The sequence below is a fragment of the Numenius arquata genome, chromosome 16 (assembly GCF_964106895.1).
Source record: "Numenius arquata chromosome 16, bNumArq3.hap1.1, whole genome shotgun sequence".
NCBI lineage: Eukaryota > Metazoa > Chordata > Aves > Charadriiformes > Scolopacidae > Numenius > Numenius arquata.
The window spans coordinates 12,425,812-12,497,900 of record NC_133591.1 but is presented as its reverse complement, the minus strand read 5'-3'; the positions used below and the strand labels follow the sequence as shown (position 1 = coordinate 12,497,900).

Below are 72,089 nucleotides of genomic sequence, written 5' to 3'. Positions count from 1 at the left end.
GGGCTCAGCTCCTGGGAACGCAGAGCCCAGACCCAGCACGATGCTGGTGCCATGGCCAGGGACAGAAGTGATGCTGCTGAGACACCATGGCTTGAGGCTTCCCGGCTGCTGCTTCCCTCCAAAGGATGAGCCCTACTGCCACTGCTGGAGAAATGTATTAGTTTCATTAAGCCTAAATGATTAGCTGCAGGCCTTGATAATGGTACTTAATGGATCTAATATTTTTTTTGGTGATTATGCTGTTGTATACAGTGGTGTATATCATTAATAACCTTCTTTAAACCTCCTTGCTTTCACTGTCATTAATTACATTCAAGCCCTCTTTATGCCTAAGCCCAATTAGCTGCCTACAAAGAGGCTTTACCCCAGGAAGAATGCCCGGCTGTGCTGGGAGGCAGATGTTGATGTCTTGGGTTACTGAGCAGGAAGATGCTCGGATTTGGCTGCAGGAACCACGGGCTGGATCCCGCAGGGTGGTTAGGGCAGCTGTGGTGGGTGCTGCTCTCTGCAGGAGGTGGTGGAAAAGCCTCAGGGCAGCTCAGCTTTGCTCAAATCACCTTTCCCAGTCACCCCCTGAGTTTGCAGGGGGTTTAACACCAGCCAGGGCCACCCCATGTCCTGGGTTTTATCACCTCTTGGTGTCTGAAGGGAGATGATGGTGAGGGTGGTGAAGTCAAACATTGTTCACTGTTCTTCCCAGGGGGTGATAAGGAATGCATCAAGGATTTGGTGTTTTCTCGGGGAAGGCGTACCTAAGCTCAGGACTCGCCTGTTACTGTTAGATCAAGCCTGTGTGGTCCCCATGCTGGTTGCGGTGGGGTGGAAGAAGGAGCGTAACCAGTGTCTCCAAACTCTCCCTGAAGCTTGCTGTCATCCTTGGGAGGAGCGACCAGGCTTGGCTGCTTCTCTGCTCCTTCCTGCCCGTGCCTCCTTCCCGTCCCCCTGCGAGCTGATTAATCCGTTAGGATTAACCTCTCTTTAACTCCTTGATTAGCTGCATTTAAAAACTCCATTTGTTTTCCTTTTCACATCAAGCCAGAGCCAAAAAAAGAGTCCCATTTGCAGCGACACTGATTTACTGCAATTTCTGAAAATCAGGACGAACGTCGGGAAGGCGTGTTCGGCATTTCAACTCCTCCCTGGCGAGCTGCAAGAGGCTCCCTCCGGCAGGAGCCAACTTCAGGGAGAACATCACAGAACCAGCACCCACCTGAGTTCCCAGGGCTGGTTTCTGATGGTATCAATGCAAACCTGGAAGATGCCTCCTGCATTTCAAGGACTGAAAATGTCCTGCTCTGTACCTTGAGGAAACTGAGGTCCCCATGAAGCGATGTGCGTGGCGTAGCAAAGCTAATGCTCAGCCCTTTTTGGTCCCACAAGGCCCCTAAGGGCTTTTTGGTCCCACAAGGATATCTGTTTCTCTACTGGAAATGTCCTTGACTTCCCTGAACTGCACACAGTAGGGATTTCTCAAGATGAGGCTTCTTGCCTTAAGATCACACAGGGCAGTAACACCATGGTTTGGCCTCATCCAGACCTGATTTGCCAGGTGTAGACCCACTCCTGGGTTTACCCAACCTGAGTTTAGACCATGACATCAGCGAGCCACCAGACCCCTCCCGCGTCTGGGGGTGTTTGATGGCAAAAGCTCTGCCCTCCTGTGCCAGGAGCTTGGCTTGGTGTCAGCTCTGGCATTGCCCATGGAGCAGCTGCCTTCCCCTGCCATGCCGGAGCCACGTGGGAAAAATCATGAAGATCTTCAAAAATATGCAAACCCACTGGATTCAAAACAAAATATCTACTGTTACAGAATGCCTGTCTTTCCCTCCCCAGTGTGTCCCCTGGGAAGGAGCGACTCCCTCTCTGTAACCCCAGCGATCGTGGCCGACGATGGCGACTGTGCACCCCATTGCTGAGGCTGGGGATGCTGAAACACAGGGGGCAACGGGGACGCGTGGGGGTGAGCAGAGCTGTGTAGCCGGTAACAGTTCCATGGTGCGGGCTGTTTGGACCTCCTTGGGGAAGGATCAGCACCCTCCTGGTTTTAACCCCAGCTCCATGCCCCGCGGTTTCATCCCTTGCAGGGGAAATGGGTGCAGCCCTGCTGGCACAGCCGGCCGGTCACCGCATGTCCCACCTCTCGCTGGGCACAGGTCATCCCCTTGATGAACTGGCTGCTCCAGAGTTGCTCCTGCTGTATTTATGTGGTCATTAAGCTTTAAGGCAACTAACGCTAACCACCCGCTGACCCGCACTAACCCTTCAATTCATTCATCAGTCACTTCCTCTGGCTGTGAAGCAACGCCTGAGCCCAGGCACTTTCGAAGGCATGGGGACACTGCCTCTCCCTCTGCCGAGGTGGGACAGGGACAAACAGCTTTTCACAGGGCTGGAGAAATCAGCTGAGCTGTGTATCGCTGGTGATAGGAGTTTGCCCCATGATTAGGGGATCTGATTGTGCAGGCAGGGGTTGAGGCTCTGGTCCGGAGCTCAGCAAAGCCAAGGTGCTGGGGTATGGGGTGTCCCCCTTGCGTGGCCAATGGCTGGGACTGAGGGTTAGGAGTCTCCCCTGGGGCTGGGAAGCTGAAGGAGATGGCTCGTGCTGGCACCAAAGCCCCTCTCCTATGGAGCTGTGCTTTGGGGATGGCTGTCTGCAAGGAGCATCTTTCCCTGCTGTGGTCTGGGATGCCCAAGAAGGTCTGGGTTCAGCAGGGCCATCCCTTCTCCTCTTCCAGGCTGTCTGTTTGTAAGGACCTTTGAGATTTCTCTAAGGTTTTGGAGTAGCTCAGTGTGTTTCTAAGCTATTTTTGGGTGCATGAGTAGAAAATGTGTGTCACGGACACACACCTGTGTGCACCCATACCCTGTGGGCTCGAGCATTTAGGCAAGCAGGTTCAAAGCTCGGGAAGGGAATTTTCTTCCCTTTACTGAAGCAAAACAAGGCACAACCAAGCATAGGGCTTTGCCTTGCGGGGCTGTGGCGCCCAAAGCTGAGCTCCCCTGCACGGGTGGTGTTGGAACAGAAAAAGTCTCTCGGGAGCCGTCTGTGAGCTGTCAAAATATATTATAAGCTGCAGTTGAGATTTAAAAAGCTTCACACTGATGCACAATTTAGGGGAAGCATCTTGCATTTCCATAGCTGTACAACAAGATTTTCTGAAATTGCAATGATATGAGAAAATGTCTTTTAAAGTGGCACCCAGATGGCAGGGGGAAATTGTGCTGTTTGAATTCTCTTCAGATAAATTGAAGCTAAAGGGATGTTAAACATTTTATAGGTTTTTTCCCCCCCCCTTCCACCACCTGCTACTGAAACTACGCAAGAGTCATCAAACAGAGGAAGTGAGATCCTTACGGTGCATCACGTAGGAAATGGCCTCATCCCAACCCTGCATCTGATGGCAATTAACAGCAAGAGACCCCAAACCCATCAGGGTCGGGTCTGGGCTCCTCGCCTGCTCCTCCACAGAGGTTGGGATGCTCATGGGGAGCAGGAGGTCTTGCAGGATCTGGGTTCCTGGGGACCTTTCTGTGAGCCCGGAGCGATGGGCAGAGACTGTTGGACCTTGTGGGTAAGACGCTGCTCCTTGGAGCTGTATTTCTCCTTGGAAAGCCACCTGCCATGGGACGCATAGACCCCCAAATGCAAGAATGGAGCATTTGGCTACAAACCACCCTAACACCAGCCATCCCCAGAGTGGTGCTGCTCGGGGGACATGCTCTGTCCCCTGGCTTCGAGCCGATGCTGCGGAGCCTCCCCGGCATCACCCTGCGGGGCAGCAGACACTGCCCTCACAGGTTTGGGCTTTTTTTCTTTTTCCCCCTCCTTGGCGTTCACAAGTGAGGAGCATTTTTGCTCCTGAGCTAGATATGTCACTTTGTCTTGTAGCGGCTGCCAGGTTTTAAAATGCTGGCAACTTGCGAATGCACCGAGAGGACAAATGCCAATAGTTACACAGCCGTCTTTACTCAAGGAAGAAGAACCGGGCTCTGTGGCTTTTTGTTTTTTGTTTTGAAAGTAAAATTAGCATGTTTACCCGGTCGTTTACTTAAGCTGTTAGTCATGGCAAAGGAAACGTGCACCGGCTGGTTTGTCTCCTCTGACGGGTCTTGCTTCCTTGGGGTGGGCTGGGGTGCTCAAGGTGAGCAATGGCAGCAAATATGCAAGCCTTGGTGGTGTTGTTCCCCGGGAAGGTGAGCCGGGGATGACAGGAGAGCAGCCTCAGGGCTCCTGGGAAGCCTTTCCCTGGTCTGTACCTCCCTCCCCACTCACGCCAGCGAACACCGATGGGGCGAGCAGCCGTGGTGCCTGGGCAGCATCTGCACCCAGGGTTCTCCGACCCTCTGCTGGGTCAGAAACTGCTGCTTCCAGCCCCATCCAAGCCTGGGCTGTGTGGGGCAGCTGCCCCTTCAGCCTGCCTCTGTGCAAGCTTTTCGTACATACACTTTTTATTATTATTTCCAGTGTTGTTAGGTTCATTACAGCAGATGGGTCTATCCAGCAGGAAGGTGATGCTCCCAATGGGTGGTGAGATGTCTTTGTGCTTAACACGAAATGGAGGTTGCTGGTGGGGCGCGTTGCTGTGTTTTTTCCAGGGTAGCAGAGCACTTCCCAGCTGGGATCTGGCTTAAGTTTTGGGAGAAAAGATCCTGGGCAAGATCCCAGCAGTTATTTCAGTGGACTGAGCCCGCAGGGAGCACCTGCTCACCAGCAGCGTGGGCTTTCCGACACCCAGCAGAGCTGTAGAAAGCCATGAGCGCTGGGGCTAGGTATTTTTAAACAACCTTGGCCGGGCAGGCTTTGCCAGAGTGCTGCCTTTTCTTGTTATCTCTTCCTGCAATTACAGAATGATTCAGTGACAGCTATCCTGCGGTTAAATGCAAGAAGCTTCCTGCAGGTACGGTGTGTGTAACACACAGCAACGCTTTCTGGTACGACACGGTACTGTCTCGTGTTATCACAGCTTGAGATGTTCAGCAAATAATCCAAATCTTTCCTCCAAAAGCCAGGTTATTTTGGAGGGGGGCAGTCATATTATCTATTATACTCGCGAAAACAGATAATAATAGTAATACCATTTGGTGGAGGGCTGTTAATGCAACAAGGCTGTCACTTGTCACCAAGAATGCTGTGTGTGGCAGCCTGTTAAAAAGAAAGTCAAAACAAGGCTGGCAGCAGCCAGCTCGAGCGCATCGCCGTCGCTGCCGGGCTCTGCGAGCGCGATCGTGTTTCCCCCACGCCGGAGCCAGCCAGGATGTTCTGTACTGCTGAGCTATGCTGGCTTGGCTGGTGCAGCCCGTGACGTGCTCGCCAGCAGGGCAGCGGCAACATCCCGGCATGCTGTGGCTTGTAGGGACACTGATAGCGCTGCCCCGGGTCTCATGTTCATGAGTTGTCTTGTTTTTGGCAGAGATGCTGGCCCCGAGCTGGGCTGAGCGTGCCCTTGCCGCCTGCCTGCCCTGCTGCCTGAGCTCCCCCCTTTCCCAAATCCATGCGCTGCTGCTCTTGCCCAATGGATCCCCAATTTCTGTTGGGATCAGTGGATGCTAAATCCATCCCATGGGATGTGCAGGAGGAGTGGTGGGGATGTGAGCCCCTCGGCTGTTCATGGGATGGGCAGATGCTGCACTGACCCAATGGCCAGGCACAGACTGGGTAGCATCGGCTTGTGGCTGGTGGTACCAGGCACACAGCTTTCTCCTCCCTCTTTCCTTTAAAAGAGATTTTTTTAATATAAAATCAATGTGAAGACAGTCAGCTACACCTCTGGAAATGCATCACGAATGTAATAAGTGTGTAAGGAGGTTTCTGTAGGAATTTCTCTCCACCGTATTTGCTCCACAGCAAGCCACAAACTTTCCAGGGTGACAAAAGTCTCTCTTATTTTTTCTCTTGAGGAATTTCAGTGCTAACCCAGTGCACGCTTCCCTCAGCTGCCACCCTGTGCATAAGCAGAGCCTGCTGCGGGCAGGAAGATGCTCACTGCATCCCAAAGGAGAGCCACAGCAAACCTCCCCTCCCCGAGCCTCAGCAACATCAGCACTTTCTTTTTATAATGGAATGGAGAACGGAAAGCTCTGCAGAAGTGAAACGTCTCTCTCAAATCATCAGGTTATTTTTATGTGCATCTATATTTTCTTATGTGTGTGTAAATACCTCCCCCACACACATAGTTTTATCTCAAGAAGTGAAATAAAAATAGCTGAGGATTGAAAAGGGAGCAGGCGAGGGGGCGGTTGTGCTTTTCGGAAGAATCTCTTCAAGGTTCGGAAACAGCGAAGCCGTGGTGATAACGTGATCTGACAAAACCTCAGCTTCTCCAGGCCTGCGAGGAATGGTGTTAATGAAAGAGATCTTAATGACTTTCCCTCTATGTTTCAATTTATTCCGACAAGCCGCAGCCAGGAGCGCAGACTCAGTGTGGCACTTGGGGAAGTTCTGACAAGCTCCAAGGAGCCGGCCGCATACGTGCTGGGAATTTCTGCTTGGAAAAATGCCCCCCCGGCATTTTTGCACACATGCCGGGATGGCACTGAGGGATCCCCTGCCTCTCCGGGCTGAGGGCAGTGTCCCTTTTGCCCAGTTTCCCTGTTTTCCCACGCCAAGCCCTGGTCCTGCCATGCTCTCCAGCCCTCCTGCTCTGCACTCCCGGGCTGGGCGAGTGACGGGGGAGATGCTGTGTGACATCGGAGAAGAGGAACATGCTGCAGCTTGATACAGATGTTGTATAGGCTCTTATTTCCTTTTTTTTCCTCCCCCTCTAAGTAGGACAGCAGCACGGAGAGATTTCTAAGGGCTCAAGCTCTGCAAAAGGGGGAGGAAATTTCTCCAGGGAATATGAAACAAGGAAGGTTATGTGATCTGGCAAAGCTGGCGCTACACAACCTGGAGCCCTGCGTGCCCTGGCTTAGGATCATTTATTGTCACGGCTTTTCTCTCTTTTTTTCTTTCTTTTTTTTTTTTTTTAAATGATAACAAAAGGAGGATTATGAAATAGTTTGCTGCAGGAAGCCTCGTGGCTGGATGGTGGCATGTATGGGACATGGTGACGTTTGGCTGGGCTGGGCCCCTCTGACCCTCGGTACCAAAGGACCAGAGCGTGTCTGGCAGGACGGGATGCATCCCGTGCCCATTGCCGTGTCAGGGCTCAAACTGCACCAGCTGAACTTTGGCCTAAGCGCTGCCCTCAAAAATAAAACCATCGTGTCTAATAATACCCGGGCTGCAACCCGCTCCCAGCGAGCCTCTGCCAGCTGCCATGGCCGGCTGGGGTGGAGCAGCATCACGAGTCACCGGCACACAGCGTCGTGCAAAGTCACTGTCCCTGTCCCGACCACAGGGCGCATAGGTCCCCTCTCCCAGCAGCTCCCTCGGGGGCCTTACGGGGCTGGGATTAACTGGGCTGGGCACAGGCAAAGCCGCCTCCTCCTCCTCCACTTTGGGAAATTGCTGGGAGGATTTCCAAATGCCTCCGCTCAGTAGCTAATCCTCACCGTTCCGGTAACGTGCTGGAAGTCGATCCGAAGAAAGTTCAAGGCTTGTGTCCCTATAAATTGCATTGCTGGTTGCTTTCCTTCTGTACAGCATCTCCCGGCTGCTGACGGTGCCTGATCCATTAATTCCCAGCAGGCTGATACTGGATGAGGGTGGGAGATGCTGTGTTGAGAATAGCTGATAAATTATCATTATTTTTTTCCTGTAACCTTCCCGGCTCCCACGACGCTGTGACCTGCCATGGTTGGAACAGGGACTTGGGCAACCCCCAAATGGCTTCTGCAAATATTTGTGCCTTTGGTGCTCCCTGCACGGGCCTGTGCACTGGGGCATTTTAAAGGTAACGTCTGACAAAGGCAGGTTGTTTTTAAAGCCAGCTCCAGGGGGGTTGGCAACGTCCCACAAACTTCTTGCTGAGCAAGTTCCTGGCAGCCACGGAGGCGGGACGGCACGGTGAGGGGCAGCGTGCCCTTTGGTAGCAGGGCATTGCCCTGCTCCGTGTTTTGGGCACAGATTTGCTTGGTGCTGGAGCTGCTCCGGTTGCTGTTACTGAGGTCAGAGCGTGCCCAAGCTGCTGGGTGCAGTTTTGGTGGTGGGGTCTCTGGGTGGCCAGGGCCCTTCCCTCTGTAGCAAAGCTGTTGGCAGTGCAAATTTAAGCAATTTGGGTTAAAAAAAAATCCCTGCTTTTTCAGCAGCATGTTCTTCCGTGGCAGAAGGTGAAGCCCTTCAGGGGATGGGAAGCAGGAGGCGGGCGGGTTTCGGTGGGTGGCAGCAGCCCCTCTCCCCTCCTCACCCACGTTGCATCAACGCCGCTAAGACACTTTCTCACTTAAATGGTGCATGCCCACAGCTCCTCTGAGTCACACTGTTAGCAGAGAGCTCGTAATTCTTCACTTTTTCAAGTACAAGCGTCTTTGGAAAAGGGCATTAAATACAACACTTGACTGAGGTCCCGGCGGTGACTAATTCCCGTGGTACACCCCGCTCCAGTGTGAATCTTGCTGAGCTCACTGCGTGCTGGGCGGGCTCACACGGATCCTCGCAGGTGGAGGAGCAAAGAAAAAGCTGAAAGTTGCACGAAAACAGCTCAAAAGGGGCAGGCACGGGCTGTGGCGACGGCGCGGTGGGGACAAACCCCGGTGTGCTCCCTCTGGGTGTCAGCATTCCCTGGGGTCACTTCAGTGTGAGCAGTGCCCTCGGTCCAAAGCAGGGATACAGCCCAAAGCATGGGGTGTACCAAAACCTAAAGCTTCTGCCCCGAAGTTTCTGGAAGGGTTTGAGGAAGGGGGAAATCACTTTCCATGGAAGAGCTGGGAGGGGATTTTTTTCTGCCCCAGCCAGGGTGTTCCCTGTTGAGGAGGTGGAAGCTCGGAGAACTCAAACAAGGCGACTGTGAATCTGTATTTGTAAACATGCTGCCTCCCACCAAGTAAAAGCTGGCAAACCCAGAGCTCTGCTGAAACCCCCAAATACACCTCCCGGGCACTCTGTGAATACTGTACACCCAAACCATGTGAAAACCCTGGGATGTGGCAGCAATGCTGAGGAGTAACCTCCCCAGGACTACTGCTGCCAAACCACAGCCCCCAGCAAACCTTCCCCACGAATCCCTCTGGGCTTGGAGGAGATGGATAAGTGCTAAGTTGGTCTCTTCTCCCAAGTAACAGGCGATAGGACAAGAGGAAACGGCCTCACGTTGCACCAGGGGAGGTTTAGGATGGATATTAGGAAAAATTTCTACACTGAAAGAGTTATCAAGCATTGGAACAGGCTGCCCAGGAAGTGGTGGAATTGCCATCCCTGGAGTTATTTAAAAGATGGGTAGACATGGTGCTGAGGGACATGGTTTAGTGATGGATTTTTGTCAGTGTTAGATTGACAGTTGGACTCGATGATTGGAAAGGCCCCTTCCACCTAGAAAATTCTATGATTCCATGATCTCCCCAGGGCTAGAATGGGACACCGACCTTGCCGTGCAGCCGGTGCTGAGCTCTGTGCTGGATGGCTCTGCCACCAAACAACCCCTGGCTTTGTTTGCCGCTTGGGTACCAGCTGAAAACACAACCCTCGGAGGGGACTTTTGCAAGATAAAGTGTCTCTTGCCACCAGCTTTGCTCTCCCCTTCTTTACCTCAAAAGCCCCCGGAGCTGCAGAGCAGGAGGCAGCCTGTGTGCAGCGCCGACGGAACGGCTGCAGGACTGGGCATAACTAATTAGCGCCTCTATAAAATGACATCTATTTCCACAGATGGGAAGCTGCTTCCCCCTTTTATGGTTGCTTCAGTTAATTAGTTATCTCGGAGGTTGCATTCGCATTCCCGGCTTTGTTGAAATACCCTTTTGTTAAGTACTTTTCATATACTTTTATGAAGTCGGCCACTGAAACGGGCTCATTTATCTCACCAGCGACAGGCTGAGAGGCTTGCCCAGAGCTGCGTGCCAGATGCCGGGATTGTCAAATAATGTTTGGCTTGTCTGGTGTTTGGAAAGGAGACAGAAGGTGCGGGGCTGCGAGAAGAAAGTCCCAGGCTGCTAACGCCAAGGTCTGGATCTCGACAGCTTCTCCCCAAAATGTCCAATCTGTTGCTTTTGGGCAGCTTGCAGGAGCCGGAGGGGGTGGGTGGGTGGGGGGGGGGGGAGGGTGGGTGATGCTCTTGTCGCCATCCTCATCTGATGGGAGCGGGGTGTGAACATCTGATCTTCTTGAGTTTTATCTGCTGCATCCACCCTCCAGAAGTGCTGGGTGCATGTGTGGGTCCCTGTGGGCAGGGAGGGCTCCTGGGGACCCCCCCGCTGCGCCAACTGGCGCAGCGGGGGGGTCCCCAGGAGCCCTCCCTGCCCATGGGAAGCCTGGGGACACCCCAAAGCCACTGCTCCAGCTAAGCCTCCTCCAGCCACGCTGCACATTTCCCCTCCATTAGCGAGATCGTGAGCAACAGCAGCAATAATTGATCGTCGTCGTTATTGCTAGGAAATGTTTGCAAAATCAATGTTTCCTCTGTCGCGTAAGCCAGCAGGGCTTTTGTTGGTCAGTTGTTTTTCAGGCACCATAAAGAGTGGAAAACGCCGGATTAACTGCAAAATACGACGCAACAGATTTCTTCATTCCTGGTAGGACGGATGCCTTCTCTCCGTGCAAGGCTTTGCAAACGCTCAAAATAACTCTGCACATTTTGGGGGGGGAAACCTTCCCAGGCCACCTGCCGGTCCTCAAAGGACCGTTTGAGATGCCCATGGGTGTTACTGCAGGTGATATTTCCATTTGCCTTCCCCTTGCATCTTTACTCGGGGTGCCACTCGCCTCCCGGTGCTGCTCTGCGTCAGCGATGCACGAATGTTGCTAAATGCCCCTAAAATGGGGCAGGGGAATTGGGTGTGCTTTGCCAGATTTGTGCTTTCAGCAGAAAGCACATAGAATCATAGAATGGTTAGAGTTGGAAGGGACCTTAAAGATCATCGAGTTCCAACCCTCCTGCCATGGGCAGGGACACCTCCCACTAGAGCAGGTTGCTCAAAGCCCCATCCAGCCTGGCCTTAAACACTTCCAGGCATGGGGCATCCGCATCTTCCCCAGGCAACCTGTTCCAGTGCTTCACCACCCTCACAGGAAAGAATTTCTTCCTAATATCTAATCTAAATCTCCCCTTTTCCAATTTGAAACCATTACCCCTTGTCCTGTCACTACACTTCCTGACAAAGAGACCCTCTCCGGCTCTCCTGTAGGCTCCCTTCAGATATTGGGAGGCTGCTATGAGGTTTCCCCGGAGCCTTCTCTTCTCCAGGCTGAACAACCCCAGCTCTCTCAGCCTGTCTTCATAGGAGAGGTGCTCCATCCCTCTGATCATCTTCGTGGCCCTCCAATGGACCCGTTCCAACAGGTCCATGTCCTTCCTGTGCTGAGGACTCCAAAGCTGGACACAGTACTCCAGGTGGGGTCTCACGAGCGCAGAGTAGAGGGGTAGAATCACCTCCCATGACCTGCTGGCCACACTTCTCTTGATGCAGCCCAGGATGCGGTTGGCTTTCTGGGCTGCCAGTGCACATTGCCGGCTCATGTTGAGCTTCTCATCCACCAACACCCCCAAGTCCTTCTTCTCAGGGCTGCTCTCTAGCCAGTTTTGGTGCTTTATGCACTGCAGTGAGCACACCAAGGCCACGAAGCCCTGTGCCAGGGGGCACAGCTGGGTGGGCTTGGCTGCCCTGGGGCATTTTCCAGGGACCCCAAGGGATGCTATGTTGAAAAAGGGGAATCCTGCCATTGGTTCAGCCATTCCTCTATTCCAGGAGAGGTTTTTTTGTGACAGGAAACCATGCCTTTAAACTCAAATGTTGAAAATTCAGAGCGCAGCCCAATTATTGGGGGGAGGGAGGGAAGAAAGCCCAAAATACGTAAATCTCTATTTTCTGCACCAGTGAGTCTGTATTGGCCTGTTAGTTGACGCTCCTGAAGGTATCCGCTGGGATGCAACTATTATACATCCAAACTGTCACAAATGGAAACGTCGCTTTGAAAGACAAAGGGTAATTTATTGAGAAAAGGGTGTCATTTAGGTGGAAGGATGGAAGGAAGAGAGACAGTCAGTGCAGAACTGCCAAGAGAGAATACCAGATCCGCTGATAGTCAGGGAACAGCTTTGAATTTCCAAGACTGCCCTTGAGGGGTAAGAAAATAAAAGCTAAGGACAAAAAAAAAAAAAAGTCTTAGAGTGACAGCAGAAACTTGAAGGATCGCAGTGAAAAATGGGGCTTTCTCCTCTGTAACAATAACTGAGAAAAAGATAGGAATGTAATTTGTAAAAGCTGTTAAATTGCCACCAAAAATTGTAAGCTGGATGGAGAAATGACACAGAAGGAAAAAAGAAACAAATGCATACTTGTCATTCCTGGAGTATTTGTTGAAAATGGGACTAGGCGATGAACAGGGTGGAGGAGAAATGGAGCTGAGGAAGGGAAGAGCTGGGTCCCACGCAGCTGGGCTGGGGGACAGGAGCTGATTCCACAAAAGCTTTGCCCAGGAATCACTGTCGGTTGAGGAAGGAAAATGGTTTTGTGTGTCTCCAAAACCACAAACCCGTAAATCCATCTTTTTTTGTTTGTTTCTGAATAATAAATCCTCCCCTGTCTTGGGGGGAGCCTATCTATATGGAGATGGCAGTAAGGAGCCAGGCACAGGCAGCTTGCACGTCTCCGAGCTGGTGGCTTGTTATTCACCACGGCTCTGGAGGGAACTTCTTGCCAGGGAGGAGTTTGCAGTGTGAGCTCCCAGTGGCAAACTTTGGGGGAAACAAATTGCAAACAGCCTGGAGAAAGGTGTGACGACCTCTGCAAAACCTTGCTGTGAGGCTGGTGCTCACACGCTGCCCGTGGGGTGCGGGTGCCCCTGCGGGTGGGACAGGGGACCTGGGCACAGACTGCAGGGCAGGAAGATCAGGAGAGATGGGGTACCTCCTCCAGCAGCAGGACATCACCCCAACACATGTCCCCTCCGGGCCCTTCCCAGCCACACTGGCCCCTGAGCAGCCTGATGAAGCCACGCTGCACTTTGGTTATTTCAAGGCCATTAAAAAATGGATCCGCTGGGGAAGCAGAGTGTGTTTCGGGCACAACTCCAAAGCGTTACAGCATAAAGCCTGCGGGGTGTGGGTGCGGGATGGCTCTCACGTGCCCACCCCCGTGCTCAGCAGCACTTGCAGCATCCGGATTCCCTCATGCTAAATAAGCTGGGGGTGACGTGGCTCAGCCGGGGTCCTCCCGCCCCAGGACCCGAAGCCCCTGGCAGGTCACAACCTGCGGCAGCTGAAGGTTGGGCTGAGGCTTCTTCCATCGCAAACCAAACAGCAAAACCAATCAAGCACCTTTTTCTGATGCAAAAGCATCACTCTATGGATGTAGAAGCACATTTTAGGCTGCTTCAAAATGCCACTTCTATATTTTTCACGTGGTGATTGTTTAGCAGATATTTCCCTTAAGTCCCCCCGGAGCTGAAATCTTGGTTCTAGATGAGATGTCACCATTTGTATTAGGGAAGTCATTGAAACCTGTTCTTTCTCAAATGTTTTAGTTGAAGATTTGCTCATACAGCCAGGTACAACAAAAGCAGGTGCTCAGAAGGTCATCATTACCGAATCATGGTATTTCTCGTGGCTGTCTCAAACACTGGGTATGGGAATATTCCTTTTCAACTGGATTATTCTATGATTAAGCTGCAGCCAATGAGAAAAGTAGCAGAAATTGCATTTCCATCTCCACAATTCAGCAGAGCCGTGTGTGAGGACCTCTGGCCTGGATCAGCGCGTGGGTGGGAAGTTTCTCCTGAAAACTAAAGCAGTGCAAGACACCAGGTGTGGGGAACAATTCAGAATATCTGCAGAAGATATAAAGATATAAAGCCAGGGAGGAAAACGAGGTTTCCCAGTTGCAAACATCCCCCTGCATCCTCCTGCAGCCTCAGGGCTGTGAAGCCCCACAGCTCTGCTCCTCGGGCCACGGCTCACCGCTTCTGCCCTCTCGTGTCTGGTCACGTCACCCTAAATCAAAAGTTGTAACAGCAAAGAAGTGCTGGACAGATTAAAATGCAAGGAAATAACAGCAAGAGAGGGAGGAGGGAGGGAGGGTGGGAGGAGGTGTTTCCAGATACCCCATCTCTTTAGAGAGCTCACAGGATTCAAACGGTTGGAGTGATCTTGACAGGCTAAAAACCCAATCTGCTGGAAATCATATACCTCAAACAATGTGCTATTGCTGCTGGTCGTCCCTGTATTTTAAGGCTGAATAGATACAGTATTAGATTCATCTTGAGTTCTCATTTGCCACCAGTTACTGCTTGTTTGACAAGGTTTGAGTGGAGTTTGAAAGGCTTTTACCGAAAACGGTTGTAGGAGGAGTGAGATTTGATGGCTTTTCTGAGGGGTTGAACGGCACCTGCCTGCGGCACCTGGACTGGGCACAGTGGGGCTGGGGGTGCTCTGCCACGTGCCCCAAGGTGCCAGACAGAACAGAAGCCAAGGATTATATGTAATTAATTGAAATGTTGATAAATATTTAACCACCGAGCCTTCTAACAATTTTGCGAAGCAACAGAGTTTTGTTTACCGGAGGCAAAACACGTTTACACCCCTGTCCTCCCTCAGCCACAAATTCTGGTGTCCCTAAGCTTGGGGGGGACACCTTAGCTTGTCCTTTGGTTGAAAAAATGGTGAAAAAATCCAGCTCCATTGGTAACTTTATGCTTGCAGAAACCCTACCCTTGCTGCTGCCTGCTGGTGACCCCCCGGGAGGGGGGTCCCCAGAGGAATTCCTTTGCAACACTCCCCCCGTGGCCCCTCGGGGCTGGACGAACACTCGCAGGGCACAGACACACAGCCCAGGGCTGAGTAAGGTGTCATGGGGGACACCAGGCACCCCACTCAAGGCTCCCCAGCCACCCAAAGGGCTCTGTGCTCAGCCCCTCGTGCACGGCCCTGTGCAAGGCCTGGTGAGCCGCCCTTGTGTACAGCCCCCATGCAAGGCCTCGTGCTCAGCCCTTGTATACAGCCCCGTGCAAGGCCTGGTGCTCAAGCACTTGTGCACAGCCCCTGGTGCAAGGCCTGGTGCTCAGCACCTCTCAACACAGCCCTGGTGCTCCGCCCTTGTACGTGGCCCTGTGCAAGGCCCAGTGAGCAGCCCTTGTGTACAGCCATCATGCAAGGCCTCGTGCTCGGCCCTTGTGCACGGCCCCGTGCAATGCCCAATGAGCAGCCCTTGTGTACAGCACCATACAGGGCTCTGCACAGGGCCCTGTGCTGAGCACCGTTACGTACAGCCCCGTGCAAGGCCTGGTGAGCAGCACTTGTACACAGCGCCGTGCACGTTCCGGCACTCAGGCCCTTTGCGCACGACCCCGTGTTCAGGCCCTTTGCGCACGACCCCGTGCAAGAACCGCTTCTCAGGCTCCGACGCACGGCCCCTCCACGCCTCCCCCCTTCCCTCCCCCCCCCCCCCCCCGCACAGGCGTTCGGCGGACGGTGCACGTGCGCGGCGCCGCGCGAGGCGGGGGGGGGTGGTTTCCCGGGCAACCGTTGGCCGTTAACGGTCGCGCGCAGCCGCGTGCCGTCCTGTGAGGCGGCTGAGGAGAGGGGTCGGCCCTCGCCCTCCGCGGCGCCTTGAGGAAGGAGGTCGGGGGGAGTTTTGGCTGGTCCCCAGGGGTATTTTTTTTTTGGCTGGTCCGTAGAGTTTGGGAGGCGGGAGGCCCCTGGGCAGGGGAGGTTGTGTTGTTGTTGATAATCGGTGTAAAGGAAGTTTTATTTGTAATAATACCCTTGGGGGGGGGGGGGGGGGGGGGGAGTAGTGGTAGGCTCTGGGTGTTCCCTTGGAGACTCTTTAGGTTAGCCCCTCAGGATTTCTTTCTATTGTTCGGGAGGAGTGAGACCTACCATAGTGTTAGTTAGCAGCAGACTCTTCTGCAGGGCTACGCTTTAGAAAATTAAAAAGACTTGCTTCAGAATTTGGGCAGCAGTTGTGTGTTTTCATGACTGGGAAACTAGAGTTTTTAATAACTTAGGGAGTAAAAACACCCGTGGAACAATGCCAGTACTGGATACATCTAAAAACGATGAAGTTGAGGCACCTGTGGTAGCAGATGCACATAGAAGCAGCAGCCTCAAGGCACCAGTGGTATCAAACACACGTAGGAGCAGCAAACTCAAGGCACCTGTGGTACCAAACACACGTAGGAGCAGCAAACTCAAGGCACCTGTGGTACCAAACACACGTAGGAGCAGCAGACTCAAGGTGCTGGCAGCCACTGAAGTGTTGAATCCTCCAGATTTTGTGTGCGTTCAGGCTTTGCTTGGCTTTGCCCAGATGGAAGAAAAGGTCTTGGCCAGAGGCAGAACGATTTACAGAAGCAGTGAACCTCCAAGAGAACGAGTGTTCTGGGAGAACTACCATAGGAGACAAAAGCAATTCACTCAGGGACACTTCAGCCCCAGTTGGGAGCCTTATCAAGAGCTTAGAGAGGTTCTCTACAAAGACCTGAAGAAACTCACCCTCTATGCTTTGGGGCGGCTTGCAGAGGTAGGCATGACTTTCCTGGTTCTGCTTTAAATAGAAAAGCAGGGAGGCTTTTCTTCTAAGTAAATTGCAAGCCCCTATTTCCTGGGAAAAGGATTGTTATTTTTGTTGAAGTAAATGTTTGAAACAATATTCCATGCCTTCCTGTGAATAATCACAATCTGATGTCATATTTTATGATGGTACAGAGCATTTGTAAATAAAGTGGGACTGTTTTGATGTATATATATTGTGATTTGGGATCTGGCTTTTGGACTGGTCTTTAAAGTTCTTAATGAGAGCAATTAAAATGGAGCAGAGACAATAGCAGGCTAATGAATGAAAATGAATACATGAGATAATGAGAATGTACTTAAGGTAAAATACTGAGGGAAAAGTAACAAGCCTGGAAAGTGGAATGAAAGGAACCATACTGAGGGCATGAGGGTAAAGGATGGGTTAAAAAGCAGGAGTGGTTAATGGTGGCAGTTGGGGGGGGGTAAAAAGCTCAAAAGTTGGGAACAAGAATGGTATAACAAGTGTTTGTAATACAACCTGTATAGGTAGGGATGGCTTTGGAGGTAGTGGATTAATTATTTTGTATTTCACTTTGCATCTGTATTTGGGTTTCAGGAAGGTGTACAAGGATTAGCCAGCTGTGTCTGTGATATTTTGATTGCTTGTGTGCTTGTTATCTCCTGGTCTCCTTCCTGCTGCATACCCACCAGCATGGTGGGTCTTGTACTGTCTCAAGTTGCTTTTAAGTCAAGCTTGGATCATTAAACCACAGGGACAAGAACTCAGTCACTGGTGCTTGAGATAAGCTTGCAGTCTTCTACCATTTGTTTTCTTTTCCTCAATGCTGTTGGCTCACACAAGGAGATCTGAAGCTCTCTGAGTTTTGTGTGCTGTTTTGTGCAGAGAGCAGTTTTCTTTGTGGAAACAGAGTGAAGTCTCTCCAGCCTACTATCTGTAACATCAGTCTCTGTGACTTTGAGCCTTTGCTATGTGCTTTCTAATGGAGTGCCCAAGGGATAGTCTGACAGCTGCAGCAGAACCAGTGTGGTTATTATTCAGGATAGGCAGAAAAGATTCTGTCCACCCACTACTTAATTTTCTGCTCTTGATTGTGTGTGTTGCATTCAGAGCTTAAAGTTTTAGGTCAAGTGTGTTGGGCTTTAAATGGACAATGGGGGTGGCATTCACTTTATTTTTACATACTACCTAAAGCAGCATCTTGCTGGCTGTCTTCATTCAGGGACTTGTTTCCATAAATCAGTGAGCATCCAGGAAGTATTGCTAGTGTTCTTGTTTTAACCCTTAACTTCTAAAACATCTTTCCTTCTGAATATTAGAAGTTGCTTTAAAGATTTTTCAGCTGCAGATATACTCTTTAGAATTCTGATAATCCTGAAATCTTAGTTAATTTGTGGTGAGTTGTTGTTGTTTTGGTATTGAAAGTTAATGTCACGATTTGATCCTTGAGGGATCACTTAACTTGACCAAATTAGCATGGTAAAACTATACAATTTATACAGAAAATAAACTATATGTAGGTCACTAAATGTGTGGTTGTGGCTTATGCTTTAGATTCATGAAGCTATCAGAGGGGATATAGTCATACCCATTGTTCCTTTTTGTGGAGAGCATCATTAAAAGCACTAGATAGTCTTGAAAATCTCTGACTAGTCTTTTTTTTTTTTTTTTTTTCCAAAAAGGTAATCATTACTAAGTTGAAAAACTACTTAAAAATTTCCTGGCAGTGAAAATGAGCCCCTGCTTCCCTCCATCCACACTGATTGGGAAAGGCCCAGGAATTCATGATGCTCCTGCACCAACTCTGACTATTTAAGCTACCAGTGTGCTCTGCAAAAATCTATTTATATTTTTTTCAGAGATACTAAAACAGAAATGTATTCCCATTGCCTAATTTTAAAAATACTTTGTATTACCTGTATTTTTGCTTTATGAGAGTTAATTACCCCCATTTCCACCCAGACCTAGCAGTCCTCGTAATATTGAATAACTGAGAATATGATAGATACTGTGTATGTCTAATTATAGGTGTCGTGAGAGCATAATGTTCCTGGTAGGAAAAATCATGATCTCCGATTAATGCATTTGCACTCATCTCTACCTTCTGAGTTACCATTTTTTCAGCCACAAGTACATCTGATGATTTGCAATGATGAATGGCAGTAAAATTTGTAAACAGCAAGATGATAAAAGCCCTGTGAATTCAACAGGACTGGAGTCTGCTAATATCTGTTGGCAAATGCTACTTGTATGTGCATGGGTGCTTTTAGTAAATTTGGTATCTGAAAATGTAGAGCTGATATTTGACTATTCTAACTGGTGCATTGGAAACTCCAGTGTTCTATAGTCACACAGAGAATGTGGCATCTGGCTAATATTGAAAACACTAAGTGAAGCTGGGTCAATGCAGTGGAAGGATTGCATTCCACTGCAACCCACTGGAGCAAAATAAGCCCCTTCCAGACTACTAGGAATACTGGCAAGGGATGAGGGAAGCTCAGGAAGTGTAGCATTTGTGTTTAAAAAAAACCCCGCCAACCAAACAACAATTCCCTCCTGCCCCAAACCCTACAAAAAAACCCCCAAAAAACCACAAAACCCCACAACAAGGAGGCTTCTTTTACCCATTCTGTATGGTGTTAACCAAGCATAATTGAGTGGCCAGCTTTCACAATGAGGTGGATTTTGCAACCCTTATGGTTTTAGATTGCCAGTTATCCTAACTTTTATCCCCAGTAGTGTCTCAGTGTTCTCAGATGTGCTTTATGTGGTTGCTTTCTATATGTGCTATCTGCTCCCTGCCACTGTCTTTACATAGAATGATTAGAGTTGGAGGGGACCTTAAAGATCATCTAGTTCCAACCCCTCTACCCTGGACAGGGACACCTCCCACTAGACCCAGTTGTTCAAAGCCCCATCGGAAGGTTCAGAAGAATCCTGATACGTTGAATGGGCCATGTATTTTAGGGTGTATTTTATAACCAGGGTGGCTACACCCATCATCTTCTGAATGGATTTCAGGCTCTTGCCTTTTCAAAATATGTTGGGGGAGCAGGGGAGGAGTCTGCCTGTGGGGCTGCCTGATTCTGCATTGTGTTAATATCAGTCCGTACCCATAATGTGAGTTAGAGCCCTTCAAGCTTCCATTACAAATAATTGGAAGTTACTTCATTTGGTTTGAGGTTTTTTCCCCTTTCTCTCACAGGTCGGGTGCATGTTGCAGACAGCACTGATTAATTGAAAGTCAAAGAATGTAGCTATCCAGACAGTATTTTTGATTTCCTAAGTGTTCAGAGCAATGTGTTAAAGGTCTCTGTCTTATTCCTTAATGTAACAGTGCATGGTGATGTTAGTCACCTTTTATCATGTTTATATAGCTTCTTTCCCTTAATTGCTATGACAAATTCATTTGCAAAATCTTGGAGGTGGCTTGTTGACTTTTTACATGAAAGAAAGGTGGCCTTTCTGACCAAGCCCTAAAAACAATTCAGGTCCACAAAATCTTGAGTATTATTAGTGTCAAAGCCTGCTCTGTACTCTTCAAATTCTGATCAGTTATTCTGTGCTTTGGGTCACTAGATAAGATTGACAACAGCATCAGCAATGAAAGGTTTTTAAGCTTGAAACTGGAGAAGAATACAGAGCAATTTCTTTCAAGAGAAATTACACTGATATTATTTGTTATTGCTGCAGTTAAAGATATGTCAGGGTTTCCAATTTAAAACCTTGTTTTCCAGGAGGCTAAAAACATGTATTTCAAGGCAGAACTTACAATGCAAAGAACCATTTTCCTGCCAACTCTCAAATGTGAAGGTCAGTCATAATTCTTATTGCTCTGGGAAGAGCAGGAAAATGTTAGTGGTGGGTTGTCTTCCTAGTATGTCCAAAATGGAGAAACTGGTCAGGTCAGACTGTATTGGTGTGTGACATTCCTAATGCTTTCCAAATTGAGTAATCAGTATTGATCAACCCCAGTCTTATAGCTGTATCTAAGAAGTGCTATGCCCGAGTCATTTTTGGAAAAGAAAGATAAAACAAATAAAAAACCCCAGCAAAACAAACCCCCCTTTATTATAGATTTAGAAGAAGGTTCAGAAATACTTTGAAACTTCCTATTTGAAGAATGTGAAATTTCAACAAAATGCTAGTAAGAAAGAGGATAGCATAAGCCAGAGTTGGAAAATTGCCCTTTATCAGTTGACTATGGTTTATCACCTTTCTATTGACAAAACATTTATTAAGTATTATGTATTATTAAGATATTAAGTACAGATAATGTAAAGCACAAAAAGCAGGTGTGAGCACAGTGACGCTGTGATTACAATTTTAAAGTTCATCGTGTCACATTGTAAGGAGGATTCTACTGCTTGTTATGGAAATGAAAGTGTGCATCATTTTATCCTCTGAGAGACCTGGCTGCATGTACTAAGGAATGTCTGAAAGACTTTGTCATCAGTGTGTGATGCTTCCATTTGAAAGCCCACCCTACAGTGGGTATACAGGTATGCCTGACTTAGGTTTCCATGGAGACTTCCTGTACCTAATTAACATAGGTGGATTTTCACTGAATTTCACTGAATTTGGAAGGGACCATAAAGATCATCTAGTCCAACTATGGCTAACATTCTCTAGTTTCTTGTCCTTGTTTTTAATAAGTAAAAGGGTGTGGGTTTTCGGGTTTTTTTTTTTTCTTCTTTGATGTTAACCAGATACAATTTATGAGATGGTTTTGATTGAGGCTTTTTTTTTCTTTCTGGAGTGAACATACAAGGAAGTAGCTGTTCTGGCTGTGTGTGGGGTAGAACTAACTGTGAGTGTTACCCCAACAACTTTCCTACAAGCTTCATAACCTCTGTCAATAACTCAACTGTGCAAGCTCTCAGAATGGTAGTCATTAGGCAGGACAGAATTCATGCACGTTATCCATCCGAGGTGACATCTTTGCTTCACTTATCATGATGAAAGCTGATGTACATTTCCAGCTTTCTCCAGGGTCACTGCTAGCAATGAGCAGGTGATACTCTAGTTGTACATGTCTTATGGATAATGTAGATTTCCAGTAAATAGAATGAGTTGCTCAAGTATTTTTTTAACTGTCTTTTCTTCTATGACCTTTAACTATATTAGCAAGCATAACACTACACTACTTTTCCTTTTTAAAAATAGTAACATGCGTTTCTTGTTGCAATAGACAAACTTGGAGAAAGTTTGGAAATGAACAGCCTAATGGTGTCTCTCCGTCTCATATATGACTTTCTTCTCACCTATCTGAGGAGGCGTTGACCCACCAGAGATTTGCAATGTAATGATAATGTACCATTATATTGCTGCTTTTATGTACACGTTATTAAATGTTAGTAAGCCCGAATACATAAGATTTCAGGGCGTATTAGAAAGTGGTGAATAAGCAGACTGTGGATAGTTTGGCTGTGGAATGACAAAGAAGGATATAACTTTAGGTGACTGAATTAGTGGTCTGAAGCAGTTTGGTTATGTGAGAGTGGTACTAAAAGGAGAAGTGGAATGAAAGATAAGCAGAAGCTGTGAGGTGATAGACAATGGTGTTCTCACAGAACAGGAACAGAGCAAATGATGTAAGAAGGAAAGTTCAATTTTAGACATATTTTATCAAATTTGCATGTATGCCTAAATTGCAGTAGCAGGTAGTTTTCTGCCTTTTTCAACACACATCGCATCATATTAGGCTATTAGACTGTACACTGGCTGCTGTTGGTTTTATTAATTAAGCTCATTCTCCTCTGTTTGCCTGAGCCATAAATATGTTTTCTTTAACTTGGGTTTAATTTTTAAGAAGCCATACTAAAAAGTTGAAGAATGTCAGTTACACCATATTTGAGGAAATGAAAATCTTATTTGTTCATGTCCATGGACAAAATGGGGAAATATTACATCATATTGCAGTAGTAATAAGAGTCTAATGGCACTGCCAACCAAGTGTTCGAGAATATTTGGCAGACTTAGTGAAGCTGTTGTTGATGCAGAATTTCTGAATTTAATTTTTTTTTATTCTTGTCTTTGATTTACTCTGCCACTGTAGTCACATATCTGTTAGAAATTCTTGGCTATTTTAGAAGAGAAGCAGTCCTTCAGAGCTGAAGTAGTTGGTTTTATTACTGTTAACCGTAATGCTTAAGCACTTGTGTGCTGAGAGTTTTGTTGAAATGTTTTTCTTCATGGCCATGTGAGACTGACAATCATTACCTTTCTTGTACCTTTGGAGAATGTGACATAGAAAAGTGAATTATCTTAAGTAATATAATGAAGAACATTCTGATGCTGAGCTCTTGGTTTTTCCTGCAAGTGTTCTTGCTTTGTCTTTTAGAGTGTGAAACAAAAATGGTGATACAGATTAGACTAGAGATAGGGCATAAGCTTATGGAACTATGTTTTTAAGATTGGACTTCTTTTATTTGGTTAAGAGTGGTAGTTTTACTTTCTAACATGAATATTAAATGTTAGGTGGTACTCCCGACCTGATCCTAACTACATGAAAATGTTATGTTCTATAAAAATACAGGCTTTATCATCACTAAATTAGTTTGACATATCTCTGGAACAGCAGCTAACTGGTAAGGTCCACACAATCTCCATGGTATTAAGTTCAAAACAGTCTAATCAGTTTCAAAAGTTCAATTTCTGTTCCTAAAGGCTGCTTCCATAATGAATTAAGGGAAGCATATCAAATGTAATAATGCATTGTTATTAAGGTTTTCGTAAACTTGCCAAATGTCAGGCTGCTGGTACAGTCATGGTGCATTACACTTCTGTGATTACAGCTCCAGTTGTCATTATAGCGAATTGCATTGCTCACCTAGGTTTGGGAATTGATCTGTGATATCATGCCTGGGGGCAGGAGAGAAGTGCATTACAAAGGTTACACTTTATAGTTGAATATTCAAAACATTAGATTTTTAACAGGTTTAATGTCTGCTTCTCTTAAATGGTGCATTCAAATACTGTCTGGGTTACATAATGAAAGACTATTCCTTGTATTTGAAGAACCTGTTGCTCCCCTGACTGCAGTGTGGTGGTTAAAAATGACTTTTGATGACTGAAAACGTTTTGTTAAATGGCTACTTTTGGGAGAGAACGGGAAAAAGCATTTTGATATTTGACTAGAATTCCTAGTTAATAAATAAATGGTTGTTACTGTTTATGAGTATGATCAGTTTAGAACTTGCACTGGACATGAACGCTTTGCAATTCATGGATGAGTTTCTGGTTCCTATTCCTTTGTGCCGCTCTGATAGCACAAAGGAACATTAATGCTGATGTTACCAGACACTGGTGGATTTCTCTACTGTCATGTTCAGTGGACTTATGTCAGGAATGAATGTATGCGTACCAGAAATGTAAGAACATGTTTCAGGTGGCAAAGCCAAGCTCTTTTGTGTACATGAAACTTAAGAACCTCTCTGTGAATGCACTTGCTAGTAGGAAGTGCTAAGTGTTTAATTAGGGGCAGGCAAACACGATCAATGTGGAGATTTTTATATTCAAGAGGGGAAAAAAATTAATCAGAACTGATGTAGAAATGCAGGACTAGACTTGTAGATAGGTTGGGTTGTGCTCGTTTCTAGGAAGGATAATATATTTATAGATCAGCCTCACTTCGATGCCAAAAGCACTTTGCAGACTGAATGTAGAGGTCCTATCAGCCATCTCTGATTTACTGTGATCAACAGAGCAGGGCAATACTACCTGAAAGTCAGGATAGAAAGCGATGAGGAATAATGTATCCAGTTGAAAAAGGGGAGGTGAACTTAAGTGAGCAGACAGCAGTTTGAGCAAGTTGAAGTTTAGCCGGGACACCTTGCTAATTCCCCCAAACGTTGCATGGGAAGGGAGGAATCATCCTTCTCATACAGAAAAGTAACAGTTTCGGGGTAAGTTGATCTGAATGCAAGAATTTTAATAACAGTTCTTAAATTGGAATATTTCCCTGTACAGGCAAAGCGAATGAAGGCATTCAGCAGTGAGGGAGAAAAGCATAATAATTAAAGCTTGACTTTGGCTTGCAGAGGAAAAAACATTTGTGTAAAATCAGATTGGTGGTGCTTTGCTTTCCTTGAGACTGTAGAATGATGTCTCTTAAATTGCAAGTAGTGGAAAGCAGCATTTTCCATGTCTAGAGTACCTTCTCATTATTCATGAAATGCCTATAGAAAAAGTGTTGAATGCACAACAGCGATGGGGGGGGGGGCTGTAAGCAGGGAGAGAAGGACATAATGGAATGTCACTACGTTCCTTGTAGTATAATGTGACCTTTCCATTAAATTAACATTATGCTATTTGCACAGAAGCAGAGCTAAGATAGAGAGTATTTTTAGGGGACAATAGTCAAGTTAATTAGGCAGCTATATAACTGTCAGGCTTTACATTAAGAGCACTAAAGCAGAGTATGGGGAATGGAGGTAGTAGCTATAATGTTACTTTGGATTCTGTTCATTTGGAAAAAGGAGTTACTTTGTGTTATTTGTGAAAACGAGGCTGTGACATTGTTTGAGGTATTGTAGGCTGGATCCTTTTTTTCCCCTGTGTATTGAGGGAGGTTTTAACTTAATTCCTCAATGACTTAGTGCTAAAAGGTTTATGTGTCCTCTCTGCTAATCTAAGCAGGTACAAAAGACAGATTCCACAGTCCTTATTGGTGTGGGTGGAATACTTACATATTTCATATGCCAGTCTATCAACCTCAGTGGTGTAATCATGGAGTAAGGCACAGTTCTTCAAGTGAAACACTGCTAGATTTTGGTCTGCAAGTGTTTTACTTTGTATACATCTAAATTTCATTTAAGGATCAAAAGATGCTTCATAAAGCTGTTGCGACGTATCTGAATTTGTAGTTGCTCTTTCATACGCTGCATCCATTACAAATCTTCCCTGTTTAAGAATGACTTTGACTTTTTAGTAAGTTTCGTTACTCATAAAAGATAAATTCTAGCTGTATTACATTGGGCTCCAGATAACAATCCATATGCTGAAATAATGAGACTGCAAAGCTGTTAGGGTTATTTGTATTATTTTCTCTGCTGCAATTAAAGTTAGGCTGCAGTAAATTACAGAACCCACTGGAGCCTGTGGCCAATCCCAGTTGCTGTGAGTGCACTCTACTGTGTCTTTGGCCTTGAGCTAATGCCTGTGGCACTTCTGGGAGGGTGAAATCATGTCATTCCTCATCTGTTAGAGCAGTCCTTGGACTGCAGTGCTTCAGTCTGAAATATATTTATTTCACTAGTTTTGGCCTCAGTGCTTCATTTCTCTCCTGCAGGTACAGCCATTGGTTACTGGTGATCAGATACCCTCATTTGTCTTCCACACTGAGGATCCTGATCTGGCCAGGATCCCTAGGTGGCATCATTTGGTCCCACTGTGTATCAATGTTTCCTTCCTTCTCAGTGCTTCAGGAACCCTGTGTTTTTGAACTCTGTCTCAGTTGATTCCTTCCTCTCCCCCTCAAAGCTGTTCTTTAACTGCTTGTACCCTTTGGATCTGTTAGCTCCCCGTTCAGATAGAAGAAGACTTACGACTTTATTAGATAACAAATGATCCTCATAGTTAACTGTTTGCCCTGCTGTTTGGGGAGCTATTTAAGAATATATAAAGTTAGCTCATAACTATGGCCTAAAAATAAAGGACAAACTATCTTTTTCACTGGTGAGGTAATGGCAGAAAGTCAAACCTGTCATGTCTGACAGTTTTAGAATAAGAGTTACACGTGTGGTTGAATTCTCTCATGACTAGACTGATACCTTGTGTATTTGTGGTACTGTCTGACCCCAGCTGCCAGGTGCTACTGGTCATCTTGTTCTGTGGTCTGCTAACCGTCTGTGTTGGGTATGGCAGAGAGGCTGTAACACAGGACTGCATTAAAAAGTATTACAGTGTGGAGCCAACATGCAAAACATACCCCACTAAAAATCACACATGAGATCCCGGCAGAAATGTTCCTCTCCTCTCGCCTAACCTACTGCCAGACATGTACATGCCTGAATACAGGGGAATAGGAAATAGTAAAGATCTGGAAGTCTGGTCATCCGTAACTCTTAGGACTAGTATGTTCTTGCAGGTGTAATAATATTGATAAGTTTGTTGGCTGGTGAAGAATGGTGTGATTGCCATTGGTTCACAGTGGTCAAATATGACAACCTTAAGCCACACCATAGTGGTGTGCTCAGAATGGACTGAAACAGATGGATTGTGACTCATCTGCAGTGTCATGAGAGCGTAGCACTAGGACTGAATTTAAAGAGAGTTTATATTCCCCTTCCTAAATGTTTTCTAAAGCTGGTATTTACTGCTCTAATTAGCGTTGATCAGTTATGCCAGAGACAGAAGTATTTATGACTTTCATACAGTGCATTTATTACATTGACAAAATAATTGAAAATCTATAGCAATTATTTTGTAGTTAAAACCCAAACATATTCCAGTCTAATTCCATTGTGATGGTTTTAAAAACTTCAAACTGATCTCCCTCTAGTTCTGAACCTGTTTTCCAAAGTGGGCAGATTGTTCAAATAGAGGATCTGTTCAGTTGTACAAAGAAAACCTTTTCTCTAAGGAAGTTTCTCAAATACTTAGGATCAACACAGTGTTAGCTTAGTGCAGATGGTTAAAATATTGTCCTTTATGCTGCTTTACCCTGTTGATACTTTATATCTTAGGGTTATGTATTTATGCATTCAAGAAACTGAGAACCTTTGTACTATAACAGAAATACATTTAACTTTTCTGTTAACACCTGCAGCAGGTGATACGTTATCTACAGATATCTACCACACACTACTTCAGTTTATTATTTTTTTTTATTAGGTTACCCTGAAATGTTAGAAATTAATTCCTGGAGTCAGTGTCAGCTAAACTGACAGTGGATCAAAGCTGTGAGACAAATTGCTCATTACAGTTCAGGGAGTTGAATCCTTTGTGCAGACAGCTGTACTGTCGCTGGAGGGTTCTCAGGCACTTCACCCGCAAGCTCTGCCTCGACAAATGCTGCCAGTGTTGGTGAATCTCATAGGTGGATTTCTGTAAAATAAGCTCATTTTAAACTCCCATCAGAGGCATTGCTGTGTCTTGGAATTGTTATTTGTTTGGTTGGGTTTGTTTCTTGTCACCCTGTTTAGAGCCTGTGTCACTATGCAACAACCTGAACTATAAACAATGATGTTAATCCATGAAAAATGAGAAATTAAATCTTGGCAGGATCCTAGCGATCCCTGTCCAGGTTCATCAGATGAAAGTTTTATTTTTACTTTTTTTCCGGGCTTTTTCTAAAAGCTCAGCAGTATGGAATCCATTCAACTTTGCTGTCTGGCAGTCAGAAATCACTCTTGCTGATGGTGAGCTCACTTCATCTTTTGGTGAAAGCAGATAAAAACAGATTTAAAAAAAAAAAAAACCAAACCAACAAACCTTTTCCAAGTAGTCACTTTGCCATTTCCATTAGCTCATCAGAAATGTTTTAATCCTTCCCTTTTAAGAAAGCTGCTTTGGTAAAATATTGTGCATGTAATTTTTTTTTTCCTTTCAGCTATTTCACTTTCAGCTGTACTCCTAAATTAATATTAGTTTATATTATCCATGTGAGATCTGAATTGGTGCATGGCAATAATTGGTAAGTCAGAGCAAGTTAGCTACGTAATACTGAGGCTTTGGAGTAAGGCTTTCCAGCACCTATTGGTTGTAACAGCAAATTGTATGAATGTAAGTCTTTGTGCTTTTTTGCTCTGAGGTCAGCTGGAAGACACTATTGCTTGAAAACAGTGATTTAATGGCAGTATGACATCCAGCCTTAAAACTAATGGAATACAATATAAGGTATCAAAACAAAGACAATGCTTAAGGAGAATGGGCCACAGATGTAATGCAGTCTGTGTGTGCAGCTGGCACAGTTATCACAAAATGCTTCTCAAAATAGCTGTCCTTCGGAAAGTCAAGTTCTGGCAGTTTAGCTGTGGTTTATTCCCTTATTCATGTGTCAGATGTTAGCAGTTTGGACTGAATTTCTCTTACAAGAAGCGTAGAGTTGTTCCTAAATATTAATACTTTTTTTTTTTTTAAGTCACAGATAAAATCATACAGGAATTTATTTGCAGATAACCTAGTCAAAGCTATGCCAGAACGCTTGTGAACTTAATCTGATGATCCAGCCTATGCTAGGTATGAACAAGGGGGATGTGTGTGTGTGTGTGTGTGTGTGTGCGTGCATGCTTAAGTTTCAGTACAAATTACAAATAGATAATAAAAAGAAGGCATTTTTACTTCAGTATGTTGCATCTAAAACTCGTGCAGAGCTGTTTGCTAGGATCTTGGTATAGATAGAAAGGGTGTTTTAAACTTTGTATCAGGATTAAAGGGTACTCTGTGATCTTGCATAAAACATAGCTACTAAGATCCTTTTTTTGACATGTTCATCTGTCTCATGTTTATCGTGGATGGATTTGTTGCCAGCCAGTCTGTGGATACATATTCATTCTGCTGTTGCAGTATGGACCATATTTATCCCTGTCAAAATGTGGATTCAGTTAGGATCTTTATTCCAGCAGAGAATTTGACCCTTTGACAAAAACATGCTTGAGTGAAATTAAACAGTGGTTCAGAATTTGTTTTTGTTTTTTTTTTTATGTGTGTAAACTTTGTGTTTTCGGTTTACCCAGGAAGAATGTGCATTTATATATCAATCATTGTATACTCTTTGTTTATTCTCTGTAAATTGTTACTGGAAAAATATTTTAAGAAATATTTAAGCATTTTAATAATCCTGGTCTTCAACGTGCATCAAAAAATGCATGTTTGTTTTAGGGAAGCAACAGGAGAGGCTGCCTGGAAAAATAACAATGGAACTGTCAGTCCCATATTGTGATGTGCCTGTGGTGAAAAGATGACTTTTTTAGGGCTGGCAGATGCACTCAGTTCATTTTACAGGTCATTAAATTTCTCATTATACAAACTCAATCATCTGAGTTTTTAAAATATGATTTAGAATATCAAAAAATTCGACAGTGTGCAAGATAAATGTAGAAGTTTTGTTTTAGAAAAAGAAAAGCGTAACTTGAAAAAAAAATGGATAAATTCGATAATGATCCTTCTGTATTATTCTCACTGTGTAGCTACTCCATATGGAAGGTTACATTCTGACCTTAGGTATATCACTGCGTGCTGAGCAACACCAAACAAAAATTTTGTATTTGCCAATCTGCTTAGAGATTCTGATTAATTGGGCAGCATTCTTAGAGGAGAGAATCTGTAGCAGTAATTTGTGCATCAGGGATATTATCTATCTTGATGTGGCTAGAAAACAGCATTCCTTTAAAAATGCTTTAAAGTGCTGTGATGATGGAAGAGAATTACTATTAGTAAATTTCTGTAGCATTCCTTTGCAGGATTTTGTTATTCCTAGTCACTGAGTCTTTGCTGTGTTCAGAAAAAAAAAAATCACCTTTGTTCCTTCCTCCCCCCTCCCTGAACTTGATGTAATGTTTGTTTGCCACAAGCTCAGGATCTAGAGAGATCAGCTACCACTTTGGAAAAAAAAAAGCAGTGGCTTTTGATAACTATTTGGCCTAAGTAATAACTCACTTAGATTTCTTACTTGGAAAGCAATCTGTTACAGCTCTCCTCCACACAAGTTTTCTTAGGAAAGCTATAGATGGGAGGAAGTGATGTTTAATCAGCTGAGCTTTCTCTTAATGTTGCCTTTCCATTATTTTCTTCCACAGAAACATGAGTCACTGTGATTTTAGAATAACAACATTTACAGTGCCACTAATGAGCTGGGAAGAATCAAGTGAAACAATTGCTTTAACAAACTCAGGCTTAATCTTTCCCTATACATTTGACATTTTCTTCTCCAGCCGCAGTATTGCTGTCCAGCCTTTCCAACGTCTTCAGGTTGTTGTTACGTGAGGTTTAGATATTACTCAGCAGAAACCAGAGCTATGAAACAGAACACATTAGCTTAAGCATTTATCCAAAGACACTGCTAGTTAACTAGAATGTGTCGTAGTCCCACAGCTAATTCTAAACTATCAATATAGATTGTCCAGAAATTAGACTCTTGACATATCCCTAAGGCTTCCCAGACCTTTAAATAAAGTAAATACAGTCTTTCACACTGATTAAGACTATGTTAGACTTTATAGCTTCTTATCAAACTGGATTGTATACTGCAACAGGGCTTTGGTAAGTATGTGTGGTTTTCTTAGCATAGTTCTCCAATTAATAGATTGATTGATTTACTCAGAAGTTCAAGATGGATTTCTTCTGCATAATCCTGAATAGGACACTCTCAGTCTTCAGCACAGGAAGAAAGTTCATTACTAAGAAACCTTTTAAAGTTTTACTGTGAAAGTAGTTCAGTAAAGTCCATTCTTTTTATTATGCTAAGGCCAAAGTAAAGCCTGGGATAGAGATGAAGATTATTGGCTTATTTTTGTGTTCTGTGAGTACATATACAAGCAAAAATCACCATGGCTAATCCAGTTATTCACAGATTTTCTCTAGAAGAATCATTTTAGCATTTTAGCATATTCTTTGCAAGCAAATAGGGTCATGCAATCTGAAGTGACAATCAATTACAGTGTTTTAGAGCTCTGATTATTGCAGTTCTAGCTCTTCAGTTGTCCACACACACCTAAACTTACTCTACTGTCATTTGAGAGTAACCAATTTTAGTTGTGGAAATGACTATGTTTTGTACCACTTTTACTTTGGTACTTTGTAGCAAAATAAATGTTAGTTTGACTGTAAATTTTAAAGTTTTGCAGATGCTGTCTGTGAGCAACCAGTGTCGTAGAGCTCTGGAAGCTAAAGCGTTTGAACAAATAAACTTGTGGTTTTCCATGGCATTACTGTTCCCAGCTTCTGTTGGTCCTACCCATCCTCTTTAAGACAATGTTTCTGAAAGTTGCCTTGTCCTTATACGCAGGCGTGAACCACTTCTGGGTCTGGCTGCCCAGAGATCAAAGCTTAGTTCACTGTGAGGCTTCTAACAAATCATTGTTCACTTTAGAAGGCTTTCAGGCTTTGGCTGACTTAATCTTTGTGAGGAAAAAATAAGTACACCTCATCAGATATTCTAGAAATAAGTGCTAGGTAGGCACAAAGCTAGCTCATATAATTAGGAACTCAACATCCAGTATTTGACTCTTAAGTACCAGGAAAATTCTCTAAGCTCTTTCTCCTTCCCTTTTTTAAATTCAAATACAGGTGGATACAATGAATTCTAATAAACCTTACTAACATAAACTATCAGGTGTTCTGAGACATCAGTAAAGCAAAATCACCCACATAAAGCTGGCAACTTTCAACTCAACTTTCTTGCATGAAAGAGGTTTTTCTAAAAGAAGTTTTGAAAGTAACTGTCTCAGAAGTTGAGACAGAAGTTCTTGGGACTGATGCACTGTGTGTTCTGTTTACAAGGCAGAGCTGACCTTGCTTATGCATCCCCAATTCCTTCCAGAGGTGAATGTATCCATAATTAGTTGTTCCTTCTACCAATAGTTTTCCTGTCCCTATGCCAGCTAAAAAGACTTTTCTTTCAGAGTTCTGAGATCTAGTTTGTTTGAAATAATGTCCTTTAGACAGCACAGCCAGCTCTTTCTTTCTTGTGAGTCTGGCATACTTGGCCAGGTGTTGTTTGAGAAAATTGTGCCAGGAAGCCTGTCATATTGTATTTTTTTAATGTGTTTTTCTTTGTTGCTGGGCTTTAAAATTATTTTAGATCTTATGAAAAATGCTCGCTTAACAGTCTTTGCAGAATGAGATTTTCTATTTATTGACAAAACCAGCAGAAGTGGTGCATGTTGCTCCCAGGACCTCTCAGAGAATGGATTTTGGTGGGAATGGATGCAGTGATGATAATGGTTGTGGCCTCAAATCCATTTATATGCTATGTGGGCTACAGTAACTTGCAAGAAAAAAAAGACTCCAAAGCCAGTTTCTTTTACCTCGGGCTATATAGCACATCTTGCTGCACTGTCTGCATTATGTTGTCACTTGAAATTTTTTTCCATTATAGGTCTGACAGGGAAATAGGAAGTAGCTCATCTTCCTGAGATTTTTTTTTTTTTCTGGGCCAATGTCAGTATTTTTAGGAGAGGTCAAATCTGTTTCATTGAAAAAGTAAATAACCTTTTAGGCATGTTTGTACTTTAATCAGACTTATGAAAAAACTATAAGACACATTCCTGGGAGAAAAAATTGTGTTGTAATATTGCATTTTCAATAATTTTGAAATTCTAGCTAACGTGACTGTGGTTTTAGAGAACAAAGGCACTCCATTTGCTGGATTGATCCTTCTTCACCATCCTGTCGTCTTTGTTGGGTAAAGGTTACACATAGTCAGCATTGGTGGGACTGTAATGACAATACTATCCCTGCGTGAAGGACTTAGTCTATGCATGAGTTTAAGGTATAAGCTGGGCAGGAAAGGGAGAAGGAATTAGTTACTACTAAGGAAAGAGTGTATCTCAAACAGTGTACTATTTAAAAATCAGTGAGATATCGCCATCTTCCTAAACTGCCTAATTTCTTTACCTTTTTTTATTATTTGGTTTTAAGGCCTCTATTTTTGCTAATTCTAGTTGTACTTCTGTGAAATGCTTATTTAAGCTCTTCAGAGAGCACAGGGTAGTGTGAAGATTATTACACAGTAGCGTACTTTGTCTCAGGCTCCTGAGCCAGTTTAGCACTTCACAGCCCTTTGCCGTTGCCAGCTGAAGTAACTCCTGACTATAAGGGCCTGTGAGAAAGAATCAGAGGAACATCCTAGAAAAATTAGTGCTTAGCTACAGGCCACCTTGGTGCTGTGAAATTTAGTTTCTACTAAATAGACTTTCATGTCAAGCTAAACCGGCTCTGCTGTGGAGCAGGAGAAAGCAGATGATCACTGTCAGGGACCTTGGGAAGAGTTCACTAACGGGTCAGTTGAGCCAGTCATCTCAGCATATTTGCTATGAATCTAGATGCAGAATTCTGGAGGTGGAAAATGGCCACTCTGCTTGCTTCCAAGAATAAATCCAGGTAAAGGTCGTATCGGAGTGAAATCTCTTTTACTCATCCCATAAAATAAACAGGTTATCTTGCTCGCATAAAAATGCCAAGACTGTTAAAGGAACTGAAACTCTGCAGATCTTAAGGTCCATGAGGAGTTGTAATAAGACAGAAAAAAAGGCAGAGGGCAAGGTGTCAACAGCACATCTGAAATCCTCTTTAACTTCAGTGCTCAGCATCCATGTGAAGAACAGTTGTGGAATGTTAAACTAAAACATGATTGAGAAGAAAGGAGGAGGTTCAGAAATTCCCCTCCTTTAACGTTCTTCAGTGACAGTGACAAATTCTGTAAGATTTAGTCAGACTGTGGGAGGGAATCTGGGGCTTCACAGGCTAAGATGCATGCTTTTGATACCTCGCTTTTCCTGTATATGTTGTATGTGACCAGGGACAAGTCACTTAATCTTGTTCTACCTTCGTTCTTCATATATACAAAGAGGATAATACCACTCTCCTACTTGACAATAATGTTGTGAGGATTAATGTCTTAAAGGTGGTGAACTGCTAAACTGCTATAATAATGAGGACCATGTAAGTAGTATAGATAGATAAGCTTTAGAGTCTTCACTGCTACTGGATGCCATTGTAGCCCCTGTAGTCCCTCCATCTCTGCCTAGCCAGAAGACTATATCCCATCCATCACACTCAGAGCCAGCTGTGCTTAGCTACACATTTGTGACCTCCAGGTGTGAGTATTACTATCCATATCTGGGAGTGAAGCCAAAGAAGAGGTAAGATTTTGCTCTGTTTTATTAACACACTGACAAGAATAAGTGCTGTGCCTTAAATAATATATAATTCCTACATTGGTGTTTAAGTAAAAGCCAGCATGGGAGAAATCTTGGAAGTTCGTAAGAAACAGGAAGTGTTGGGGTTTTTTGGTTGGGTTTTTTTCTGATCCCTGAGTCGGACAATTCAAAATTCAAGTAACGTAGTAAAGAGTTAACAATCTTCACAGCTGAGAACAGTGAGCAGTGGCCAAAAACAACCATTAACTTTTTCATGCACTGCTTGTTTATTGAACTAATATCCTTCACCCTCTTTTTTTTTTTTTTTTTTTCCTTTTTCTTCTCTAAGAGAAGTGCTTTCATTGTTTTTAACACTGCTGCGTTTTAGTTTTGTGGTAATTTTCAACTTTGGTGTTCTTTGTCCTCTACCAGGTGGCAGTCATCATGCTTTTTATTCCATGGTTTTTATTGATTTGGTCAAAAGTAATTAAAGAGATAATTTGTTCTCAATTACATTTCCTTGAATTTCCTGAGGCTGGTAACTCTGCTCTCCAGCTGTGTCTTCCCCCAACGCCTTCTCAAATTAACTTTGTTCTCACTATGAAATAAAACAGAATAGCATGTTCTTTTTTTGTTTGTTGCCTTTGGATTGAATAGAGACTCTGTGCTGTAGCAGATATCGATCTGATAATTTTATTAGGTACTCCTGCCTTGGTTCATGAACTTTCATGTTTTTAGCATAGCATTCCAATAAGAAATCCTGTGTTAGACTAGCAGAAGTAAGAAACTAATTTTTTAGAGAGGTTTATAGATGTTTCTGCTTTCTGAGTGTCCTTTGTGCCTAAAGGGTTCTTTTCAGCTCTTTTGTAATCTATTTTAAACCCTACTAAAAGCAAGAAGGAAATGAGCACTACTGTGGTGCAAAAGGTGGGTTTTTTTCAGTTTAAGACTCATGATGTTCATGTGTAGTAGAATGGGCTTTTGGTGATCTACAATGTCTTTGGGACATTTGGTCTTCTGGAAGACGATTTGACAAGAACATTTGTAATTCTGACTTCAGTAGGGGAAAATAGAAAACATTAGCTAAGACTGAGTAATATTATCATTGCCAGTATGCAACCAAAAATGTGAATAAATGGCTTTGGGAGTGTTGCCTGTACCTAAATTACTGGCATGTTGTCCAGAGGCCATGTAAATGACAGAAATATATGGCAGGGAGATGTCATATGGAAGTCTTTTTTTTTTTTTTGGTTGCTTATTTGCATTGTCTTCCAAGGACACACTTAAAAATTTTCAGAGCATCTTAATGAAAAGAGTTTATGGAGACTATAAAGATGGCAACTCAAATGATGTAGTTGCTTAAGGGATTAAAAGTAACTGTAGAGTACGTGCAGTGACAACAATGCAACTGACATTAATTTTGGTCCAATTGTTTTTACAAAACTTACCAAACTTCTCAGAGTTAGGTAAATATTCTTTGGAGACAAGAAAATAAAAAGAGAATTTCCCCAAGGAATGTGAGAGACAGAGGGAAATCAATGGAATATACAATACCAAGCTATTCAAGCTGGTTTTATTACAAAAACAAGAGTTTTTCTGTACATAGCCCTTTCATCACTATAATATCCAAATACTTCGTAGATGTTAATGAAAGAGAAGTGTTATTTTTCCCATTTCAGACATGGGGAGTAGAGGCACAATGAGCTGTAGAGTTTGTACAAAAATTCATTGTAGTCAAAAAAGAAAAAAGGCTCCTGCTAGCTGGGATATGGTGTTAAATGTTTTATTTAGGATGTCAGAGGTGAAATTGAATCTACTTATTCCAAATTTCATTCTCATGCTTTCACTGGCAGACAACTTTTCTCTCCCTTTTCAGCTGCCTCTTTCCATTTTCCTGATACATCTGTATTGACAGTAATGTGTTCATTGGAGTGCAGCAGGAGACCTGGCAGGACTGGAACTCCCTTGCTCATTAAAACTACCCACGGTAAAACACTGGGATGAGTGCCCCTTTCCATCGATATCAGGACCATTTCTGATCAGGCACCAAGGAATGGAAGCTGCTGCAATAGGTCTTATCAAGTGCTCCCCTTGGCAACAGATTCTCAACTGCAAAGTGCTTTGCATTATTGATATGGTACGGCACAACCTTAACAAATCAGGTGTCTTGTCTTTGATGCTGATATATATTTATCTGCCAATTTAGTTGTGGCTTGGTGTTTTAAGCTGAAGCACTAAAATAGCATTACTTTTAAAGTGATTTTAATTTTCTGCAATATATTCTTCGTGAAGTCCTTTGTCTCTGAGCCTCTTGTGTTTAATTGAAAATTCTCTTTTAGTCCTGATGTCTGTTCTGTGTTCCCACATTCTAGTGAAAGGGCAGAAAGGGTCAGTATTGAGCAGCAGCAGTAAAAGAAAAAATAGGAAAAAAAAAAAAATCCTGAGTACTCGGCTAGAATACTGCCTTTAAAATTCAACATTTAGAATCCCACCTGCACAACAGCGGTAGTCAGCTCTATATGTAGTGCTTCACAAAAGCTTTCCAAATGGTTTTGTAAAATTAAAAAATATATTTCACCAGGTCAATCTTGCATTTTGATGGCTAAATGTTAGCTGGTTTATTTTCATCAAATCACATTCACAGTTTGCAAATGTAATCATAATGCTCCCATTCAAGGGGTATATTAGAAGGAGGAAGAGTGCAATAGGTGTGTCAGTCTGCTAATTTTGACAATAACATGTAAACGTAACGAGTTGTCCAGAATGAAAAAACTATAGGAATTGCCAAGGAAACAGGTTCTTTCATCAGCTTAAACAGAAAATTTGAAAGCGTACAACCTAAAAGCATGTTGATTGTACCTCGACTCTCCATCTATAGATGGTATATACACCACCGGCTCAGACTACTTCCACAGTAAGATTTGGAGAGGAAAGTTGGAAGTTCTCAAAACTTACAGAATGACATCTGTATAGATGACAGATTTATGAAATTGAGAGAATCTTTAATAAAAGGAAGGATTTGAACAATTTTTCATCTCTAGAAGAGAAAGTGGAAGTATTTGGGAATTGTTAGGATAAAATCTAGAGTGTCTGCAGGCAGTGGTTTGTGACTGAAACAAGCTATTCAAAAGTATTTGTTAGTCCAAAAACACTAAAAGCCTTCAATTTTCTTTCTAAAGATGAAGAGAACACAGAAGGAGCTGTCTAAGGCAATAAGGCCAGGGCTTCCTGTGTGCCGTTAGCCACCTGTGGTAGAACTGAAAGGGGTCACCTCCAGGTGCACAGGAGCAAACCTATAGATCATCAGATGGCATCGAGCTCCACCTACTGCAGGATTGCTGTAGTTTGTTTCACCAGAGCTGCTGGATGTGAGCTCAAGAAAAATGACCGTAATCCCTTCCATGGAAAACTTTTGGGTCATTTCCTCATGTAATACCACTTTGACATGATGTTTCATATATTACTTTATGATTTTTTGTTAGTTTGGTTTTTTAAATTATTGTTTCTCACATATGGAGTTGTATGAGATTTTGTTACTTCACTATAATGAAAGCAGGAAATGATCACTTCAACAGGCCTTCTGATGGCTTAAAAACAAATTAGATGAACTATGATGAAAGTCTTCATAAGTTGGAAACACTAAAAAAAAACAATCCCAACACCCGAACTCCAAAGATTGTTCAGATAGTCATGATAAAATATTGTTGAGTTTAACAAATTAGACATACCCGTATTGTTTTCTCTGTTTTTTATATCTGCACTGCAAATTAAAAAGATAGAGTTCTGGTGTTCTATAATTATGTACTGTTACTGTTTTAAGCTCAGATTGCACCTTTTCAATATGTGACATAGTAATGAAAGATAATGTTGTGGAAAAGGAAGCTATTCCCGTCTGTTTTCTGTGAGAAGGCTGATTGAATCACATCATCAGTGCCTGGATAGGGGGGGGGGGGAGGGTGTCTGTGATACCTCCCTCCCTCAGCAACTGTGCAAAGGTGAGGTAGGTTCCCAGCTCTTTTCCCTTTCCTCATGTGCTGGTGGAACTGGTTGGGCAGAGGTCAGGTGCAGGGAGATGTTGCACCTGAGAAAACTTTTCTTCAGTGCACTGTGACATTAGACACTTGCAATGAATATAGCGACATGGCTCCAGTCCCTATACCAGTGGTCAGTGTACTGGTGCCTTGAAGCCATTGAAACCTTAGGGCTACATAGGGTTGTTTGGGCTTTTTTCCTCAGTTTTCTATTTGTTTGTGGGCTGCCTCATTCATTAGAACATTGGTGTTTGCAGTTCTCCGGTGAGTGTAAATACTGTTCCTTACACTTTGAACCTTTGTTCTGCTGAAATGTTACACAGGAACATAAATTTGGAAAGAATTTTCTGCCTTCTCAAGTCGAGATTCCAACAAGCAAAATGCTCTGCTCTTAATTGTTATTTTTTTTAAAATGCTTGAATATTTCCAGGCTTTGCTCTGTTGTGCAAAAGCTGTACAGCATGGCAGGTATTTAATCCATGGCTCTGAGTCTGCTGGGCAGTCTTTCAGCCTTTTTTTTTTTTTTTTTTTTTTGATATCAGCTCTACCCTGACTATATGGATGCAACTTGCTAAGGCCTCCAGCTTTGCTTTGCTTGGAATCAATGTATGAGCTCTTTGATCTAAAACCGGTGCAGGAAAGAATTACTGTTTTTACATCCTTTTTGCCTGAGCACCACAGACTGCTGAGTGATCTAAAGTCTTTTATTAATCTACCTATATAATTTTTCTAATAGGAGGGAATAAGTCTTCCTTCCACTTGAATAACTGATAGTTGAAGGAGGACTAAAAGTGTGCTTGTGTCTGACTTCGGGGCTTTTTATGAGTCTGTGCCTTCCTTGTGGGTGAAAGCACAGATCCAAGAATAGTGATCTATCACAGTGTGTATCTTCAGGGAAGAGCAATTACAGGTAAGTAATTTCCTATTCCTGGTTTTGGAAATTGGATTTTTCTTTTTATGTTAGACACAGCAGTCTATATAAGAGTTTTCCAAGAGAAAAGTTACATTTTCTAAGAATTTAAGCATAGTAATTTAGAAATCATATATGCATTTTGCACAGTCGGCAGGTATTTCATATGAGAACCTATTTGTGCATCAAAGTTCCTTAGTGACATTTTAAGTTTTTCTACAATAGACTAGCCATTATTTTTGCTTTAGTTTGCATCTCTGTAGAAAAATTTATTTGCACCACTTAATTTTGAAAATTATGACCTGCTATAGCATGGGTAACTAGCAGTATTTCAAATATGGTTACATGGGTTTGTTCATTTTTTTAGGAACCAGTGAAAAAAGATGTGCAGGAAAAAACACCCAAAGAAGTGGCTGAGGTTACTACTAACGAGTACTCTCTCAGTCCAGAGGTGAGATTGTTGGTGAAGCTTTGATTCAAGATGGAGTTAAAGAAGGCAATAGAGAAACATCATGTTTTAATTATTCATATAGATATCTGTGTGCTGAATTCAGTGTTTAAAGCCTTAGTAAGGAACCAGCCTTTTGCTGACTGATAAACATTTCATAGGTTTTATCTAGTAAAACTCATCCTAAAGGTATCAGAAAAAAATTGCTGGTGAGTGAGATGCAGGATTCTATTGTAACTTGGTAAAATAGTGTTCTGAAAATTCAGTTTAGCTGTGTTAGTTATTCCATGTGTCAGTTCTAGAAGACTGACCTTTAAACCATGTTGCAGTTTAGCACAGAAATGGCTAATATATTCAAAATAACTTTTTATTTCAAAAATTCATATTTTTATTAAAGTACGTAGCTAAATATTGCACATTTTTAGATCTCAAAAACCTGCAGCTGAAAGGGCTGTTCTTTTGGGTGTTATGTAGAGCTGTACTAATTAACAGTTGTTGAAAACCCAGGTATAGGCTAGATCTTCAGCCTTTGCCTTGTGTGACCTTAAACCTACAATTTTAAATATTGAATGGCCTGGGGATAATTTTACTTAAATGCCACTTTTTGGTGAGCACAGAACAGCTTCTGTGGTGAGTCTGTTCTAATTCATCTAAGACCACCCAAGTGTATGTTCCATTTGATGTGTACTTAGGCCTGTTGTACTGCAGCACAGAGTTACAGTATAGTCTGTGGCTATCTACCCCAAAGCAATTCAAATATAAATAAATGTTGGAATTAAAACACATTTTAATTTCCCTGTATGCATTTAACAATTTGCCTGAATTTTATTTGACAATCCAAAAAAAAGATTTAATTTTTTGCCATATGTTTTCTTTGATAGATGGATCAGACTTGAAATAAGCTCTTTTCTCTTTAAAACAAAACTGAATGTCAGGCAGCTGATTTGATCATAATTTTTTTTTTTTTTTTTTTTAGAAAAGAGAAGAATAAAATGTAAACAATAGAGAAAGAATGGTACATTTGCAGTTATATAAAAACTGACAACGCTAACATTTTTTTAATTCTTTTTTGAAAGTAGTTCTTTAAGGAAGAAAGCACAAGTGTTAGCCTGACTTCGGCATCCAGTAATATCTCACCTTTCACAACGCTATTTAATTTCCTTTTTTATCTAACTCAAAACAGCCAGTGAGGTATTTCAGATTTGTTGGAAGCTAACAAAGTTGAAAAGTGGGATGTGGCTGTGGAAGCCCTGCTAAAAGGGGCAGCTGTGCCAGCTGTTTTACCGGCAGAAGCACTCTGGCTTGAATGTCAGAAACATTCCACCAACACATTCATTTACCAGTTTTCTCTTTTCAGTTCTTATTTACAATTATAACTTTTATCTGTACGCCTCATTAATAAGAAGACTTTTCTTTTGTTTGCACTTTGAGAGCCTTCTGGAAAGTTAAAAACATAGGAAGAAAGGGTGAAGAATGCAGCTCAGTCTTCTCATAGAAGCTGTTGTCCATACAGAGCACCAGTTGGTTCAGTGATCAAAAACAATACACTCAGATATGCATAAAGATTTGAAGTGAGAGTTGCATCCTCTCTGGAGTAGGCGAGCATTTTCTCTACAGATCCAACCAAGATCTGCGATATCCTGTTGCATACTTTCCCAGGTGCATAATAAAGGATCTTCTTTATTTCCTTTACCAGGAATTTATTTTTTCTGGGCACCCTAGGACGCTTATGAAATGCATGGAACTGCCTCAAGGAACACCTTCGGCTGTACCTCAGTCCCTGTACACCAGCACTATACCTCCCAATGGATAGCAATTTAGCTATGCACTTTTTGCACATTGAGCACTGCCTCAGTTGCATATTTTATTACCTGACACATGCAAAAGCACTGCATACGCACAGCATGCAATCATAATTCTTTGAAATTGATGCAGATGTTCTCTGGAAACCCCAAGGGTACTTCTAAGCCAGGGCTAGTTCAACAACAAATAGAAGCTTTCATCCCCCATGTATTTTAGTTCTATAGCAGCTCAGAAGAAAAAATATTGCAGGCATTTTGAACACTGTACTAAGTAGGTGATTTTAATTCCCTTACGTAAAATTGCTGACCTGGTTTGTACACTCTTAAAAAATAAAGGAGAGAAAGAAAATGACAAAACCATTATGTTCTGTGCTCCAGAATCAACTATATCTGTGGAGCTTTTCTTATTGTTTAGTTTTTTTAAAAATGTCAATCTCCTTGTTTTGAGTCTGATTGAAGATTTTTCTGGGTTGTGACTTCTAAAAGGTTTCTCTCCCGTGCGTGCTTTTGTAGTTTGTTAATGCATAAGCGCTCACAGCAGTCATTCCTTAAGTGTAGGCCATTGAACAATCTTCTCTTCCTGTCTTGCAGTTTAATGAAGCTCATGGGTGCTTAACTGCCTGTAAAGACCTCTGTCAAACTTGAAGTCAGCCAATGAGTTAAAAGCTGTTGGAACACACGTATACATGGGCATGCACAGCAGTATCATATACGGCTTGTTTACATGCTAGTCAGATGACACAATGCTGTCCCAGATGACCGTCTCAGAAAATATTTGATGATTAAAACTGAACCCTGAGATTGCACATACCTTCTCTATGCTAAGCTCTTCTTAATTAATACTGTAATATTTCTTTTCAATTTGATCATTTTCAGTCTGATCCACCAGAACCACTGAAGGAGCTCTCCCCAATTAGAGAAACAGCAAAGGAGCTGAGGACTCTTAGTCAAGCTCTAGCTCACTCAAGGTAAGGAAATCCAGAGCACAGAGAAATGGGCCAGTCAAGGCTAAAGGAGTCTCTAGTTCTGCAGTAGCAGCAGTTGGACTATAGGTGAAATAATAAATTAATAATAAATGGTACTAACAGCTTAGAAAAGATGGTTTATAAATCTTCCTTTATAGGCTTTATGTATGCTCAAAATGTTGTCAATGCTGTATAAGGAATGATTGTTTGATAGCTGTCTATATCAATACTATATTGTATTAGTGTTCTTTATACAGACACTTGTTAATTCTTTGCATTCTTTTGCATGACACAGTGCTGTGCCTAGATTTGGTAATAAAGTAGTCAAAAATGAGCGATGTTAGGACATATAATGTCCACTATGTGAAGGAAAATCATAATGAAAATATCTACCGTTATTGTAGAAGTACCTGCATGGACTGATCTGGAATTTACCAACTTAAGTCTTGGGAAGGTACTGACACGGAAGGAATAGATTCTTGTGCCTCTTTTCTGACGGGTAGTGAGCTGTTATAACAGGACATGGATTTGGGATCCTATGTACCTTATAGCCAGCCAAGTCTGGACAGCAACCATTATTTTATGGGGTTGACCACAGAAAGTAGCTGGGTGTGCGTGCCGTTGCTACAGAGTATCTTCTATTGCCACTAGACACAATAAACTTCTCTCCCAGCAGGGTGTTTCTTACAGTCTCGTTTTAAAAAATAAAACCAAAGCAAAAACCAGGGAGGCCTATTGGGAATAGGCTTTAGCAAAGAGTACTTGCCCATTTAGGCACTTGTATTCTTAAATGTACTTAAGCTGTGTTGTCACCCATGTTTCACCATTGTCACTACAGGTGGTGCTTAAGTTGACAAGATTGAGGCTTCAATATGCTTTTCTGTTGCAATCGCACATTCTGATTGCACTCCAAACTTGCCTACAGAGACCATTCACTCTATTTGCTCAGTATTAACTTAAACAGTTGCTAAACTGCATAATAAGCCTTGCAGTTGGTGACTCTAGGGTTTTCTAAATTTTCCAGGAACCTTCTAGCTTTCTTGATGTGACTGTTAAGCTAAGAAATGAGATTCATTTGCAACTGAAACAGCATGCAGTAGTACAAAAAGATGATTTACATCTGGCAAGGTTTAGTTACAGCCTGCTGCAAATAAAATTGACAAATTACCACTGCCAGCCCCAGCAGGGTAGGGATTACACAAGTGTTTACAGGTTCCTAGACTTTAAGTCTTTGAAGAGCATTCACTTGATAAAAGTAGTTTAATTAAAGCAAGCAGCAGTAAGACAGACATCTGTATAAAAACTTAATAATTAGGTTAAATCTAAATAAGTAGGTAGTCAAGAGAACACATGATATTGTATTAGCATAATATATTGAAGATAAGTTAGGCTCTTGCATTGTCTGGCTGAGATTATAACTGCATAAAATGAAGGAAGTTAGAGAAAAGTAGCTTCTTTGCATATAATACTGTAGAGGAATCAGAACTTGACATTTCACAATAATGTAGTGGTTTTAAATATTCCCAAATTTTTACATGAGTGCAATTTGTAAATTTTATACTAGTTACTCATGATAACACTAAATTTCACATTCTTCCCTTTTCTCTTTCTCTGCCCCAAATTATTTTTCTTATTCACTTTGTTAATTCACTTTTAGTGAATTTTCACTTGATAAACTTGGCCAAAAATAGTAATAAACCATAAAGAAAATAATAAATGCTGTGTACTTTGAAGGTTGGATAAGCCATTTTAGTGAAGCCCATTATTCTGGGTGAGTGCAGTTGTTTCTTATAACAGATGAAGTGTTTCGCCTGCTTTTAACTGAAGACACTTTTGTTTCCTGCATCGTGTTATGATAAATGCAGATTTGCCTTCCACTGAATTTTTAATGGCAATGCAATCTGCAAAATTGTTAAATGTAGATATTTTTTTTTAATGATGTGAGTAGATTTGATCCTAGTGTGTTTTGATGTCATATCTTTTCTCTGAGTGATTAAAAACCCCTTCGTCCCTTCTCACCTGCAGAAGCCAATACAGCTAAAGGGACAAACGAGATTATATTCCTTCATATACATCATCAGCAGAATTCTCTGTTATGTCCTGATCACCTGTTGTAGCGGCAGCACACCCACAGAGGATAGTAAGAAAGTACCTTCGTGGTGAAGTATCGCCAACTCTGCCATCTCCTTCTAGTCCCATAACTTTAATTCACAGTTGCATTCAGAACTAGCTTCATGTGATTTCAAATGCCTGGGTGGAAAGGGAATATTTAATCTTGTGCTACTGCACAAATAAATGTATATTTTCTTCTTACTTTTACTGAACAGTAAATGGTACGTTCACACACGTTTGTTTTTTGAAGATCAGAAGTTTAGCATGGTCAAGGCCTAGTCATAGCTGCTTAGTGCGCTCAGGAGAAATGTGCCTTTTTCCTCTTGTGTAGGCAATGGTCACTTTAATACTAGTTTCTGGAAAGCATGGTTGTCTGAATAAATGCTCAAATAAAGTTTGCCTGTCGTATCAATCATATCAAATGTAATACCACGCAATCCTCATATTGTAATCCCAGTAGTGATCCTGTAACACACCAAAGATAACTTACTCTGTTTACTGTGGCCCTTAAATCATGAATCCTACATACATTATTTAAGAAGTGAAGTATGATATGAGCTATAATGGCCATGGAGAAACTTGCTTGCAAAAAGTCAGGGAAACAGTTTTTTGAAATACGAACTCACTTTCTCTAATGCTTTCTGAAATGTAGAGGAGCCAAATGACCCAGTACGTAGAAAAATATTCAATAGACTTTAATATCTGGAAATCAAAGCTATAAATTAACTGGGTTTTAGTTTTTATTGTGTTGTGTAAGCCTGGAAATTCCTTGAGTGTCATTGTATGATCTTTGAACAATGAAAAATGTGCTAGCCATTCAGCTTTAGTGTTTGCACAATGTTACTTTGACTAAACCTACATGTAGGAAAAAGAACAGTAAGAACAGCAAAGAAATCAAACCCACAGACTTTTTAACCAAATACGGAAATATGACGTTGCAGGAAAAGATAATTGCAAGTGGGTATGACTACATTGCTGGTTTGGACCAAAGGACATGTCAGCAATAGACATGTCAGCAATACTTCTTTCAGAATATAGAAAAAGAGCTATTTTAGGAAAAAGCACAGTTGAAAATGGAAAAAAAAAAAAAAAGGAAGAAAACTGGAGTTTTCTTCTCTAGGGCAGCAACTTTTAATTTCAATTATAGCAGTCAGGACAGCATGCTAATCTGTACTACAGGGAGTCAGTGAATACAAATGACCTTTATGGATTTGGTTTTTGCTGCTTTTCCTCCTCCTGATTGAAAAGGAACACCCAGCAGTTGTCTTACTTGGACGTTAATTGATACATATTCAGAGGAAGTAGTGTCTGTGATCTTGCAGCTTGTTTGTATGAAAGAGTATAATGGAACAAACTGTGAGGAAGTTTGTTAACGATCACTGTGACATAGCACAGTAGTATGAATTTTAAAATTATCTCAAAAATGTTTGAAGAGTCATTACCGGAACAGACTTAGCTGCGTTCATAAAGCTTTAATGTTCTATCTTACACATTAAAAACATAATTAAACTGAAGATAAACCTTATAATTATGACCTCATACCTCTTCTCAGTAATATTCTCATATACTTTGAGTCCTCATGTTGATATAAAAGAGGATGATGACAGAATGCAGAGGTTGCTCCAACTACTCATTTTTCAAAACTATTAGTCACTACTCCCAAGTAGAAAGTCATACCGGCTCTTCCCTATGGATGAGTTGTACCTAGTAACTTTAGGAAGACACTTGTCAGCTCTCAGATATCATTTTACCTAAATGTAAAATTAAACACAGCATTAAAATGTAGGAAGGAATTTGCTTTTCTTTGTGCAGCCTAAAATGAAAAACCATTTGGGAAATCTGCAGATAATGATCATTCCTCTTCCTTTGTGGATCAGTACATCTTACTTCCAGTGGAGATGGCCCATGTAGACACAAAGAAGCTCTGACTGACTTGATTAAGTACTTCCCAATGTCAGATTCAGTGGGTGGAATACAGTATGGCAGAAAAGAGAACACCTTTGTCCTTGAGCATTCAAATATCTTTAGCTTTGAGCTAAGAATTATGTTTTTATTTCTATTGCTATTCTTACTAAAACTAAATGACATTCAGCTCTGAGGGAGATCCGTTCTTATGCTTTGTTCCAGTGACACCTGTAAATGGAATCCAGAAATAATGTTAAATAACCCACACTTGCATGAGGATGTATTGTATGAGAACCAAGAAAGTAGAAGTCTTTGTAACTAATAACTTGTAGAAAGATGTAGGAACAGTTACACAGGAAAAGAGATTACCAAAGCATTGGAAGCTTGTAGTTTTAATCCCTAATAAAAGCAGGTTGCCATAAAGCCCTTCTGTAGACTAATTCAGCTCTCCAAGACCATGCGAGTGTACTGCAAATACTCTTGTTTTTAAACATTGCCACAAGAAATAACACTTAAAAATAAGCATATTGCTTCAGATGAGACTAGCTAAAAATACTTTTTGTGTGTAAAAAGGAGGTAGGAAACGTGATAGAAACTGGAAACTGTGCAGTGACAGTTACAGGTGTCCATGTAAAAATGACAATTTGTGGTCATCTTCAGCCAATGATGTCTAGGAAGTGACGGCTTTGAGCTGCAAGCTCAAAGGGGAAGTGTCTGTGCCGTTCCCTGAGCCAGCCAAGCCTTTCCTTGCAAAAAGGGTGTGCAAAACCTCTGCATTACATCTCCCATTGAAGAAAGTGGTTCCTGTGCATCGGTTTCATTGTGCTGTGCTACTTAAATAAAACTAAATGTCAAACTGCTGGCAGTTTAACAGTATTTAACTGGCTGCTTTTTGTGTTTTAAATTAGAAACTGAATGGCTCTTAAAACAGTTCAAGTTTCCTGAAGGCAGATTTCTAAAAGTCACTCTGCATGCAGAAAGCCCTGCCTCTACTAAGGCATTCTTTATGCCTGCAACAACAGTTAGACTGTTACCCAAAAAGCAGTTTCTACTTCTTTTCCTGCTACTAGTGGCTGTGGAGCTGACTTTAATATAAAACCATTTAAATTTTGTGATTGAAATGGCAACTACTACTGAAAGATTTTTTTAATGGTGAGAAATGTTATTTTTGGAGTTCTGGTTATGACCTTATCTGTCCTTACCTGTGAATCTGTACCAATCCTATTCTAATATATGAAGACAAGAAAGATGTTAGTGTTTAGAGATTATGGTAAATTGGCATTCCTTAATGCATACGGGTTACTGGCAGATACAGTAGAGTCTGTAAGAGCAGGCAGGAGAGGCAACGTAGAGTTAAGAAGCAGAAAGTGAAGGTGAAATGTTTATCTGCCAATTTTAGTTTCCAATGTATTTAATACTTCATAATGTCAGTTGCTTGGAAACCAGTATTTTGTGCCCTTTTGCTGCTTGGCAGAAATCACTCTAATTGGCATGTTTCTGGCACTGTCACTGCTGGCAGTTTGCAGCATTTTTTTTTCCAGAAGCAAAAATTTTCTTTTACATGAATGATGGCTCACATTAATTAGACAGCAGTCATGGGCAAAGGCAACCATTTAAGTGTATGGATGTATGAATCATTATCTCTGTCATCAATCATTGGAAAGACTGCTGTTCCCATCAACATTTCTGCCTTTCCAGGCTGTTCCTTTGAGTCTCAATCTCCTTTCCTTTTGTGAAAAAATATGTTTGTTTACATTTGAAATTCCGTAAGTGGAAATAGTTCACTGCTTATTAGATTTTACTATCTATCTAAACACGACAATCTAATCCTATATATTCTGATACAAAATGACACGTCACTGAATGTTTGAACAAAGCTAACACTTAAAATGGGTTTTCCATTATTTAGTAGTAAAATGTCCTTGCTCTGTAAATGCCTTTATGTGGTAAGGCAAGACGCTAGATCATGAGGGTTGGTTTCTACTTTCACATGAAAATCCTGAACCAGCAGTATTTCCTGGTAGAAGATCAGGGACCTCCATGAAGTTCCACTTAATAAGCAGTGAGTTTTTATCGGTAATATGAACATAAAGTTACTATCATGCATTCTCACAGCAAGAAAATGGAAAGCCCAGATGATTTTGTCTTTTGAAGTTTTAGTAGTAGTTCCCCCACAGCTTTTTGGAAAAGAATTTAAAGCAAAACCTTGAATCACGCAGATGCCCATTTTCAGTACAAAGCTGTCTTCTCTCTGCTGCTCTGGAAGTACTTTCCCCACTCACCTTTGTTTGCGCAGTTCTCCAAAGACACCAAGAGCTGGAAACCTAAATGTGTCTAACCTACAAAGAAAACTTTTATATCAAGACCAACAGAAATGGGAGTTACAGCATGGCACAAGTGGAGGGAGGGGTGTGTGTGTGCATGTTCTTGTGTTCTGAGACTTCTTAAAAGAGAAATTGCTGCCCTCCATTCTTTCTAGGTTGAGAAAAACACATTTCCAACTGAAAATAGCCAGGTTTTAGGTAGGTTGGTTTTTGTACCGCCAGGTAGCCAAATACGTTTGTGTTTCTCAATGTTAGAGGACCTCTTCTCATTTTCAAAGGAGAGATTCTCCCTCATTTCACAATGGAAGCATCATCTTCTATATTATAATGTTTTTGTAGCTAATTGAAAACCACTCTGAGATATCTTTAAATATGCAGTAATACATTAATACATTCACCTGGTGACATCTTTTATGTGTGGGACGGTGTTTTGACTGTTGAAGATCCTTGTTTCTTGCTGCACAACCTTCTGTGAACTTACCACAAATTCATTCATGTCTTTTTTTAGGTTTACTTGTTTCATGACTTATCTCACAGTCAGATTTTCATGTAATAATATGCATCTTTCCCATTATGCAGATCCTGTTTTTGTTTTTTAAACCGAGACATTTGAGTACAGAATATTGTACTGATCTGCAGGAGAATAAAATGGGAGTCCACGTTTGAAATAATGTGGGTATTCCAGATTGTTTGTATGTCTTTAACTATACAAGGCAGATGTTGATGTGGTGCTACTTTAGTTCCTTGCCAGAATGGTTAATGGTTCAGTATGGTAAATGATCACTTATGTCTGAGTTTCTGTGGGTTAGTAACTGCATATAATAGATTTTAATGTCATTATCATCTGGTCTTCACTGAATTTAGGATGACTAGATGTATGAATATTTAACCATTTGGTCCTCACTGTGTAATTAATTACTTAGCCATTGAATAGGACTAGTAACCAGTGTGTTCCTGATTCTCTGTTGCCTCATGTGGATACGTTTGCATCTCTGACTTGGCTGTAAACGCTACCAAAACAGAATTCATAATTAATATATGTTAGTATTTACATACTGTGAATAGTTGCAGGCTTTTTCTGTCCACATGCTGTTTTCAGGATATGACCTGAACGCACTTCTCAATAGTAGGACTTCCTAGCTCAGGCTCACCACTGTGTAAACTTCACTCCAGGGATTTTGGTAATTTCAGAAGTTGGGTAGTGTATGCACCCTGGAATATTTTGCTGAGTGTATTTTAAGTGAGCAATGCACTAATTCTCATTACAATGAGACTGCCTTACATCACTTAGGAAAGGTGTGAAGCAGTCTGAATGTAAATAAATTTGGGATATACTGGCATACATATACATTACAATACTGAATGTGAAGCACTAAAGAACTGAGTGAAATGATCAGCAGCTCCAGTATTTACTGGTAAGAGTATGGAACAGATTCTCAGCTGATACTCACCTGGCAGGATGAATATCCCTCAGTAGGGTCTGGCCTTGTGCCCAAAGAGGAGCTTTTACTGGTCTAGTAGGGAGCTGTTGCAGACACAGATTGAAATGCTTTTATGAAAATATAGGAAATGACACTTAGAAAGCCTGTGCTCTCAGTGGCTTCCAGAGCAATGCCGCGTTAGTTTCATTTATATTTACAGTTGGCTGTAAGACTCTGGAAAAGGCAAAAGCCTTTCTGTGTAGCATCTGGAGCAGGAGATGGTTCTGTCATTAGCTTTATTGATATAAAGGCTGTATCCATTAAGATACGAAAATTGAATATGCTATTTTATGAAACAGTGGGTAACAATTTCTATGACCAGAGAAATATCGATGTAGTTAAACTGTTTCATAGATACATAGTTATTTTACTTGCAGCTCGCGATATTTTTTCACTGTGATCATAAAATAATGTTTGGCCTTAGCGAGAGAGAATCAAGCTGGTATAAATAGACTGCAACTTCTTTGCACCTCAGGGAATGGGACAGAGGGAGATTAACAGGAAGAGCTGATGAGACTGAAGCACCCACTGCATTGAACACAGTTGCTTAGTAGAGGGACAGCCACCTGGGTGGCTGCCTTCTGCCCATCTTTTCAGCAGTTCTGTTCCTGCTGGAGTTACACCAACTTAGTTGTGCAAGGATTTGGCATCACATGTTCAGGAGCACATGTTATTCAGTAAACCATCTCCCACTGAATTTGTTTGCATACGTGGTAAATTGTCACAGAATTGTCAGAGTTGGAAGGGACCTCTAGAGATCATCTAGTCCAACTCTCCTGCTAAAGCAGGGTTGCCCAGAGCACATTACTCGGGACTGCATCCAGGCGGGTCTTGAAAATCTCCAGAGAAGGGGACTCCACAACCTCCCCGGGCAGCCTGTTCCAGGGCTCTGGCACCCTCACCGTAAAGAAGTTTTTTCTCATATTTGAGTGGAACTTCCTGTGTTCCAGCTTGTGCCCGTTGCCCCTCGTCCTGTCACTGGCAACCACTGAAAAGAGTCTGGCTCCCTCCTCCTTCAACCCACCCTTTAGATACTTGTAAGCATTAATAAGGTCTTCTCCAGGCTAAAGAGTCCCAGCTCTCTCAGCATTTCCTCATAAGGGAGACACTCCAATCCCTTAATCATCTTTGTTGCCCTACGCTGGACTCTCTCCAGTAGTTCCCTGTCTCTCTTGAACTGGGGAGCCCAGAACTGGACGCAGTATTCCAGTTGTGGCCTCACCAGTGCAGAGTAGAGGGGGAGCATGACTTCCCTCAACCTACTGGTCACACTCTTCCCTATGCAGCCCAGGATTCCATTGGCCCTCTTGGTGACAAAGGCACACTGCTGGCTCATAGATAATTTACTGTCTACCAGGACCCCCAGATCCTTCTCCTCAGAACTGCATCCTTAGGATGATTCCTTTGAGTTTAGTGAGAATGACCCAGTGTACTTAAACATGGTATATTTAAACAGGATGTAAAAATAAAAAACAGGTAAATATCTAGCTTGTCTTTACCCTGATGGAAAGGTTACTGGCATTATTGTTATAGCTTCCTAATATTTTTCTAGCACCTAAATTATAATTAAGACAAATTTATTATTTCCTTTTATTTTTGAGTCATTTCTTACTCAAAGGCACCAAGAATCCCAAATCTTAGCAGTAAAAGTTCAATTCATCAATACTTTAATGGCCTTGTATTAAAATTAACTGATGACCTTGAGTTCCTAAAGAGTCATTTAGTAAGTATGTGGTTACACCAAGCGCTGAAAAGATGCTTGCAACTAATTTTCTATATGTGTAGTACGCTACTGGGTCACTCCCTTGTGCGTGTCATTGACCGTTATCTGTACTGATATACTCTGGTAGAGAAAACTTGAAGTATTCCATGGTATATCATGACTGCTGAGGAAACTCTTTTAATTTTCATGCTGATAAAGATATTAACTTAGAAAAATAAGACAAATCCTTTTGTCTGAAAGGCAGTTGAAAATCTGTGTTGTGACTACAGGTGACTGAAGCTCAATTGCTTTAATAAATGTATTCCAAATTTCATCTCGATTACATTTGCATTTTAATGAATGATTCTCACCTACTTGTCAAATAGGCAGCCCAGGTAAATTTATTAAGTTATTGTATAAACAGAGTATTGTGATGCCAGAATTTAAATAGAGAAATATTTGATGTCCTATTCCAGCAATATACTGTAAATCTACAGTGTAGAAAAGGACGTTGGTCACCTCTGTATTTCAAGTTTGGATTTATTTTACTGTCTTCCTGACAGGAGTCCCTGAACCTTTAGGGTCATTAATGAAATCCCAGAAATAGTTCTATGGAATTATGAGAGGAATTTGGGGCAGGGGGGAGCGTTTTGTTGTGTGTTGGTTTGGTTTTTTTGGTTTTTTTAAACCTCTATTGTCATCATAGAGGGAGTGCATTATAGTTTCTTCTTTATGTTCTTCTCTTGCATTAATATCCTGCCTGTTATCTTCAACTCACTCACAGGCTTCACCGGCAGCTTCCCAGTTACTAATAATACAGCCTTCTGACAGCAAGTGGAATTTAGCAGCTAACAGGTAGCTTCAGGGCAGTGCCTGTCAGGCTGTCACAACTGAGTTAATACAGTGAGGGGCCTTGTGGTCAATTGGCTGCTATAAATTAGAGTTAGGCAGGAATTTTTTAAACCAAGCAGTGGACAAAGTGATGCTGAGTTCAAGACATCCAATAGTTAACCTGGGCAGTGCTGAATGACGTAAGGGAAAGATCTCCCAGTTCATATTGGGGAACTCTTGTCCTTTGTTATTATATTGCAGAGGGAAATACAGATGTTGAATTCTTGAATATAGAAGAATGTGAAATCTCTATTAAAAATTAAATTGGTGGGTACGAGAGGAATTAATCAATTTGATAGTGTCTTTAGTGCACTGACCAAGTTGTGGTGATTTTTGGCAGGTATCATATGAATTCTGTGAAGCAAGGTGGAGAATACTTTCATATACTTCACCAAGAAGCACTGGAGAGGAAGAACACACTGAAAGCAGCCCAGCAGGTTCAGCACACGAGATGGAGAACTGAGTTCCGGCCACCCAAATTCTCCTCTGATGCAGAGGATTCAGAGGAAGAAATAAACACGTGAGTCAACTCAGAGGGTTTTTGGTAGTCTGAGGGCAGTGTTTTTAAGAAGTGACAATTTCCAGTTTCTGAGGCAGAATATTACTACTTGTGTGAGTTGGAAAAAGAAAATGCCTAAAATCTGAGCAGGTGTAAGCTTAGCAAGCATGCGGAAAAAAAATGCTTGAGGTGCTGTTTAACAGGGGGGAAGTTTAATCAGCAGAAGGTTTGTGAAGTCAGAAAAGGTTTCATGGCTAACTCAGGACTGATTCTCTGAAGAGAAAAGGAGGCCACCTGCTGGGTTTATGCCATGCTTTTGTTCCCACAATGGGACCACAGCATTAAGAATAATAAAGAATTGCATTCAGCAGAATAAGTGGCTTAGCTTGCAGAGTGGGTTTCTTCACTAATTCAGACTTATTATTCTACCTTCTTCAGGTTTTCTCTCCATTTGATCATTAGATAGTCTGCAATCCTTTGGCTCATGCTGGTCTCTTCAGTGCACCTCTACTGCCTGTTGTAATGCTGTCATTGCCTTCCATCTGTCAACACTCACTAGGTGATGAGATGGTAAAATAGAATCGTAGAATGGTTCGGGTTGGAAGGGACCTTAAAGATCATCGAGTTCCAACCCCCCTGCCATGGGCAGGGACACCTCCCACTAGACCAGGTGTACTGCTACTTGCTCAGCAGGACAGAGTAGCTCTTCTAGAGGTTACACACCTTTGGAGCCTTATTGTGTCAAATGCTCATCCACGTCTAACAGTCTTTTCTCATCAGTTTGCTGTGGCTTTTGTCACTCCCAGGTACCAGCTTCCTCTCATTCACCTTTCTTCCATGAACTAACTCTCAACTTAGAAAACTCAGGCTCCAGAGTCATCTGAGATGCACATCCTGCATTCATGCCCTTGTCTTAAAGTGGGACAACAATATATAACCATTATTAAAAAAAAAAGAAATAAAATCTTTCCTATTAATATGAACCCCACACCAAAAAGCAAACAAGTAGCACAGACAGGCTGAGAGATTCTGAACAGAATTTGAGAGGCACGTCTTGAAATTTTGGTGCCGTGTGTGTATAATCCCAATGATGCCATTGGCACGATACGGACACAAAACAAGTGTGATGGACTGTAAGCAGTATCTCAGCATCTCTTCTCAGACAGATCAGTCACCTTTTCACATCTGCCCCCAAATTTGATTTCACATAAATACTTAATTGCTAATAATAAGTAGTAGTATAAATATGTAAATACAAATACCATATTTATAGTTCATAAAGTGTCATAAGCGTATTAGAAATAACAAATAATTATATGTCTTCGTAAACATAAATATCAGGTTTGTAATATTAATAAAGAATAACAAATGCAGTAATTCACGATTTACAAATACACCTAAGTCTTTTTTGAAATGTAAGGAAGAGAAGAGGGAGTGTGGTGATGTGCACACCATGAACAGTTTTATTGGCTCTGCCTTCATTTCACATACTCCTTTTTAACTTCAGTCTTGTCCTTTCCCACAGCTGCTTTCTGAGGAAGTCTGGGAAGAAGAAAAAAAAGATAACCTTACACTCTTTCACTCCTGTTTATACCAGTGTCTTGATTCCAAGCCTCCCTGGAGCAAAAAGGTATATTTGAAGGCAGATTTATGTCTTGCACCCCTTGATAGGATATAAACAGAATTCACAGCAACACAAACTCATAACATGTATACCTAGAGCCGCTGTTCAACTGGTAAACATGTATCCTGAGAATTGCAGGAGTTTACAGTGAAATAGTCTGTCTTTACTAATAGCAACTGGTAATTTCTAACTTCAGAGGATTGAATCCTATGCGTTACAGAAAACTCTATGTGTGCGTGTACACAAACACGCATCATTTGCCTTGCTGATCTTGACTCAGCAAATTCTAAGTTGCATAAAATTTGATTATGTGGTGTAGCTTTCAAGATTAAGATAATTTTAAGGAAAGGCTGTCAAAATTAAAATTTCATTTGCCTAGTTAAAAAAAAAAGTAGGCCTATGAAAGAGGGGGAGAAGGCAGTGTGTGTACCATGTACACTTCTATATATTTTGTGTTAGTGACTAACGCAAAATATCTGTTCTGTTCGAAGTTCACTGACCCAATTGCTCACTAAAAGTGTCTTTATGTATTTACATTTGCATGTGGAATAAGCTAAGATGCCAAGGATAATCTTTGTTCAGAAAAAGATGGGTCCAACATTTTAGACTCACACGCTGCTTTTTCTTAAATGCAAAACTTAGAAGCTACTGTAGAATTCAAAAGCCATAAGAATCCATATCATAACGGAATAAATGCTGGAATCCTCATAGGTGTGAAAGCACTGAGCACATCACCAAGATAACTCCATTGAAAATTTCATATCCAAAAATATACTTTCAGGATTCAGAGTTATATATCAATATTACAAAAACCTTGAGAGGTGTCTAGAATTCACTGGGACAATGGAAAAAAAAATCTGCTACAGAAATGCTTAGATTTATCTATTTCAGCCAACACAATGCCACTTCGACTGTTTCCCTGACTCTATAATATAACACATTTGTTTCTCTTCTTTGCAGTGAACATCTTTTCCGACAGCTGTGCGCCATACACTGGCTTTTGGAAGCTTTGACTCTTGAATCCAACAGTTCGATGCACTCTATATTCACCTGTTGGAATCCAACGTATGTGCACAATGTGTGATAGTAGATGGAATGAGGAGTTTGGGATCTTTTGTCCTTTATATGCTGCTGTTTCTCTTCTTTGAAGTAATAACTATTTGAATGAAAACTTATTAATTCTGTGCCATTCAACATAAACAAATTTTACATTGGCTTTGCCTCCGTGCAGTCAGCAGGAAATTGTACAGTCAAATCAGTAGCACAGCATGGTCCTCTGTTACTGCAAGTTGTAGAATCAGGAGAAAACACTGAGCTATCCCAGCCAAATTTAGTTGTGTTTTCTTTCCTTTTTTACCTACCTTCTGATTAATGATTATGCAAATTAAATACATGTAGTAATGTATGTATGTATGTATATTCCCATAGCCTTCCCGTGGAGGGTTATCCTGGTGAACTCAACAGGAATTCCAGATACATGATAATTACAGAACATGGCCAGCTATTGTGATATTTAGTAGCTGATTTTAGTCTATCAATTATGTATGACAGTGATGGGTACTTGTAAAAGATGCATTGCTTCTGAACTTTTATACTGTGAAAAGTAAATATTAATTTAAGTTCTTAACCTTTTTAGTCAATTAATTACATTGACATAACGTATTTAAATTATTCATGAGTGTTTGGAAAAACTGTGAACATTTTATACTCTGATTTGCAGGGCACAGCTCTTCAAAGCTGTTCTGTTTTCTCTGCATATTCTCAGTCAAGACAAATGGTGCCTATGTATAACAGAGGTGGCAGAGTAGCATTATGTAGAATTACCTGATAAATTGGAGAGGAGAATGAGTCCAGTGTGTATTGTGGATGGGTGTTTCACCCCTTTACATACGAGGACCAACCAATAGACTGGTATAAGAGAAAGAGTTTGTCAGCAGTTCTCACAGATATAGGCTGAGAGCAGAGTATAAATGCATAAGGCTCTGGATTAATTTCCAGGTTCGGAAGTAGTGCAGTCTCTTGTTGTGCACCTCCCTCTGCTGTCTCTAACCACCACTCCTCTCCCTTGCTGTCATCTGAACTGATCTGCGCACACACATACTTCGTTACACAGTAACTATGAAAAATTAGGCTTACATTTAGATTATATAGTCTCTGTTAGCACAAAAAGAGATTTATTTTTTTAAATAAGTGATAAATGAGGCTGCCTCAGCAGTGACGTGTTATACCACAGCTGCAAGGACTGCAGCTTCCACCTTTACCTTTGTCAACATGATGTAGCGTTTAAATTTTTGGACACATAAAGGTCTTCATTTAGCCAATAGCTAAAAAAAAATCAAACTTATATGAACCTGTTTTAATTTCTATCCATGAAATCTTGCTATACTAGACAAAATTCTTCAGTACTTGCACAGAGGAAGTTGAGAGCATTAATCTGGCCCAGGACATGCATGATAGTTTGTAGAATGACTGTGCTTTGTTTAGGTCATTCTTCAGTTGTGACTATAACTTACTCATGGCTTATACACCTTGCTTTGTCTTTTCATTTCTGATAAGCAAAGATATAGTAGCGGTTAGCCACCATTTACTCTCTGATTATTGCATTTCTTACAAGAACTCTTGAAATGCAAGACTCTCAAAATGGAAAACTAATTAAATTGTTTTCACTTAGGGACCCTGGTGGCTGTAAAAAAACAGCAAAAGAAATCGAAGAGGAAAAGTCAGCACAGTACATGTGGGAGCTCTATATTAGAAACACAAAGGTAACTTCATTGTTAATTTCTTCCTTGGGACCTAATCCAACTTTTCAAGCATTTGTTTTGTTGCTTAATTGAACTCCCTGATACCACATTTTATGCTGTGGGCCTTGTGACTGCAGAGTTCTTCTCTCTACGTTTTGAAGAATAACAATTTGATACTAGATAATAGGAAGAGCAGTATGGAGCTGATTGAAGCTATGATTGGTCTGGGTGATAAGTACTGATGTGGGAAGAATGAAAAATTCAGCTAAAACATAACTAGCCTCTTGTTTGCATTTGCCCCCTTTTTATAACCTAGAGTTATATAGAAGTACTTGTTCACACAAAAAGGTCTTTTTCAGTGAAATGGCCATTTCAGACTGGTATCCTGGAGGCCTTGTTCTAGTAAGTTCTAGTCATGATTTGTTTGGTTGCGTTTTTACGCAGAATTTAAAACTAAGTTCGGAAACAAATTCCAAATGTTGAGGCATTTAAAGAAAGCAGGATTCACTTGCCACATTCAAAGCAAAGCCAAGGAAAGGGCAAAAAAAGCGATTCAGATGAAAGCCTTTTAAAAGAGAAAAAGTTAATACTTGAGAGGAAATTAAACACTAGAAAATTATCTGTAACTCTTGGTAACTGTTTTACAATCTTTCTGAAACCACAGAAAGACTTTCTTTTTGAAACTGCTGAGGTGACTGGAGGAGAATGAAGGGGGAATGACTGATGCTCAGGAGTGAAACTAGAAGAACTTAATAAAAAATCAGTGGGTTTCTCACCCTGTAGCACATCTTACGTTTTGATCTTCAGCAGTTTGCTTAAGCTTTTAGTTCCTTCCTCTGCCCCCTATAAGGCTAAATTAAACAAGTTTTGTGAAGTGGTTTTAGAACCCCAGGTGAGGCACTCTTAGAAATATGAACTGTTATGTGCAGGCTATTTGATCTTGTTGTTTTTCAACACCTGCAGCTTGTACCTTCATGACATAATAATGAAAATGATTCAATACAAGATTGTGATTTCTGTTGGGGAATAAGCAGCAAAAGTTGTGAAACTTCTAAAAGACAAAGATTATGTTTTTATGCAAATACTCTTCCTGCTGTTAGCAAACAGAGGGAAAGTCAGCAAGTCATATAAATAACAGAGTTGGTTCTAAATAGGAGGCTTTCTGATTTTTCCATAGAGTCTCACCAGTTCTCTAAAGTCAGGTCCAAATGAATATGAGTAGAAAAAAGTGCATGTCAGTCTTGACGTGTCTTTTAGCATTTGTATTGATGAGGCTTTTATTTTTTTCTCCTTGAATTAACGGCCATTTCCCTTCTGTCATTTATGCTATTATTACTTGAAGACTACTTTTTGTATTTGATATGAAACTTCTTGTGGACATATTCAGGGGCACTTGCTTTATAATATGTATTGTCCTCATTATCAAGCTTGTGGAATTCAGTCTGCTTGCAGAATTCAGTTTTACTTTCCTGACACAGGATACTCATTTTCCAGGTTATTGGGTGCTGGGAGGAGCCCTGAACATTATCAAACCCTTTGACCCATTCTTCCATGTACGTGAGAAAGTTGCTCTATTACCAACTCTCTCTTCAGCTGCAGTGTTACTCATTTACAAATTAGCTTAATATGTTGGCATTAATGCTATAGCAGAGGAGTACTGAAGAAAGATAACAAAATGTAGAAGGTCCTACTTAAGATATCACTAGTTTGTTTGAAGTCACTGGAGAAAAATCTATGAGGTTACAGGAGGACCAGAAGAATCTAATATTGGAAATAGTTATAGAAGTGTGATTCTTTGTTGTCAACTTGCTATAGAAAACCCCTCCTTCCTATTCATTTTTTCTTCTATGTACAGAAATACACCTGGAAAGCACGAATCAGTGCACTTAACAGGAAGATAAACAAGACATGTATTCCAGGCATCATACAGCTTAGCCGTCAGTCATCTCCCTGTGGTCAGACCCCTGCTGGCAGTGAACCTTCCTCTGTTCCTTGCTCTGAAGACAGCATCAAGATTAATGTAGCTTCATCTGATGTTATGAGTGAGTCAGCACAAGCTAAAGAACAACAACCTCTTTTCCCCTGTAAGTTATTTTTCTTGACTACCGCTATCAAGTGGATTTGCTTTCAGTGTTACAAAGGAGAACCTATGTCAAAGACGTTGCCAGATGTACCAATGTATTTCTCTTCAGGCACATGGAACTTTGTACAAGTCTGTGCCCTCCCTGTTAGCAAATTGGTTTAAAGACAATATAATCCCATGTGAATATTAAGTAAGAGTTTTAATTAACATTCAGTTACAGCAGTTGTATAATCAGACTGTCATCCACATCCATAAGGTCCAATGGGAGGTGAGACCAACTGATTCACTGAGTACGTATCTATCCAACTTAGGGGGTGCTGGTTAACTTAGGGGTTTCTTACTCTGTGTTCCTCCCGTCAGTGATTACCTGCTCTCGACAGACCTGACAGAAGAGTCTATCTGTTAGCTCGGCAATGCGTTTCAGTGCAAAGCTAGTTCATCTTCTCTTTTCCCTTCTTTCTGAGTAAAGCTGGACCAGAAAAGCACATTAGCATTTAGTACTGCAAATTATCTTTTAATTGCTATTTATATTATCATTATTAGGCTGACATCATGCTCTGCTAGACTCTAAATTACCACTCAGAAAAGACTTCTTGGAGTCATTTGGGATAGTTCTGTGAACGTTCAGTAGCTATCAAAAAGGCAAAAAGAATCCTAAGAATGAAGTGAAAGTCAAAGCAGAAAACCTGTTATGCAAAATTACAAATGTTTTGTATGTGCCTCTTCAGTTCCAGTCCTTCCAGTTCAGACAGACGGGTATCAGAAGTGATAAAGTTTGACCAGAAAAAAGTGCCGAGGTATGTTAGAGATACAGAAGAGCTTCCATGTGAGAACCAATTAAATAGTAGGGCTCTTCTGTACAGAAAAGAAATGGCTGAATACAAGGTTACGACAGATTCCTGTAATGTCATGAAGTACATGGAAAAAAGTGATTAGAGAGTGGCTAATCACAACTTCCCTTGACACCAGATTTATGGGACACCAAATTAAATTATCTGGCAGAAAATTTAAAGCGATGGGAAGTGTTTTCATGCAATATGGGCTTAAAGTTGGGAATTCATTGCTATGATATATTGCTGGAAGTATATTCAAGTCCAAATGAATAGAAGAAAAAAACAACTAATTGCTCTTAAATGTAAGGGAAGGGATGCATTATCTGGGTCTGAAAGACCTTTAGGTTCAGACTGCCAAAAACCAGGGGGGATATATGGGGAAGCTTGTGCTAATATCATATACTACCTACGCAGCTGCTGCTGTCCCTGGCACTGAGCACAGATGAATGGCCTTCCTATGACATGGAGTAGTGGAGAATTCAAAGCTATAATTTCAAGTAATTTGTTTGCAGATGTAGGTGAACAATTGGTTTGTGTGTGAGATGAGATTTGAAATAATCTTGAGAGCTGTAACAGCTGGGAGCCTCCATTTGCTGTGGGACATAAAGAAATATCTTGTGGTATGTGTGATGTATGGGAATGATGTTCAGTGTCCCCTTCAGAAGAACAGCTCTCACATGATTGCCTGTGATTTCCAGGGACTGATCTGAGTTACTAGTCTGCTCCTTTCAAGTATTATCATCCTAGCTCTAAAATATATGGGAAGTTAGTTTCTGCAGGGCAGCTCTGTAGCAAAGGTTGGATTCTGTAATGAATTCTGAAGCTGCTAGAATCATGTTTAATCCAGGATTCTGATTATAGGAGGCTTCATGGACAAATCAGAAATGGATTACAAGTACAGCTGCCCTGTAGCCTTATACCCCAAATTCACAAAGCTTCATGTAACTCATACAGAAATAATTGTGAGAGCACACACAACACTAACCCACACGTATGCATATATATGTATTTCAAAAGTGGGAGATGCCTTAGTAGGCATCTAGCTAATCAGTAGATACAGCTGAGTGTGACTCTTACTGAAAGATTTCTTTTAAGGAAAGAATTCATAACTCAATATAAAGCGTTTTGTACAACCGTAATTTAGATGCTGTTGTTTAGACACCGCTGCTGTAGAATGCTTATATAAATTTGATTTTTCAGTGCTGTTGGCTGCGTGAGGATGTGTACTAGTCCAGTTTAAATGTCACATCATGTTGACAAAGGAACGTGTGGAGACGTTACAGTCCTTGCAGCTGTGGTATAACAACAGGTCACTGCTGAGGTAGTGTCCTTCATCATTCAGTCCACATCTAATCAGTCAACGGTTTTACAGAGCTGATTAGTGTTCTAAGCTTTTTCCCTTCACCACATTTAAAAAAAACCCACAACTCTATGTGTGCAGGCAGAGACTATATGATCTAAACGTAAGCCTAATTTTTCATAGTTCCTGTGTAATGAAGTGTGTATGCAGATCAGGTCAAATGACATACATTTTCTTCACACTCAGAAGTAAAACACAAGACTTGCATCAGAGAGATTAAACGCTAACTGGATTTTACCCCCAAAGCTTTCCAGCCAACAGTTGAGCTTTGAGCCCTCAGTCAAGCATATATTTTTAAAAGAGGAGGTATAAATATTTGTGCAAATGACCTTCATTATAAAACTTATACCTGAATTTTAGGCTTTTCTTTGGGACTGATCAATGTATTTTCAATTGATTTATCATTGTTAGATCCCTGCAAACCTGGTAAATATTAGTGCCCCATTTCATAGATAATTAACTAAGGCATAGAAATCGAGGTCAAGTGAAATTACTACATTTTTCTTTGCTGTTTTTCCCTTTTCTAATTAATACCTGACTAGAGGTATTAATACCTGACTTCACTGGCTATAGAGATTAACATTGCAAAAGTATTATGAATATAGACAAGCTTGAATATTTGTTTTCCCAATTTCTCCAGATGGGGAATTGGGACAGGTTCTAATGCTACAAAACGGAGGGCGGAAAGGGATTGTGCCCTCTGTTTCTGTTGATCATTCAAAAAGAGAAGCTGTATCTTTGTGGTACTAGCCCTGGTTTGTTTTCTGTCGTCTCCCTCCTAAATCTGCCAACAGGACTGCTGCTTTCAGACTGGCTTTAGACAACTCAACTGATCTTGGAGAAAACATCAAATGCAGCCACTGCTTAGTATAGCCCTCTTCCCCTAAAGCACTGTGATCTGCAGAGTAGATGGGTTTCAGATATCCAGCTACTCAATCTGCCCAAATGGTAACCATAAATAGAAAGGACTGGGTTCTTCTAAGAAGGGCTCTGACACTGCCTGCCAAGAACAGATGAGATCTGTGTGTGGCCGTAGCTCAGTTTGAGCAGAGGCTCCCGGCTTGTATCAGTGTTGGGTTCCAGACTCTGTGGGGGTCAGCCTTTGTATTCAAACTGCTCTAGAAGGTCCAGTGGTGTAGCCAGCATCTGACAGGCTTACGATTTGAGACTAGTAAGGATCACAGTGGAACCATCACTAGAACTAGTCAGTGCGCGAGTTTAGGAGTTTCTGACTGGGACCTTGGATCTCTTGAAACTCACCTGGCTACAGCTAATAGAGCATCTTCTTTATAAGCATGGCTCTTAAAATTTTAGCCCATTAGCTGGTGCCCAGCAACTTGTTCCATCCATGTCTTACATTTATAAATTCACACTGTAACATTCTGAACTTCTAACAAGTATAAATAATTTGTGCTGTATTTAACAGTCAACATTCAGCAGTCCATTTTGTATTATATTATACATGGTGCTTCACAAAAATGTTGGAAAGAGGACCTTTTGAATTTGGGGATTACAACTTCAAGGTGTTGAGTGCTCAGTAAAATGTCAATTATTACCACACAGGACATATTGAGCACCTCAAAGGATGACTTAGAATTTGACAGCAAATACCAGCATTTTTAATAACAAGTATGACAGTTGTGTTTTTTACTGCCTGACTGATTAGAGGGAATAGCGCTGAGAAGATGGCCCTCTCAGTGTCTCTTCAGGGCTCTGGCATCAAAGCAGGAATGAAACAGCAGTGGGAAAGAAAACAAAGATGTCAGTTTGAAGGAAAAACAGTGAGTCAAGTTGGCTTTCCAGGTATTCAAGGGAGAGGAGAATATAAGCATTCATATTACAGTTGGAAGGCAGAAAGAGTAAATAAAGAGTGTTATTAGTGAGAGGGATCTGCTCAATGGAATGGTAGATAATCTGGAAACTATAGCCAGTGAAGGGCTACTTGAAGATGTGTCTTAAGTTTTAGTGGATGCTGATAAGGAGACACAGAGACGTAATTAGATACCTGTTGATGTTAAACATTGAATTCCATGTGACATTTAAAAGAAAAATGGCAAAGTGGTAGGGTAGACTTAGAAATTCAGAAGACTTGACAGTTGTGCCAGTAGAATGCTAATGGCACAGTACAGGAACTGAAAACAGAATTTTTTGCATAGTTTTTTTAAATCTACCTATTTTTCTAATAAGCTAGTTTTATAAGCATCTAATATAGTATCTTCTATTTGATGGGGTTTTTTTCACAGCTGAAAGACCAAAGCTTACGTTTTAAAAAGTGATTAATTAATTGGGTGTGTTTATATTTGGTACCTATCTTAAAATCTCTTTAAAAATCTGCTTTTTTTGAAGAAACTTTAATTTTTAGAAATACTAAATAGCAGGTTTCTTTAGAATATCTCATTCAGGCCCACGCATGGCATCCTCTCTGCAAGGAAGAGAGGAATACACTATTGAGTTGGCATGTTTTTACAGATTGTTTTTAATCAGCCCTACAGAAAGTCAACCTGATAGCACGTGAAGAAGGATCAAAAGATGTCCATAAACAAGATGCTGTGGTTAAGAAGACTGGAGTGCAGCGGTACGTTACCTGAATGACCAGGAGAAGCAACTCATCAGGACAGAGCTTATGATTTTTATTTCTTTCTTTTACTTTTTTTTTCCCCTGAACAACTGAATCCAGCATTCAGTGAATTCAGATGATATTTACATTTTTTGGCAGAGGTGGCAGAACAGCCCATTTTACAGCTGTGCAAGCACTATGTATTTTCTGGAAAATGCCCCATGAATCTTACCTTTGCAAACAGAACAGACCTTATGCTCCAGCAACTTTGGAGAAAAAGCAATGTTCTGTCTTATTCCTGTAGAATTGTTTCTGTTTCCACCACTGCATTTTTCAGTAGTCTCTCTGTAACTTTTCAACTAAGCTTTTATTAGATGCGTTCCCTCATTACTCAGTTCTGTGGTAGTTTCCACAGCTGTAAGATCAGCATGACAAACTGTTCTTACAATTCAACTTTGCTGAAGCATTTATTTTCCCTTGAGTTGAGGTCAAGAGAAATAAATTTTGTACCTGGGTAACTCCAGCGAGTCTGTAATATTAAGAATGTTTTATCAGCACCTGTAGAACTGTATGCTATTTTAAACCTTGTCGTGTCTTACAGTTTGTTGCCAGTGGCTCAGAAGAATTACGGGGTAAAAATGCCATTCATTAAGGACCAAGAGAGTATAATACCAAGGAAGCAGAGACCCAGAAGGCAGAGGTAAGGGTACAAATCTGTTTTTGAAGCACACTATGTGCTTTATAAACTCAGCTCTGTGTGTGGAAAGCATTTGGCAGAGAGCAGTCAGAGAGCATTTTATTACACGAGGCCTGAGCAGGCCAGTGAAACCTTGCAGCACACTTAGTACGTTTCAATGCAATGCAAAGGCACTTTCCTGGAAGGATGTGACTGGAATGAAAGATGGTACAAATCCAAATTTAATACAATTTAATACATTTTTTTTTATTCATAAAATTCTTTCATAAATTTGATGAATTAAAAAACCCATGTAAATTATATTAAATTTGGATTTTTACTGAGAATAAGGAGATCTCACAACAACATGAGCCCATGTTAAATTTTATGTTCTGAGTAACAGTGGTGCTTACCATAAAATGGTTACCACAAGATGTTAATTCAAGTTTTCTGTGTTGTTTTACTTGCAGCTGCCATATCAGCACTTTCATTAAAAGCAAATCTAACTTGGGTGCCGATATGAGGCAAAAATTCACAGCAGTACGTGAAGAAGCAGCCTATTGTTTACATGATGCTCTAGAGCACCTTGAGAGGTAGGAAGAGACTGTTTTCTGTAAACTGTTAAAATACTACACACCTTGCTCCTGACCAAATTTAGGACTTGTCTTCAAGCCTTTTAAAGATGTGTTTATATGGATTCATATTAAAATAAGAATATAGGGATGATGATAGAAAGTTCTATGACTGTCTGTGTACAAAAAAATATATTACAGGTTAAATAGTCACAGCACTGGTTTGGGATATTTCTGAATTACTTTTCTGGAAATAGTTTTGCTAAAGACACTGGATATATTTACTTTGGACATCATAGTCCTTTACACCCAAAGACAGAATAATAAATTCAGTCACATACGATCTATATCACTGCCTTGTGTTTTCAGTTCAGAGACCACTGAATTGTTTTTCAGTGTTACTTTGACTTTTCTCATAGTAACAGTTGCAATGTCCTCTCTCAAGGCCTTTTCCCAGATCAGTGACATTTCTACCTTGTTGACCAGCTGAAGCCTGTCATTCTTTTCGTTTCACCCAGAAACATTCATCTGTGATGTCTGTGCACATTCTTTTGTCTCAGTAAGCATCAGACCTGGGATCCTTCTCTACGTTGCTGTTCTGAAGGGTGTTATAGGCACGGTTTTCTTTCCCCTCTCTCACTTCTTCCTTCTTTCCATTCTTCTGCTCCATTTTGTACTTTAATCTTTTGTCCCCAGAGCTTTCCTTATCTGGAGCTGTGTCCTTGTTGTCCCTGAGCAGCTGCTGTGACTGTGTAAGGAGTTAGTCCTTCCATAATGCAGGGTGCTGGAATGATAACTCAGATGGAAACTTACTACTTGCAGCTATTTTACCATTCTCCATACAAGTGTATTCTGTTTGACCAGCATTTGGAGATGAAACCTCGGTTTGGCAGGATATAGTAATTTATTGGAAAATAAAACAGACGTTTATTTTTTGTAACACTAATATTTTCTTAAGGAGTGCATACGAGCCTAATCTCTGGGTCAAGATTCTAGCTTGGGTCACTCTATTCCACCTCTCTTCTGTTGTGTTTTAAATAATATTTTACCTTAAATCACTGTACAGTATTCTTTTTGTTTTCAAGCAGTGGATGCTTGATAGAAAGCAGAGGTTGAATTTCAGTTTAAATTTTTTGATTCTGAAATTTGTTTCTTACCTACAGCCTGGAGGTGATATAAAACATTAAACACTTTTTAATATGTCTGTGGAAATATGAATGTATACAGAACATTGCAGGATCAAAAATTGTTATTATTGTCTACCAACTGAAGATGCAATTTGTTCTTCACATTCATTGTTTTCTGCCTTCCGTAGTATCTTCCCAGTTAACTATGCAGAAGTATGATTGTGTTTAAAACACAGCTTTAACTTTTAAGGTTTGGGTTTTTTTGGTAGGAGGCAGGAAGAGCGATGTCATCAAAAATACCATGCTTTGAAACAACTGACACATTTCAGAAGAGACATGGAAAGAATAAGGCAGCTGGGCACGAGAGCCAAAAGAGAATGTGATGAAGATGGACTAAACTGGTAAGGAGGTGCAGAAACCCTCAGTTCAAATTAGATGATCAGGGTGCCAGAGTTCTGTTTTCAGTACAAAAAACTTTTTCTTTTCGTTTTTTTCTCCCCAAAGCAAAGTATCACTAGAAACCATTACATCAGTTGCTGGAAATGCAGGCTTTTCAAACTGGTAGCAACAAAAATACGGATATGATCTCTAGGAGCAGGTCTCAGCCTGCTCAGCAAATAGTTTAATTGGAAACAGTAAGAAAGGGGATAATGAAGAGTTTCTTTCTAGTGATATTGGGCAAAAAGCACCCAGTCGTTGCATTCACACACACCCCCCAGTGTGCAGCTTTATAGGAGATTTATTCCACCAGGAAGTATATAAAACATGCTGTACCTTGAAGATGAGAGAGGTTGTATAAATGTACATGGGTTAGATTCACAACTTCTTACTGAACTGAACATTCACAGTACTAAAACTGATGGCAAAGGAGACTTTGACTCTAGCTGTCCATCCGTGTTAAAAAGAAAAATGTTTCCCTCCCAGTGTTTGATCTGCACATGGATAATACTGCAGCACTTACAAGGGCAAGTAGAGTAATCACCTAAAGATTCCCATTACAGCAATTCTGCAGATTATTAGTATTTTATGTTTGAAAGGATATTAGCTGTATCCAGTGATCAGCTTCCAGATACACACTAGAAATAGCCTACCAGAATACCTCAGCAAGCTCACGGCATATTCCCTGCTGCCCTGTCCGTGAGATTTCCTTGGATGTGGGATTACGGAGTATGCAAACTGCATGGAATGGGTTTTTTTCATCCTGCCCTATTCCACTCTCCTTACTAATAAGCCTTCTGTCCTTCATAATTTGAAATAACATAAGAGTCCATTTCTAATTTCAGGTCCAAAATGCAGGTGGCCCAGGAACACATTAGTCATGCATTAATGAATAAACCTGATCTTGGCCTATCTAGCATAACTCTGGTTTTAATTGTCAAACATACATGCTCCAGCTGTCCCCCAAATTTAAGATCTAGCATGTAAATAAACCCTGAAAACTGGAGTGGATGGGGTTTTGCTTTTATACTTATAGTTCTGCTAGAAGAAGCCTTAATTTGGACAAAGTTCCACTAGTATGAAGGAGATGATACCAGTATGGCTTTTTACTTTTCCCCCTATGCAAGAATAGTACTACATGTCCACTATTGCTTCATATGACGATGGTGCTTCCATAGTGAAGAGGATTTCTAGCTTTGACTACGCCAGCAGAGTTAGACAAGTAAAGCTTTCTATGCCAGGCCTCTTCTGCAAAGCGCTGTCCACGAGGGGTCTGAAGAGTGAAATCTCTGACAAGGCTGGGCAACCCCCTTGTGGAGACCCAAGTCATGACAGTGAAGCAGCTTTCACCGTACCGCTTGTTTCAGTTACAGTAGGGCTGCTCTTTCCCATACTCTTGCAAACACTGCCTTGCCCAAAAAGCTGAATCACAGCAGGAATACTTTACAAGTATATGCTGTCAGTCTAGTTGTCTTATATCTCGCTTGAAGTGAGGAAAAAAACCAAAAATAATATCAAATATGAACAGTGCAATATAAGACTACACTAAACATAGTTTCCTTTCTCAAATAAAATATCGTTATGAGTGGATGGGTTATGAAAGGCCTGTGTGTGACACGTTACGGTAACCTGGGTAATCTAACCAGTGATAACAAGAAGTTGGCTATGCCAGCAGTGTGCTACTTAGTGTAGAACTGGCCCCAGTGAAGATGAGAAGCCACATGTTTCCTTTTTTTACAGGTTTAAGGAGGAAATTCCTCACCCCTCTCCTGCTGTCCCAGTAACATGTATCCTAAATTGGTGGGAGGCAGCACTTCCTGCTGATGTGTTGCCAAATCCTCATCCCTTTGCAATGAAAGCTGCAGCACACCCCAGCTATGCACAGGCTAGAAAGAAAGGTTTGGAACATCAGTCTCCAGACTGTCAAAGCAGCACTGCAGAATTTATAGAGAACATAAAAAAAAAAAAAAGGCGGCAGTCTTTTCACAAGAGTTTTATTTTTATTGTAATGTGTAATTCTCCTTCTGAATCTCTATATTCAGAGTGAAATAGTAAAGACTGCGTGTTACAATGCACTTAGATCATGAGTTTTATGATAGCGCAGAGAGAGAGGAGAATGATGGTAGCACAGGGAAAAGGGATAGTAAAGAGAATCAGAAAGTGTGTCAGATCAGGCACTGATTGCACTGGAAAATCCATAGAGGCTAAACAAAATAAATAGAGAAAAGATGAAGAGGACAAATCTGGAGTAAAATGGAAACATTTGTTAGGATTTTATTATTTTCTTACATACCCAAGTTTGTCATCCAAAATTTAAATTAACAATGAAGAAGCATCTATTTCAATGCCCTGCAAAGGGAATTGGTGCACAAGTCCAATAAAGTAAAGCTCTTTCACATTATTCACTCAGAGTTACGCTGAGTATTGCATTCCCCAAAGAGCCATTTTTTTCTGCGGAAGTTATGGAAGCGGTGAAGTGGCAGAAATGCCAGGCAAACCGAGAGTTATTAATCAGATATGCATTTGTTCCCATGGCTTCTCTTTTATTGCTCTTCTCCTTTCTGCTAAAGGTTTCCTGTATTGCTTGCTAGACTCCCAGAGTCTGTGAAGAGTGACCATAATGTACAGAAAATCTTAAAGAAACTGGAAAAATATGGCAAAATTCCTGACTTGAAAATTCATCCAGACACCTTTCTTAAGGCTCTGGCTGATCTACAGGTGTGGGAGCTGTGTTCTCCAGAAATTGCTGCAGCTGTGGAGGTGAGATGAGTCCAGTGCTTGATTCTCTGTGTGATGAGGGTGGGAAGAGCAGGTACCCATGGGTGAAATTCATGCAGTGGAAAGTTACCGGATGAAATCATTCAGGACCTCACTAAACGAAGATGCTACTATTCACCTTTTACAAGGCACTTTGAACTCCTCAGAAAAAAGATGTTATGACAAGCATTGGATTATTAATCAGTATCATCCTAACATGATGTCATTGTTGATTTATTTACCACCACAGTGAAAGTGACATCTGTCATAAATTGTTAGGATGCTTGAAGAGAAATATTAACTTCTCATGCCCTGAAAAGGCCTGTCATTCCCAGTAGTTACATCCATGAGCTATTCAAGTAATGTCTTACGTCACTGATCCAGGATCTCAGCAGATACCTTTGTTTTGCTTCAGCAACATTAAAAAAAATCTGCTTCTCAAGATGTTAAGTTGGGCTCAATTCTTGTAGTTCTAGAAGCAATTGTCAGAAGAGGAAGGACACAAGAAAGGGAAAAGAATACATTTAGAATGTATATCACTATGTAGTCTAACCAGGTAACTAACTTAGAAAAAATGGCAATGATGCCACCTTGTGTTTCTTGTTCTCATCACAGTTATTTCTCCTAATTACAAGACCAACAGAAATCTCTGAGAGGCAGCAGGTTACTGTGCATCTTACATATATCGAGTGTGATCATACTTTAAAAAGGCAAAGATTTAGCACCCGACATGTTGAGATCAGACTACTTTTATTTTCTTGATGTCTTATAAAAATAACAATTTTGTCTTGTACCCTAATTTGCATAGTCATTAATCAGAGAGGCAGCCTTGCCTTGTTGTTCAATACATAAGCCTCTTTTGCTTGCTGTTATCAGATCTGTTTCTTTGCTGTTTTCATTCTGTTCTCTTTGCGTTTTGATCCCTCATATTAGTGCAATGGTAATAGAGCAAAACATGTGAGCATAGCTGAAGCTCCTATCTATTTATTTATACATTTTTCAAAAATAGCCACAGAGGAAGGAGGATCCTGGTGCTCCTTCTGACTGGAATAAAGGAAACTCATATTTTAGGGGCAAGAAGAGCATCACTGAATATGACCTGGCTAACACTGACAGACATTCCAGATGAAGTTCCTATTTAACTTCCAAGTTGCTTTAATGTATGTACTGCAATGGTAGGTAGAAGAGAGCTGCAAGTTTAAAACACAAAAACTTGACTTCGAAGAATTCAGGATATAAATTGCAATGGAGATTGTAGAGTTTTCTTTTTAATTCGTTTTAGAGCATATCCAGCTGTTCTGAAAGTTGCATTAAAATGTTTTGGTGATATGAAACACTATACCACTATATTAACTGTTTGCAAGAAGCCGTTACATTTGTTCTGTTGTCACAGTGGTCGTATTTCCCACATTATCTCTCTTACGCGTAAATCGAAAGCTCAGGAAAGAATCTTTTTCTGTTTCAGTTTGTGCGTGAAAATATTGTGCAGATGCCAGAAGAGGATTTCAGCGAGTGGCTTCAAGCAAGAGTAGACCTCCGCAGTGCACAGTCCTCCACTTCTTAATCAAACAGATGCGATGGTTTTCCAGCTACAGCTGTCTTCAAGCAGAACACTACTGCCTGTTCTTCTTCAAGGAAGACTAGGGAAGGGGAGGTAGCTTCAGGAAGTCCCGCTGACCACTCTTGCACACCTGAAATTTGTCCCTCTACAGTGCTCTGCTAGCTGCAGTTGGCCATAGAAAATAAAAGCTAAATACTGTTGCTCCTTCCTGTATGATGTCTTGGGCTCACCGTCGAATTTCAATCTCATCTAATCATATAGGGTGAAGACTGAGTTTGTAATCACAAGTCAGGTCATTTCTTCAGACATTCCTCTAACAATACCTG

The 72,089-nt window shown here is 41.4% G+C and overlaps 1 protein-coding gene across 1 annotated transcript; it reads left to right on the top strand.

The window, feature by feature from the left end:
• The first annotated feature begins 16,056 nt into the window (after positions 1-16,056).
• Positions 16,057-71,766, top strand: CCDC60 (coiled-coil domain containing 60). The gene is given in 15 exon segments (XM_074159800.1): positions 16,057-16,179; positions 16,222-16,548; positions 39,673-39,756; positions 42,432-42,523; positions 53,276-53,455; positions 54,960-55,064; positions 56,019-56,123; positions 57,730-57,820; positions 59,655-59,883; positions 64,545-64,650; positions 65,234-65,332; positions 65,779-65,901; positions 67,277-67,408; positions 70,016-70,205; positions 71,668-71,766. Coding segments are annotated over 15 exon segments (2,085 nt in total).
• Positions 71,767-72,089: the final 323 nt, after the last annotated feature.